Source organism: Castanea sativa, chromosome 9 (assembly GCF_040712315.1).
Source record: "Castanea sativa cultivar Marrone di Chiusa Pesio chromosome 9, ASM4071231v1".
Lineage (NCBI taxonomy): Eukaryota > Viridiplantae > Streptophyta > Magnoliopsida > Fagales > Fagaceae > Castanea > Castanea sativa.
The window spans coordinates 18,504,015-18,561,617 of record NC_134021.1 but is presented as its reverse complement, the minus strand read 5'-3'; the positions used below and the strand labels follow the sequence as shown (position 1 = coordinate 18,561,617).

At 34.4% G+C, this 57,603-nt stretch overlaps 5 protein-coding genes and 1 long non-coding RNA gene across 8 annotated transcripts; 1 reads left to right on the top strand and 5 right to left on the bottom strand.

The window, feature by feature from the left end:
* Window positions 1-2,962: 2,962 nt before the first annotated feature.
* Window positions 2,963-7,201, bottom strand: LOC142610749 (putative serine/threonine-protein kinase PBL1). 2 transcript variants are annotated; one of them, XM_075782674.1, is made up of 5 exons: window positions 6,896-7,201; window positions 5,214-5,885; window positions 4,299-4,556; window positions 4,040-4,159; window positions 2,963-3,841 (listed from the first exon to the last, which is right to left on the bottom strand). In XM_075782674.1, the coding sequence occupies exons 2-5, from the start codon at window positions 5,838-5,840 to the stop codon at window positions 3,209-3,211; spliced, it is 1,638 nt and encodes a 545-aa protein (XP_075638789.1). In that variant the 5' UTR covers window positions 5,841-5,885; window positions 6,896-7,201; the 3' UTR covers window positions 2,963-3,208. The 2 variants fall into 2 exon arrangements, with proteins under 2 accessions (XP_075638789.1, XP_075638788.1); XM_075782673.1 differs by lacking the exon at window positions 6,896-7,201 and adding an exon at window positions 6,006-6,163.
* Window positions 7,202-11,301: 4,100 nt separating this feature from the next.
* On the bottom strand, window positions 11,302-13,313 carry LOC142609521 (uncharacterized). 2 transcript variants are annotated; one of them, XR_012839621.1, is made up of 4 exons: window positions 12,998-13,308; window positions 12,390-12,748; window positions 11,841-12,119; window positions 11,302-11,747 (listed from the first exon to the last, which is right to left on the bottom strand). It is a non-coding gene; the product is annotated as an uncharacterized LOC142609521 (long non-coding RNA). The 2 variants fall into 2 exon arrangements; XR_012839620.1 differs by having other exon boundaries at window positions 11,841-12,748; window positions 12,998-13,313.
* Window positions 13,314-18,415: 5,102 nt separating this feature from the next.
* On the bottom strand, window positions 18,416-19,392 carry LOC142610087 (RING-H2 finger protein ATL74-like). Its single transcript, XM_075781800.1, has one exon. The coding sequence runs from the start codon at window positions 19,241-19,243 to the stop codon at window positions 18,620-18,622; it is 624 nt and encodes a 207-aa protein (XP_075637915.1). The 5' UTR covers window positions 19,244-19,392; the 3' UTR covers window positions 18,416-18,619.
* Window positions 19,393-29,558: 10,166 nt separating this feature from the next.
* On the bottom strand, window positions 29,559-30,976 carry LOC142609508 (non-specific lipid-transfer protein 3-like). Its single transcript, XM_075781102.1, has 2 exons — window positions 30,541-30,976; window positions 29,559-29,857 (listed from the first exon to the last, which is right to left on the bottom strand). The coding sequence occupies exons 1-2, from the start codon at window positions 30,894-30,896 to the stop codon at window positions 29,848-29,850; spliced, it is 366 nt and encodes a 121-aa protein (XP_075637217.1). The 5' UTR covers window positions 30,897-30,976; the 3' UTR covers window positions 29,559-29,847.
* Window positions 30,977-36,379: 5,403 nt separating this feature from the next.
* On the top strand, window positions 36,380-38,468 carry LOC142608866 (serine/threonine-protein phosphatase 7 long form homolog). Its single transcript, XM_075780525.1, has 4 exons — window positions 36,380-36,478; window positions 36,605-36,926; window positions 37,885-37,958; window positions 38,415-38,468. The coding sequence occupies exons 1-4, from the start codon at window positions 36,380-36,382 to the stop codon at window positions 38,466-38,468; spliced, it is 549 nt and encodes a 182-aa protein (XP_075636640.1).
* A 13,891-nt stretch (window positions 38,469-52,359) lies between these two features.
* On the bottom strand, window positions 52,360-53,472 carry LOC142610694 (non-specific lipid-transfer protein 1-like). The gene is made up of 2 exons (XM_075782595.1): window positions 52,903-53,472; window positions 52,360-52,557 (listed from the first exon to the last, which is right to left on the bottom strand). Exons 1-2 carry the CDS (start codon window positions 53,247-53,249, stop codon window positions 52,548-52,550), a joined length of 357 nt encoding a protein of 118 aa, XP_075638710.1. The 5' UTR covers window positions 53,250-53,472; the 3' UTR covers window positions 52,360-52,547.
* Window positions 53,473-57,603: the final 4,131 nt, after the last annotated feature.

Below are 57,603 nucleotides of genomic sequence, written 5' to 3'. Positions count from 1 at the left end.
GAATGTGAATATCATGGAAGAACATTTTATTCTTAGTTGATGGGGGAAACTTCATAAGAGAGGCTTCAAGTTCAAGAACAAATCTTTTCTCCCTGGAAATCTGTCTCTATGGACCTTTTCCTCATCATGTCATGCCAGTTATGGATGCACAAGAATGGAAAACCAATGGGACAAAAGCATCTACAACCAGCCACTCTGGTAAGTTGTCACACACACAAGACAGAAACATTTGGTAGCCAAGTTCATATATGAGTTTCTGTAGAAAACATATACCATCATTGAAGCCTCCCCCAATTACCAAGTCTATTGTTGCTGTCCAAAAACTTCAAGATGACTCTGGTTATGGGATAGGTGCAGTGATCGAAGATGTTAAAGGTAATTTTATAGCAGCAAGAGTGGATTTGATACAGGTGCTAGTGCTGGTTGGAAGCTCACTTTGCAGCTTTTTTGGCATGTCCTACACTTCTGTCATCAGCAAGGTCTTCAGGAACCTTGGATTGAGAGCCATTACAGTGTTGCAATTGCTTCTTTTGACTTGGTTTCCCACCAAAATGTGAACTACAATCATCTTTTCAATGAAGTGAAACATACTGCTTTAGTTTTAGATGTAAATTTAATCTTGTGGAGATCGGATGCAACGAAGCTGCCTTGGTTTTAGTAGAGCATTCTTGTAAGACTTGGTTATTGTGGATTGAGGAAAGAAAAATCAAATTCTCAGAGATTGGCAAGCGAAATCTTCATCTTGAGCAAGTCGGGCAATTCTTATTAAACCAATTGCATAAATTTTGCCAATATACACACTGGCTGCCATTAAATTTAAAAAGCATTTATGTTATAATCTGCATTCTATAGTGAGGAGATTTTAGTGGCAAGCTAAACATAAATAGAGGCATCATCTTGCCAGCCAAAAAAATAGAAGTGATTTGAGATAGTGTGGTTGTGTCTGTTCAATTCTTGAAGGGATATATGACTCATTCGATGACAATCGTTTATTTATAATATTAGAGTGTGTTCCTTCAATCTTCATATGATCTCTCACAACAAACTCAATATAATTTTTTTAACAAAAAAAGTACTAAGGTGATTGGTGAGCAACGTTACAAAGCTCCATTGAGGAACATTTTAACCACACTAGCCTCTTTTTTTTTTTGAACTATGCTACACTAGCCTTTGGTTTGGCATTTTTTGGTGTAACTTATAAGTTGATGGTTCCGATTAATGGGTGTTTTAGATTATTCAATAGATAAGCATTTAATGCAACTTATTGTAGTATTACTAACTACAGTTATTTTTCTATATTTTTATGACACAAGTGTGCACTAGCCACTCTTTTTTCCATAATCTCATAAAAAGTACGAGTATTTTAGTATACTTAATGTAATCTCACAACTTTAATTACCTATTAACAAATATCTTAAAAGATCTGGTTAATGGATGTCCTAAGACATTTTAATAAGAAAACATTTAATGCAACTTACTTTAGTCTTACTGGAGACACTTTTCTATGCTTTTGTGACACATGTACACTTGCTACTCTATTTTCTCCATCCCATAATAATTAAGAACAGTTTAGGTTGTTTTAATAATTAAGAATAGTTTAGAATGTTTAAAACAGCCGCCCTTTGGTACCCATTTAACAAATGACTTACTTTTAAAACTTCACTTTTATTAACAAATGTCTTAAAAGATTTGATTAATGAATATCCTAAGACATTTTAATAAGAAAACATTTAATGTAATTTGCTTTAGTCTTACCCGAGACACTTTTCTATACTTTTATGACACTCTTACTACTCTGTTTTCTCCATTTTATAATAATTAAGAATAGTTTAGAATGTTTAAAACAACCTTAACACCCTTTGGTACCCATATAACAGATGGCTTAGTTTATAAACAACTTCTTAAAACTTTAGTTTTTCTAGGTACAATGTTACTTTTATTCACTTTTAGTAAATTAATAAAAAGCAAATCCAAAACATCATTACTTGATAGTAAAGCGATTGTATTCAAAGTTTAGGAAGAAAAAAAAGAGAGGTCATACTCATGCCATCAACACTTAAGGGCTTCAAAGGGATGAATTTGAAAGGCCGCCTCTTTAATTTAGTCAAGAATAAACAATAAGTACCAACCTATCCTGCCCTACTTTTCCAACTTATAATTAAGATGTTTCCTAATTTGACTCTACGTATTCGGTAGAATTCAAAGTTGGCAGGAAAGAAATATAATAAGAAAAATGATATGTCTATAACATTTTTACAATATTTTTACAACAAATTCTAAGTGGCAGAATGTTACTGGTTGTTATTGTTGGAGCAAAAAAATAATCTTAGTGTTAGGTTCAAATTTGAACCAATAACAACTAACCACCTATGATTTGTTGTAAAAATGTTGTAGACGTAGCACCTCTCATATAATAATTCACATATAATATAATAATAAAATAGTTAATCATGACATGTTGTCCATGTGTCATGAATACGCAGTATGACTTTTCTTCATACTAGACGACAAACTAGTCTTACCCATAAATGCATTCAATGAAGACAGATTTTCACTATGCATTGCCTGCCAGTACATTGTACTCAATTTTTGCAAACGTGTGCAAATACCATATGAACATTAAGAACCACAAGCCGCAGCTGGGACTGTTACATATTAGATTTGCCAGCACTGGGACTGTTACATATTCTGCTGACATGGAGATTTAAGACTTTCGATTCACATTGCTTGAATGCTTCTCTAATGTACAAATAGACCATACACAGGTTGAATAGAAGAAGATTAGAAAGAGCATTGGGGTTCAGCCAAAAAAGAATAGAAAAAACACTGGAGAGCAATAATTATTTCATGCATGTATGCATTTTCCTTGTGTGAGTCACATGCTATGAAAAGAACGATATATATGCCACGCATGAGATGATTTCTTATTTGGGCAGGGGAAAAGAAGTTAAGAACATACAAATTTCTATAAATATAATTTGCATTCTGGATTAGAGAAAACTAATTGAACTCAGTCAGACTGGGTTTTCACTATCTACAAAAGAGCATCCTCTCTTCCATCATGTTGAGGGATGTGTAGGTGGAAGGACCACATGTTTATCTTCTATATATTGTGTTGAATCACCAACAAAAAAATGAAGAAAAAAGCACCAAAAAAAAAAAAAAAATTTAAAGAACAAAAGATGCACATTAATGACATTATAGACAATCAAAAACCTTCAACACTAGCTCTCCGGATAGATGATGATGATGATTTTCGGCTTTCCTGTCGATCAAGCTCCTCCAATGAGAGGGTGGAGGAACATGCACGTGGAGGAAGAGACAATGGCAGAGCTGGTCGTCTAGTAGGGGAAATCGATGGTTGGGCTCTTGATGGTGGAGATGGCGAGAAACTTGACCTGGGAGCTGGCATAATGATTCCATTGAGACTCGGTGACCTTGACATTTGCTTTCCAGTAATGGTTGCAGGTTCTTGTAGAGGAAAACGACAGGAATACTTCATGTCTTGTATGATTTTGAGATGTTCAACGATGGTTCTCATGGTGGGTCTTTCTGATGGATCTTTCAGAAGACATCTTTGAGCTATGTCAGCGACTGTCCTGGCTGCTTTGGCTGGGAAACGGCCTTTCAAATGAGGGTCCATGATCAGTGATAGTCGACAGTCATCAGCTAGGAAAGGCCGGCTCCATTTGACTAAATTCCTCTCTTCCTTGGGATGCCGGCTATCAAGATTCTTCCGGCCAGTAAGTATTTCTAGAAGAACAACTCCAAAACTCCAAACATTGCTTTTTGGGGTGAGCAATCCTTTCTCCACTGTTTCCACTGAAAGGTTTGCCACTGCCTGTACACATGAGAAAAAAGAGTGTTAATTAATAACCTATTGGCCCAAACAAGTCATGCAAAAAAGGAGGATTTGTAGAGAACAAATGAGTGCATGTGACTACAGCACATAAGAGTCTTTCTTTGAAGGTTAACACAAATAGGATGAACCTAAATATGGAAAAGGGACATTATCACTAAGCAACAGAAAAGAACTTACAACTGAATTATTAGAGATCTCCATCTCAGGAATGTGGCCAACACAACCATATCCTGAAAGCTTTGCACTAAAATCTTTGTCAATCTGTATGTTGGAAGTTGAAAATTCATTGTACATGGCCTGTGAGTACAAGGGAAGCTTTTAGTAAACGCAAGAGGCATAGTACCCTTAAATTTTCTAAGGAACAAAAAACTGAAATATTAATTTTCTTGTCCAAAGAAAAAATAAAGCCCTGCTAATGCGGTCAAATTATGATTACCTGGAAAGGCCCTTCTTCATGCAAGAAAGTAAGTCCTTGTGCAGCACATAAAGCAATTTTCATTCTTGTATTCCAATCAATGGGAGGACCATCTGATCTCCCATAGAGTAGCCGATCCAAGCCTCCATGAAAGAGCCTCTCATATACTAACATTCTTTGTTCGGAACCATCACGTGCATGGTAACCAAGCAATTTACAAAGATTAGGATGATGCAAAGATGCAATTGTATTTACCTCATTGATAAAATCCTTTAAACCCTGGAGGAACACAAACACAAGGACACCATATTACAAAGCGGTCCAGCATTTCTAATATTTACAAAGCAAAATATCTAAGGCGTAAAGTTCTCCTACATAGGTGAAACCATAATTTGTATTCCATGTTTGATGTCATGATATACATTTAAACATGCAACCAATATGGACAATAAAAAGAAGAATGTGTACTTAAAGAAAGGCAGTTACAAGTCCAACCCAAGAGCAAGATTCACAGATAGGTAAACTTTCATTTACTGCATCTATGGCTGAATTCACTTTACTAGCTTTTAACACCAACCTAGAGATATCCTAAATTCCAATTACTATAAAATTTTGAATTCTAGGAGTTGTCTAAAAAATCACATGTTTCTTTTAAACTTAGTTATGCTTGCTATGAGAAAATTATATAGCCATATCATTGCACACTGGGGGACTTCAGAAAGGGGATGCAAGATTAAAACACTAACAATTATGTAGAGCAGCAAAACAACACAGTTTTCCATACAACTGTAAAAATAACAAAATGATTGTAGAATTCATCCACTTTTTAGAAGTTAGCTATGTGCCAACAATTATTGGCCGAGGAGATACCAAGAAAATGAAAAAAAAAAAAAGTGAACTCAGAGCATCCTAATAATCGTGATATGCATATGTTACCTGAATGGATGGGTGAAGGCGAGTAATAGTTGCTTCGAACTTTTTTGAACTAGAAGCATCGTCTCCAAACGAAGCTTTATAGATAAAGGAAGAAAGACCTTCTGAAACACATCGATCTGAAGAGAAATGATGGCAAGCGGCAGCAATTTCATCGAATGAAAAGTTCTTCAGTGTTCCTGTAGGAGGCAGTGGCAATGGTCCAGAAATGAAAGGGCCACTATTAGTAACTGACTTAAAGCTTCCAGTAGTTTTTAGTGCAGCAGTGCATTGAGGCGATGGTAGAGGAAGAGGTTGAGGACTTGGCGAACGTTGTTCCTTTATTGATCCAGTTCGATACTTGGACTCATCCTGTTCATCATATTCAACTGATGAAAGAGCATCTTGCTCTGCAGTATCAAGAGTCGATGGAGCAGATAATGCCCTTGTTCTATTACTGGTGATTTTGTTAACTGGTTGAATTGGTTTCACTCTGGTCCTAAAACTTGGGGGTGCAGACTGTAGGGACCGGGTTTGGATTTGGGGCTCTGGCAACACAGTGGGCGAATGATCGTTATGGCTAGGACGTTTCATATAAACATTGTGCTCAGACTTTTTCTTCTTACTCTTCAAAACTGTGAAACACCCCATCTTACTATACAAGTATCTAAGGATGTTATATGGTTTTCTGTCTTTCTGCAAAGAAAAATAAAGAGAATAACTATCAATTAAAACCCTTAAACTTGGTAAGGTCTTAGAACTTCATTAAGACCAAAAGTTAAAATAAAAGGACAAGAATTTCATGTGGTGACACACCTTAGAATTCATTTGATCGGATTGGAAAATATCACCACCACATGAATAAAAACTTATAAAAGAAAAAGGAACAAGAAATTGCCTAATGACCAACTCTAAGTGTCAACAGTTAACCCCCTCCAACATCCTTTTATAGAAGATTTCAAACAGTTGCTCATACATGTTATTTTCAATAGATGTATCTCAGGAAACCTCTGAAATCAGTGCCAATCTCAATTCCCCTTATCACAACAATACCACCTAAACTTTGGGTGGGTCATGGTCCACCTTTTCATCACTTGAGGGATTGATATTCCACCTAAAATTTGATAACCTATTTCCATACAATGAACCTTTCTGCAACCAAATTGCTAATCAATCAGTGAAAGACCACCCTCCAATCCCCTCCCACATCATCTAATACACAAATCTATCAAAATTCCAACTTGGCAACAATACCTTAGTAATGAACTATACCATTAAATCCTAGCTACTAAAGGATCAAAATTTATTTATACATACTGAAAAAAAAACCCCCCATATCCATTAATGCCTCTTCCTTAAAAAGCCATGAACCCCATGAATCAGAATCCATTAAACTTGTATAAAAAGCAACCCAGATCCATGACACCCCCAAATTTTGCCAAAAGAAAAATACCCATTAATTTACAAAGTCTAAAATATCATTATAGGATAATCTTCTATCCCATAAATCACTGCAATTAGACAATACCCATATAAGTGCAACTGAAAGCACAACAAACCATTAAAAAACCCCAAAAAAAAATCCCACAAATCTCTCTAGAAAATCTGAACCTTTGAATGCCCAACAAGAATTATTCCAAAGAATCCCAATTATAAAATTTAAAACTTTTTTTTGAAAAACAAAAAAGAAGAAAAACTAATCAAACCTGGAAAATTGCAGCTCATGAAACTCTGAAGAGATTGCCCAAATGGGTCTAATAGGAATCTGTGGTCTTGATTTGATGACAGGAAAAAAAAGCCCTTCTCAAGTCAAAGAAAGCAGATGGTAAAGGCTGAGGAAGTGAGAAAGATTTTATTTTTGAGAGAGAGAGAGAGAGAGGGACAGTAGACAAAAGATGAAAGGAATACTAAGAATTATGAGAGAGAGAGAGAGAGAGAGAGAGAGAGCCCCAAAGAGGAATGGAGCCCAATGAGCAGTGGTCAAACCTACCAAAAACCCAGATTTAATTAAACATTGAAAGTATCATTATTATTATCGTATAAAAACAACAGAAAATTTGTTTATTTTTTCACTTTCTGACATCTCTACCCTCAATATTTTTCTCTATTACAATTCATTTCTTCTTTTTTATTCATCAATGTCAGATTCTCTTATCCTTAAAATGACTTAGAATGCCCTTTTGTACTTATGTTTGGACATGGAATCTTCTGTGTCTTAAGACTCCCCAGCCCAACCGTGTACAAGCTGGATTTGAATTATTATTTCCATTTTGACTAGTATTTAAAAAAAAAAAAAAAAGGTTTGTTTGTGTTTTTCATTTTTTAGTGAGAGATTTGTGCACTCTAATCCGAAAATTTTGGTCAAAGAAAAAAAATTTGACCCCAGATCATTTCATTCAAGCAACATGCCTACAAGATTATAGAGTTGTATAATTTTTTTTTAATTTTTTGATATTAGGAATTAGAAATTTTGAACAATATAATGTATTTGTTGAGCATTTATATAGGGTGTGTTTTTTTTTTTTGGAATAAAATATATGGTGTATATTGTGCATGAACATTTGATCTTGGTTTTATTAAGAATATCTTTTCTTTCAACATTTGTAATGTTGAGACTTGAGAGACAAGTTTTCTGAACCAACATAAAAATAAAAGCCAACATTTGTATTTTCCTTACCTGCTATGTAAGGGAAAGCTATAAAGTAAAAGAAAGAAAAGTACAAATACATAGTTCATATTTTTAATTTTTTGATATGAATTCAAATAATGAACATAATATAAGCAAAACCAATGAACAATAAAAGTTGAATTATTGCCTTTGAAAATTTTAATATCATTTTTTTATTGGTTAATACAATCATCTACTAGCAGCATGGGGAATGTTTGCGTCTCGTCGCAAGGCTCATTTTGAGTTGTAGAGTTTAATTCAATTGAAAATTTTAATATACAAACTTAAAGAATCATGCCTTTTTTTTTTAAAAAAAAAGGGTAAATATTAGATAATAGAGGAGGGGAGAGGTAAAGTATGAACCACACAATTAGAGAACCTCAAAAAATACCATTACTATTTGAATATCTATTAAATCCCAACTATACTTAAAATTTGCCCACCTTTTTTTTGTTTGTTGAGAAAAACTTAAAAAATTTGCCCACCTAACAAAGTGCAATGAGATCAAAATGTTCAATTGGGATAAGTTTATATGAAATAATTATCTTTGCATAATGAACCATAACTTTATCTAAAGAGGGAAAAAAAGTCAAGAATAAATTAATCTATTTTGGGAGGTCCAAGTATGAAGGTATCCATTTGAGGAAAGCTTCATTTTCAATTTGCTAATATAGAAGTCATAGGTCCTTGAAGTTACAGTTGGCCATAAGGGAATGGATTAAATTTTCATCTGTGAATTTTTAAAAATAAAAATAAAAAATAAAAAAATTTGGCCGGTGGATAAGAGGGACATTTTGGACATTGAGGAGTAAATAAATAAAAAGGAAAAAATAAAATGGGTTGATGACCAAAATGGTAAATTCAAAAGGGCACCTCGATTTTCAACGAAGAGCGCCTTGATTGAAGTGACAAGCCAGTCAAAGTTTGGAAAATTAATATTTTAAAAAAGATTAAATCATGTTTCCGGTGTGGTCAAAGAGACCTATCAAGACAGGTCTTTGACTCTCAATCTGCCCCGTCTAATTTGCGCGTGGCCAAGTGATGGACGGCCCTGATTTTGCCATTCAAAACCTTCGTGGGACCCAACAAACATCAACAATTTTGTCTTCATAAGTTATCATACTCGAAATACTATTAACAATAAGTAGTCGGTCCTTCACGCGCCATCTGAGAGTGGACAGAATTTCCCATCATCAGCAGCAACCGTGGGTCCCTTTGTAGGTCCCATCATCTCTCACTTTATACTGTTCAACTTGAAATTTTTTTTTTTTTTGGAGGACAAGAAAACAAAGAGAAGAAAAACTATATAATATGTGCGTTTTTGCCTTTTGTTGTTATTATAAACAAATATACAAGGTTGTTGAGTGTTTTTTTTTTTTTTTCCACGGTAAATATGGGGTGCATGTGTCGGGTTTATAAGCATAAATAATTGTGAAATGTGAAGGTAAAAATTAGAGTTTAAGTCTCTAATAAGAAACCTCACACATAGAGTAAAATTTTTATTTTTTATATATAAAGAAAAAAAAATCTCAACCCAATTTTGTTACTTGACAAAAAAACGAGACCAGTTGTCCATTGGAGAACAACAATAGATCGAATTGAGTAGGATTTCCACAAGTAGAGTTGGTTTAAGTCGAATCAAGAGAAGTGGCAGTCGCGGCGATCAAGGCTTCGGTGGATCTTCCTCAAAATCTAATTATAAAGTGTAAGGTTAAAGTGTAATTTTTTATGAGTGAAATACAAAACTAACCCTCTAAGTTTTTTCAAATTTCATTTTAATCCTTTAACTTTACTTTTGTTCATTTAAGTTCTTTAATTTCCAAATTTATTTAATTAAGGCTTTTCCATCAACTTTTATTGTATGTTTTGGTTAATTTTTTAATTTTATAAATTTTTCTTCAATTTTTTTGAATTAAAAAAATTCAATTAATGATTGAAAAATATTTTCCATTTTTTTTTTAAATTTTAACAAAAGTTAACAGAAATGCTTTAATTGAATAAATCTGAATCTTAGGACTAAAATGAACCAAAACAAAGTTAGGGGATTGAAATAAAATTTGAAAAAAAAAGTTAGAGGTCAGTTTTAGCCTCTTTTTTTTTTTTTTCTTTTTAATTCATAAACTAGGCCAGATGACCCAGATCAAGGTCTAGACTGGTCAGCCCAAATTTGAGCTTAGTTCTTATCCCAATTGGATATTTAAACTCAATTTAAGGTAGTTTCCAAAGCTCGGCCCAAAAACAAAAAGGACTTAACTGGGCTCCGACTCTTTCTATCTCTCTAAGACAATCCAAAATTTCTTCTTCCATGCGTCATTTGCAGCAAAGATTGCTATACTTCATGGATTTAACCTAAGAGAGCACAGCCTTTCTTTGCCAATATAGTTGGGTTGTCCTAACTTTGAGGTATAAAACTTAAATAGTGTGGAATAGGCCCAAATTTCCAACATATTGTAATGGTTTATGCAACATTGCATGTGTTGCCCTATGTAACCAATTCCCGGGTATTTGCCTAGTAAAATACATAGTAAGTCACATTAATAACTTGTTATAGTCAAAGTTTCTTTTCCCCTCAAACAAAATATATGCAAGACGTTTCAAGCATTAATAATTTTTTATTTTTGGTTAAAAAAATGAGTGCGTATCTCACTTTACTTTTCAAGATAAATATTTGAGGCCTAAATTGGACCTTTTGATTTGTGATCCACACACAAATCCAACAGGTCACATGGAGGGCCAGACTGGTGCTCTGTTAAATCTTTTCATGTACCAAAAACAGAAAAAGCCCATTTCAAGAAGTGGAGCAAACCGAAGTACAAAAATATTCACCAATGCAAGTACATAACTACATATTGAGTCATTGACCTCCTTGTCCTAGGTTCCTAGCATCAACAGGGGCATCTTGAGTCTTGATTACAGACCTACCTACCTCCCAATAATACTAAAGGCCTGTCTGTTTGGATGGGCCAATAACTGCTTTAAGGGGATTAAGAACTCTTCTAGTTGAAATTGTTAATCGTTTGGTAACTTTACTAAAAATTATGAATTTTTAGGAAAAAGTTCTACAATTCATTGTTCATACTTTGTAAATCTATAATTTTAATGTACCATTTACTATAATTTTGCCAAACACTCAAAAGACTAAAGCTAAATTCAGCCAAGACTTCATAGTTAAGGCACTATTTCCTACAAAAATGCCAAATGTGCACTAGAGTTCTTACTTTAAATGGGCACTATAGTTAAAGATCCATAGTAAGACTTTTGCTATTGACATGAATCAATAAGCCAAATTACATAAACTCTCTCTCTCTCTCTCTCTCTCATTTTATTTTCTGCTTTTTACTTTAACACTAAGTATTATACAAAAGAGTTGCTTCACCACTAATTTCATCTTTGTTACTCAAAATTAAATGAACCCTTCAGCCTTTTCTTCATCTTCTTCTTTAAAAAAAAGCAACATATTGTATTTCATTATACATTCTTAGCCCCAAAGAAAAACAAAAAAACAAAAAGTTAACACAAGCATTTCCTTCCATCAAAGTAAAATCCCCCCCACCCCTTTCAAGTGTACAAATTGATATACCAACCGGGAAAGTGGCGCCCAAACATATATGAAAATCTATAACATCTCAGAGTAATAATGGCATCTTTGTCAAAATCTCTCTTGGGGGAAAAATTGACGAACAGCACAAAAGATCTTATAACACAATTGCAATCAATCCTACTGTTTCAACAATTTGAACAATCCAATAGATGGAATAAGAAGGTACACATAATTTTTACAATGTGTTTCATATCCCAAATCTTGGTTTGGTTAGATAGTTAAGATGTTTAGCAATCCAATAAAAAGCCTCACCTGGACCCCCATAGTTTGATAAAACCTTGAAAAATACCTGAAAATGGCAATTTATTTTCTTAAGAACCCTATTATCATTCATGTTGACATTTGAAAAAACAAACAAAAACAACCACAACAATGTTTTTACCTGGCAAGCTGGAGGAAAAAAAATAGTTCCATGGCCTCTGAACATAACCAATTTTCAAATATTTGTCTAAATCAAACGCTAGCGAGCAAAATACTGATGTACCCATTAGAAGTAGGCAGAAATTACTGATTTTTCCTGTCATATATTTCTTGAATAACATACTAAGTGTAAAATTATAACACAACCATGAATGGTAATTCCCCACCAATCTTTTTTGCATATTGTTTGAGACAGAAATGCAAAAATCCCAACCACCAAAGAGCCCATACAGATTAGTTCCTACAAATATATACACAAAATCACTCTAGTAAGTTTAAAGCAATAATTATCTTATCCAGCAAAATAACAAATATATATATATTACCCCTCTCACAATGTGTTTGCTCAAAGGCGCGTGAGATTCACACACGATAAGAAAAATGTGCATATATCCAATGTGCGAGATGCCTTTTCAGTTCAGAGTTTAAAAAGAGACAGTAGTAATTGGAAGCAAAAAATATACTATACACGAGTAACATGACCAATCAAAGAGTAAAATCATATTTATACCTTACAAGCAAGCAATTCCAGAAGATATTTTCGAAATCTAGCTTCTGGGTGTGGGAGATCTGATGTGTGCTTAAAGCCAATGGCTCGGTTCTTGCTCCTTCGAAACCGATACTTTTTAAGAAATCCAATAAACTTGGATCTCAAAGTTTTGCATTGTGGTTGCTTAGGATTAATGGATGTTCCATATTCGGACTTCAATCTAAGAAAACATTTGCCAAGCTTTAGTACAATGGAGCAGTGATGGAACTCCCAAGTGGGTATGATACTTGTTGCCTTGAGCTTGAAATGAAAGCTTTTGGCCTTGGCATGAATGTAGATTTTCCATGATTTTTGCTTTTCTGCTTGCATTGTGCACAGATCTATGGGCCAGAAAAAAGAAGAAGGGAGCATCCACATCAGTAGATGTAAATATTTGCAAAATACAAAAAGAAATAGATTTTACACATTTTACCCCAAAAATCTTACACATCAATCCTTCTAAAACTGTCTATATGTACATTATTTTATTAATTTCACGTTTTGCGCCTTTTTTCCTCAGATACACACAAACACACCCACACACAAACACAAAAACACAGACAAATCAACACAGAGATATACAAACACACCCACGCAGACAAACCAACAGAGAGACAGATCGGTGCTGGTGGGTCGGCGGAGTCCGTGCTTGTGGGTTGTGATTCTTGTGGTGCTGGTGGGTTTTGATTCTTGTGGTTCTTGTGGTGGAGATTGGTGCTTGTGGTGGATAAAGTATTTGACCATGAGAGGAAAAGGAAGAAGAAGATACTTGTGAAGGGAGGTGATTTGACCGTCAGCAAAGGAAGAAGGAGGAGTTTACCATGAAAGGAAGAAGAAAGAAGTAGAAAAAGCCAGAAGGACAAAGATTCGCCTGAGTAAGAAATGAGATAAGAACAAAGAAAAAGGGCAAAGTCCAAAAGAAAAAGTAAGAAATTTGGAAAAAGGGATAAGTAAAAAAGAAAAATAACAATTAAAAATTAAAAAATATTATTATTTAAATAAAAGATGGTAAAATAGATCAACTGGGATAAGTATTTTGAAAAAATAATAATTAGAAAAAGTAAGTTTTCAACATAAAAATAGACAGAAGAATTTGGCCAAATTGGTGCCCTTATGCGGACCCAAGATGAACTAGCCGTTGAATTCCAAAGGCATCATTGCCTTGAAATTTGAAATAAAGAAATCGTCTTCAGGTAAAAATTATTGAGTAATTTCGGAATAATATAAATATATTTTTTTTTTTCTCATATGATTGGTGAGTTTTACTAATTAAATTTATAGTGGGATCAATTATTTATGTGAGAGAGAAGAGTACGCATTTATGGTACTCCAAAGTGCAAAATATGATTTATTATATTTTATGAAACATGTGCATTGATTATGGATTTTTTTTTGCCATAAACGCCCTTGTGGTTCTTATTTTTTGAGTTATTTCTATTTTAGTACTTACATTTCTATTTTACAATTTTTAGTTCTTAAAATTATGGTTTTTACCATTATTCATTTGATAGAAAATATTTTAGGTGACAAACGGAGTGCACTGTTGACACAGTAAATGTTGAGGTGTCTATTAAAATAGTATTAAAAAGGTCACACAGCATTCATGTGTCCTTTAAAATAATATTAAAATAAATTTATCAATTTCAAAAATTACAAAAAAAAAACATAATTAAATTTATCAATATTACTTTATCAATTTCTATTAAACGTTCTCAGCAACCAAACACAACATAAAAGATGTTAAATCTTAAAATCTATAACAAAATCTCTAATCTCTCTCTCTCCAAGCTATCTCTTTCTACAAAAGTCTCCAAGCTCAAGGTGAAGGCAAAGGTGATTGAAGGTGGGTTTTGGGTGAAGGTGGAGGTAACTGAAGGTAGTTTTGGCTGAAGGGGCTGACTAAAATTGAGCTCTCTCTCTAAATCTATGGTTGAAATCCCAACTCTCTCTCTCTCTCTCTAAATTCATGGCTGAAAATCTAGCTTTCTCTCTCTCTAAACCTTGGCCAAAAACCCAACTTTCTCTAGCCAAAAACTCAGCCCTCTCTCTCTCTCTCAACTTTGGCCGAAAACCCAACTCTCTCTTTCTCTTTAAACCCATGGCCAAAAACCCAGCTCTCTCTCTCTCTCTCTCTCTCTCTCTCTCTCTCTCTCTCTCTCTCTCTCTAAATCCATGGCTATTTTTGGTTTTAGATCTTCGGTTTTGTTCACTGATTTGGGATTTGAGTTTTGTGTTTGGATTCTCAAAAAGCATAAGAAAATTTAGGTTGAGTTATGCGTTTGGGGTCGAAAAATCTAGGTTTGAGTTTTGTCTTTGTGTAATTGTTGAATATCTTTGAGTTTTGACTGTATGTAATTGTTGAAAAAACCTGGGTTGAGTTTTGAGTTTAGGTTCCAAAATTTTGTCTTTGTAATAGTGGGCATGTCGTTGTGTTTGTGGGTTATGATTTTTGTTGACCTGGGTTTTCACCTTGTTGATCTGGGTTTTCACCTTGTTGATCTGGGTTTTTGTTGATATGGGTTTTGAGAGGCAACAATGCACCCTTCAGCATAGAAGTCATGGGTTCCTCTCAAAAAATGGGAGAACCCGATGAATCCAACGTCCACAGTCGTTTGGTCACAATCTTTCAAAAAAAGTGTAGCCCTTTATCAAAGGGTACATAGGTTAATAGACTTTAGATTGCTAGACCATTGAGTTTTCATCCCTTACATTTTCTAAGGGCATGTTTGGTTGGGGTAAAAACCGGAAGGATGGAAAATAAGGTGGAAAATATTGGTTCAGGAGAGAAAACAAAAGAAACAGAAAATGAGGAGGAAAATAATCCCTTCGAGCCCACATTTTTTTATCCTCCTAATTTGGGAGAAAAATGGGGAGGAAAAGATGCTAAATGATATAATTTACACAAATACCCTCGCTTTATTGCATTCACCTACCCCTCTCACTTTTCCACAATTTTTTTTTTGTAAAAATTAATAATTTGTATTCATTATAATTTGAGATACTACATTTTCCAATCACAAAAAATTCTTAGGGATGTGAAGAAAAAATTATTTTACCCACAAACACATATTACTCATCACACCCCTATGAACTTTTTGTGATTAGAAAATATAGTATCTCAAATTATAATAAATGTAAATTATTAATCTTTACAAAATATATATATATATATATATATATATATATATATATATATATATATATATATATATATATTTATATAAGAGGCTAGTATTTTATAATGCCAATGCCAAAGATTTATGTGTGCATTATTTGCATGGTAATATTGAGCATCTTATGTGGTACAGGGTGCTATATCAAAGACAAATGCAAAATCTTTTCAAATGACAGCAATTTCTCAAGATTTCATCAATCACCGCACAACACCGTGAACATGCCTAAAAAACAACTTTAATGAAACTTAGTTCAAAGTACACAAATAAAGAACAACTTAAATCAAAGGAAATAAGTACTCACAAAAGTAATAATTTACAATATAAAAAAAACATCAAAAGTAATAAAAGTATTTAAATCGTAAGAACAATTTCAACCAAACATTTAAGGAGAAAAGCTACTAAATATATAATGGTACACAATTTTTGTTTTTGTTTTTTTTGTTTTGCTAAGTAATGGAACACAATTCAGTGGTGAGACCTGCAACCTCAAACCACTCGATAGGACTGACTGACTGGCGTTTCAAGATTTCTTAAGTGTCCATGTTGCTATTGCTACCCAAATTGCCGCATCACCAGACATCCATGGCCAAAAATTATTTTGTATTGCATGAGTAGAGTGACAAATTGAGGTCAGAATGGGCAAGTTTGAGGAGAGTGAGCCTGCATGAGTAGGTGATGGTGGTGAACCAAGCAGACAATCTCTTTGACTGTTGAGTAAATACCTTCTAAATCTTGTTTTGAGTGGTTGTCACCTGTTACCAAAGTGCATAAATGGTGGTTGTTCTTGGTATATACAAAATTATTAAAAAAGAAAAAGAAAAAAAAAAGGACATAAGGATCGGGATGAGGAGAGATTGGGTAGTTGTAGGGCCTGTTTTTGAGGGTGAGGGAGGAGAATGTACGTGAACTTAAACAATTAATTGGGAGCAGGTATTTTTTTTTCATAAAAAAAAAAAAATTGAAAAACAATGTGAGATTAGAGTAAGAAACTGCAAATTAAAAAAAAAAAAAAAGGAGAAACGGTTTTTTTTTTATGTGAAAATGGATTAGACTTTTTTTTTTTTTTTTTTTGAGAATCTGAAAACGGATAAGGCTTGATAAAGGTAAAAAAAAACGAATTTTTTTTTTAATCGTGAATTTAGGGATGGAATGAATATGGGTAGTTGAAGCATTTCAAATACTTGAGAGTGGTATATTTTATAGGCAATGTTTTTGCAAGAAATTTTACCAAATTATCTTTTAGTTTTGTTTCTACTTAATCTTAGGGATGTGTGGGTATTTTGGAAAAAAAAAAATTTGATCCAAATAGGAAAGTCCTTTAGATAGTAGTATAAATAAAAAAAAATCATTTAAAAAAAAACATTGTAAAATTAGCTTTTAGGCAAAGCCGACTTGCCTGACATTGTTATTTATGTGCAATTATTGAGTGTGTAAAACTGTATTTTGAGTTTAAAATAAACATTTGTCTAAAGTTATGAAAAGTTGTTGCTACAAAACAGAATTTTGGGTTTAAAAACGCACTTTTAACTCCCAAAATGTCTAATCAAATAGACATATTGTCTTTGCATTTCATGTTATCAACATATCACTTAAAGTTAAAATCTTAAAGGAAAAGGGAAACACACCCCCCCCCCCCCCCCAATCAAAATCATGTTTTCAAAATTATATTATGAATTTTTAAGGCTGATAGGTGATAACCCCCGCTCCCTCGTATTCAACGTTGTGCAAGTGGTGCATTCTTGAAGGATCCAAATAAGAAATAAAAAATGACACCTTTATTTGCTCCCGTAAGTCCCAACTTGTTAGCAAAATTCAAAGCCAACTCTCCAATTGAAAAAAGATCTGAAACGATTATTTTAGGGACCAGCCACTTAACGAGGCAGATAGTGGGTGGTCCAAGGTCCATTTCATGATAATGATTTCGGAATGTGATCAAATCATCAAAGTCCCATGAAACATTCTCTTGTCTTGACATGCGAAGATTGGTGCAAGTGAGATTGTAGTTTTGCTTGACACAAAGTATATATTCGAATTTGGAACAATTAGAGCTTAATTTCAAGCTCTAGCTTACTGACTTTCCATTAGCAATTTTTCAATCATGACTGCAGGCCAATTGCACATACATGATAAGAACAAAATATCCAACAAGCAATAGCGTATTGACTGAAAATTGCATCATAGCGGATGGGGGGACCTTAATGCTCCATTGATTGCTCAAAGTGTAGAACAAAAATTTTGATAAGAATCTTACTACCGTTGAAGATAGAAAAAAGTTAATTCAAACACACGTAAGATATATGGATCCGTAAACTCTAGGATCCAATTCTAGGCGTGAATTTTACGCACATATTTAATGCATAAAATACCTTGCCATTTAAATTCTCTACAACCCAACAAAAAACACAAGCAACCTTGTTAGGATGTAGTATCTAATGTAACTAACCAAACGGTTACTTACAAAGCCCCTCTCTATAGGTGTAGTCTCCGCAAATATGTGAGACCCATTCATGCGAGAAAAACGTTACGCAACTACCGTTACACAAGACACCACATTTCATGTTAAACCTTGTACGGATACCACTCGGTCGCTGTACATTTTGAGTACCCCTTGAAGTTTGGCAAGCATAAAGCTAGATAGGGACAAAGCTTTAGTTTAACGCACCACCCTGTTTATAAAATACAACAAAACGGACCACAGTTTAACCTACCATTAGCCCATAGTATAGTAATGGCAAATAAACCAATACAAAGTTACAAACAGTGAGGGGCACATGCACTGGTGGCAATTCCACATGCAAAATCTGATACCACCAAATTGGCTTAGATGACATAAACTCATAAAAAAGACTAATGCACTAAATATCTCAACAAAGTCCTTAAAATAACATATACATTCGATCCTTGCTAATCTCCTACCCTACACAATTAAACATTCCGAGAAAAAAGAACCACCTCATAAAGCTAATAATAATCAATCTTCAACATGTTGACCCTAAAATATTTAACAGATATCTTTGCCCAATTGACAAAATCTAATTAACTTGCTTCGTTTACAACTATGACAACACTACCTTGGCTCCTAGACCCAGTTGTACCTGGTTCTGGCTGTGCTTCTTGATTTGCACCTGAAGAAGTGGCAGTTGTAATTGTTGTTGTTGATGTTGTTTTGTGCTCTGCCTCAAGCAATGAATGCCGACAATTTGGGCACGATGAGTGTGACAAAAGCCATGTGTCAATGCACCTAACATGGAACCCGTGATTGCATTTTGGCAAGATTCGAACTTTCTCACCATCTTCGAATTCCCCGAGGCAAATGGGACATTCTGTTCCTTTAAAAACATTATTACTACTATTCAAATCGGACCCATAAACCGCAACGGGAATCTGACGCAAATCACGCTTCTTGAGCCCTGTTGCAGCTAATCTCGCAGCGGTTTGTTCAGGGCTTTCCAACGAAAACCTTCGACTACAACGCAAGGCACACCGCACGATTGAGTTGAGCCCGAGTGCACAAATCAGTGCACACAACAAAGCTGCTAATATGATCACCATGTTGGTGTCAAAATTGGTCTCGTTAATGTAATTATTAGAATCACGAGCCTTGATCCCATAATTTTCCGGTGGCAAACTCACCTGTGTCTCCAAAAGGTGGCGCTGCATGTTTTACTATGAAAAGAAATGGATAAAATATGAAAAAGGGTCTTGTAGAATTGTGCTAATAACACCTAAAGACACTAGGTTTTTTCTTTGATGGGGTTGTGTTTTTTTGGTTAAGTAAAAAGAGAGAGAGAGAGAGAGGGACTGAGTGAAGTTGTTGAAGAGGCTTCTAGATATGTTTTCTTGGGTTCATAGGTGTTTTTTCTTTTGAGTTACAGTAATGCTGTGAAGATTCCAGCTAGAAATAGACATAGAAGGAGCATCTTTCCTTGTGTCAACAATAAGGCAAGAGACTTGGTATTATTGTCTTTGTGGATGACTGTTGTCCAAATTGGGGACCGTTTTCTCTGCAAGAATCCCGCTTCTTAATCAGAAATGGTCCTCTATACACTTATTATAGCAAAAGATGATTAAGAATATAGGAATAGAAAAAAAAAATTTTACTTTTACCCTTACCTTAAACTTGTTTTGGCTATAAAATTCTTCGCCGTCGCCGGTGGCCTAGATCGATCAGAATTCTTTTTTTGAAGAGTTATCTGCATATTTGAAGGATGCCCTTTTGGAATTGAGTGGAAGACTAATATATACACAAATGATTGTGGCCTGTAGTCAAGGCTTAGGAGATGCACTGGTTGATGCATATGAGAGCAAGATACCATGTCAAAAAAGCAAGATATAATTGGGGTAGCTTTGCCTACCTAATTATGGTTAATTACTAAAAGTGAAGCTTATATTATAATGCTAATACTTGTACCAAATCCAATCATAATCACTAAGTTGTACAGTTGTTATTTGGCTAAGCAACATTTCATATTTGCATGGATTTACCAATATTATGTGTATAATTAGATGCAGATTAAAGCATAGTGGAAGTTTTGCTGCCACAATCTTATTTGGTAATACCTTGCTTTTGACATCATGCTAGGTAGATATATATATCATAGTTAAGAAAAGGGAATATATCTTCAACCATAAAAATATCTCCCTAACTTTTTCTCCATTGTACTGGCTACAGATCAAAACTTAAAATCACGCAATGTAAACATAATGTTATCCTTTTTGTTTGTATGGGAGGGAGGCGTTGTCTGTCATTCTATAAAAGTGGCTTTCTTTTTCTATAAAAGTGACTATTAATTACTCACATATACCCCCTTAGTTGGGTTCAAAGACATGAATTATCTTATCTAATAAGATTTTCTCTTTTTGTTCTGAAATTGGGAGAATCTATTTACGGAAAAAGATTGAAAAGATTGAATGATTCATGAATCTAGAGGGGTAAATTATTCTACATCATTTACAATAGATTAAATTATAAATTACTTCCTTTCAATTTAATTTGTTTTCAAATGATTTCTTTAGGCTTTTATTCTATTTTTCATCTCAAACCTTTCATTTTGACATGTTTACAATTCTTTATTTGTTTTGAAATTAAGGAAATCTATTTTACTGTCAAGATCGAGTGTTTCATGAATCTAAAAGTGTACATTGTTAACGTGTATAGTGTTGTGGGCTTTAGGCCCAACTAAATTACTTGTATAACACACATTTTTGTACCACACATTTTTGTACTACACTCTTACTTGTATTGCACTCATATGCCTCCTATATAAAGGTAATCATGTATATTCTTTCACAATGAAATACAATACTATTGAATTCAATATTTCTAACATGGTATCAGAGCCACTGCTCTGACATTTTCTTAGCAGCCTTGTCTTTATTGGTGTTACTTCATTCTCAACATTGCTTCCGCCGTCACAGCAGTTGCCACAACCTCTTGTCGTTGAACCTCTGACGTCTTCCAGCGGTCGTCCTTGGGTTCCAAACCAGCAGCCGCTGCCGTTGAGGAGTTTCACACCACAAAGACTACTGCTTCTTACATCACCGTCGCGAATATTGCTCCGATTAATTTTCAACAGGTACCATTGAGATCGTCTTGCACCGATCTACACAATTGTGGAAGCCTTAGAGCCATTGGAGACCGCACGCGCCCCCACGCGCTTCTCAAAGATTCTGCACCGCAGCTCAAGTGCCCCACACGCTTCCACGCGCCATTGCACATTTGGGTTGTATCTCCATGCGCTTCGAGCCGCGCCTTCACGCACCTCTACACTCCCGCTAACGTCATTCTGCCATGGTCAGCCCTAGTTGCGTCATAACTGACATCACTTGCTTGCATTAGTCGCTGACGTCATCCTTTGACTTCTGGCAATGGACTGTTGACTTTCAGCAGGGCTTGACCATTGACTTTCAGCAGAGTTGACTGTTGACTTTTTCATAGGATTGACTTTTTGCAGTCCAGGTGCTTCTTACCCAGTTTTTCATGTAGATTTCATTTTTGCAGTCCATTTTTGCATATTTTGCTTCTAAATGAAGAATAAGGACAAGTCTTCTTCATTTCACAACAATCATCGTCGACAATCCAACAAACGTTTTTGTAATTTTTGCAAACGTTTTGGCTATAATATTGAGATTTGCTATCAACACAACAAATCGGCTGTTTCCATTTCTGCTGCTACGGTTACTAACACTGAGAGTGTCCCACCCATAGCTCCCGTTTCTGCACAGTCTCAGTTTTCTAGATCCACTTTCACCATTTCTAGAGATGACCTTATAAACGTCATCGCTAATATCATTTGTATGGTTGGTAATGTATCTTATTCCTCTTCTCTCTCAGCTTTATCTGGTATGTCTCCTACCTCTTGGCTTATGGATTTTGCTTGTTGCAATCACATGACACCTCACTCGTCCTTATTTTCTAACCTTAAACCTGCACCACACTCTCTTAATACTCACACAGCAAATGGTTCCACAATGTCTGGTCATAATATAGAATCTGTTTCAACCTCCAACCTTTCGGTTCTTAGGGTCTTTCATGTTCCTAACCTTTTTACAATTTATTTTCTGTTGGACAATTAGCTGAGTTGGGTTATCGCATTATATTTGATTATTTTGGGTGTATTGTGCAGGATCTGAGGACGGGACAAGAGCTTGGGACCGGTTCCAGAGTTGGGAGTATGTTTCCCGTGGACAACCTTCGTCTTCTACTTGTTGCATCTATTTCTATTGCTGTAGTTACTACTGTTTCTTCTATTCCTTCCCTTTCACTTTGGTATGCCCAACTTGGTTCCTTTTGGGTTCAAGAATTGGCCTCTAGAGGTTTGTTAGGTTCAGTGTCTACAGAAAATTTTGATTGCGTTTCATGTCACTCAGGAAAACAACCAGCTTTGCCTTTCAATACTAGTGAATCAATATCCACTGATATCTTTGACCTTATTCATTCTGATGTTTGGGGGCCTTCCTCTGTCTCTAGTGTTGGTGGATCTCAATATTTTTTGTCTTTGAAAAATGATTGAAACTCAGTTTTCCAAACACATCAAAATTTTTCGATCTGATAATGCTCTTGAATACACTCAATATGCTTTCCAAGCTATTTTGCACTCCTATGACACTGTTCATCAACTAACTTGTCCAGGTTCCTCTCAACAAAATGGTAGAGCCAAACAAAAATTTCGTCATATTCTTGACACTGTTCGTACTCTCCTTCTCTCTGCCAAAGTTCCTGCTCCTTTTTGGGGCGAAGCTGCACATTATGATGTTCATGCTATTAATCGTATTTTCAGTCCTGTCATCCAAAATCAAATTCCATATAAGCGCCTTTTTGGGTCATCTCTAGATTATCATCACCTTTACTTCTTCAGTTTTGCCTATTTCGTTCTTCTTCAACCCCATAAGCATAACAAACTTGAGCCTCAGTCAAGGTTTTATTGTTTTCTTGGCTATGGTGAAACTCAAACCGGGTATCGGTGTTATGATCCTGTTTCTCATCGTCTTCGTATCTCCCGCAATGTTGTCTTTTGGGCACATTGCCTCTTTGTTAAGCTCTCTCACTTCTGTGCTTCCCTATTTTCCTCTTCTGTCTTAGTTTTTTTTCCAGATGAGGCACACATTCCTTCTGTAACTACTCCCGATCTCCCTATAGTTGCTCCCGATTCTCCTATAGACTTCTCTGTCCAACCACCAGATATCATTGATCTCTTTCCTAGTTCACCCTTTAATGAACAGGTGGAAGATGAACAGGTCGAAGACGAGCTACCCAACCCTAAGCTTGGGTCCCCTGCTCTTGCTCCGCCTGAAGATCTTGCACAAGACATTCCATCTCGTCACTCAACTCGGATAAGATCCATTCCTGCACATTTACTTGACTATCATTGTTACACCGCCCTTGCTACACTGCACGAGCCTCACAACTATCGTGAGGCTTCCACTAACCCCTTATGGAAGATTGCAATGAAAGAGAAACTTGATGCATTATCTAAAAACCATACTTGGGATTTGGTGGCACTCCCCCCTGGAAAATCTATGGTTGGTTGTAAGTAGATCTACAAGATTAAGACTTGCTTTGATGGGTCCATTGAGCGCTACAAAGCTCGTCTTGTTGCAAAAGGTTTTACACAGGAGTATGTGATTGATTATGAAGAGACCTTTGCTTCGGTTGCTCGTATCTCATCTGTTCATGCCTTCTTAGCTGTTGCTACCGGTAGTAAATGAGACATTTTTTAGATGGATGTCAAAAATGCATTCCTTAATGGGGATTTAAGTGAAGAAGTTTATATGCAACCTCTTCTTGGTCTTTCTGTTGAATCAAATAAGGTTTGTCACCTTCGATGTGCACTTTATGGCCTTAAACAAGCTCCACGAGCTTGGTTTGCCAAATTCAGCTCTACCATCTCTCGCTTGGGTTACATGGCCAGTCATTATGATTTTGCCTTATTTCTTTGTCGCACTGACGAATGCACTATTTTACTTCTCTTGTATGTGGATGATATGATCATAACTAGTGATGACCTCAGTGGCATTTAAGAACTCAAGGATTTTCTCAGTCATCAGTTTGAGATGAAAGATCTTGGACATTTCAGCTATTTCTTAGGTCTTGAAATCACTCATTCTGCAGATGAACTTTATACTACTTAAACCAAGTATGCCACTGAACTCTTATCTCGAGCTGGACTCACTAATAGTAAGACTGTTGGCAGCCTAGTTTATCTCATTGTCACTCGTCCATACATTTCCTATGTTGTTCACCAGGTGAGCTAGTATCCGTCTGCTCCACGATCGACTCACTATGCTGCTGTTCTGTGCATTCTTCGATACCTAAAGGACATTCTCTTCCATGGTCTTTTCTACTCTGCTCAGTCTCCTCTTTTTCTCCGTGCATTTTCTGATGCTGATTGGGTAGGAGATCTCACTAATTGTAGATCCACCACTGGTTATTGCTTTCTTCTTGGTTCTTCTTTGATTTCTTAGTGAAGTAAGAAACAAACTCATGTGGCCCGCTCTAATACTGAAGCAGAATATTGTGCCCTTGTTGATACCACATCTGAGCTCCTTTGGCTATGATGGCTTCTTAAAGACTTAGGTGTGTCTACATCCTCTGTTACTCCTTTTTATTGTGACAACTAGAGTGCCATTCATATTGCTTACAATGATGTCTTCCATGAACGGACTAAACACATCAAGATCAATTGTTATTTTTCCGTTATCATCTTATCCATGGTACTCTCAAACTGATCTCAGTCTCCTCTAAAGATCAACTTGCAGATATCTTCACTAAGTCACATCCTAAGGGACGCCTTCATACTTTGGTTGACAACTTCAAGCTAGTCTTACATTCACCTTGAGTTTGAGGGGGGTTGTTAACATGTATAGTATTGTGGGCTTTAGGCCTAACTAGATTACTTATATAGTACACATTCTTGTACTACATTCTTATTTGTACTGCACTCATATACCTTCTATATAAAGGGACTCATGTATATTCTTTCACGGTAAAATACAATACTATTGAATTCAGTATTTCTAACATACATTACTCCCCAAAATAGCCTAAATTTCAATGATACATTTTAACGTTAACATGTTTCCAATCAATCTTTTAAGTACTATTTCTTATTTGTTTTAATCTTTTAACATCCATTCATTTCTAACATAGTTCTTCCAAACAATCCGCACCATTAAATCTACCAAAATTATGTTGTTTTGGAAAATGAAAGTGCTAGTTAGATTGATTGGACGGAGCTAAACAAATTGAGTAAATTGAAATCAAATAAAAGTTAAAGAATTAAAACATAAAAACGTAAAATTTAAAATACGAAAATAGGTCAAAAGTTAAGGCGTGTAATTTATAATATGACTTTTAAATTATCTACCTACCAACATGATTAGTGACGAGATTAAGAAGATAAATTTGACAAGCAATAATAATATACATAAGAGAAGCTAAACACTGTATTTTGGTCGCAGTACCTGTTGTTTGTTTTAGGCCCACAAGGCACTAACTCCATGTTATATATGTAAAGGAGAGAGACGGTGACAATGGCTAATCTGGGGCCAGAGGATTGAACCGTGACAGAAGGGGTGACACGTTGATGGATCTAATCATGTTGGCATTACGTGTTTAGCTTGTGACTTGTGTCACTAGCAATGGCCATCAAATAAAATATGTGCTCCATTAATGGCTATATATGGTGGGTTTAGATTCTTTTGGACTCAATCCCTAACCTCATTTTTATATGAATTATGAAGCTATGTCAGACAAAACAAAGAAAGAGTTGGCAGTTGAAACAAAACAATCCTAGGACACGTTGGGTTTTAAGAGCTTAAACTATGTGAATCGCCTTAGCAATCATAACCAAACCTGTGAGCTTTATGCTTCGGCGATCTGACTTGGTTTTCTTTTAGATCAAATTAGATAAGCTAACAAGGAAACTAGGGTCAAGTTCTTGGATCACCTTATATAAAGTCACAGCTAACAAAAATGGTGTAGTAAAGAGTTTAAAATGGTAAGCCCATATGAGTTAACAATGGGATTTATACTATTTATTTATAAACCTACTAACTACTATAATAGTCATGGATAGTCCGATCTAACATATTCAAGATTTTTTGAATGGGTTTTAAGTGAAAAAATCAAACTTGCAGTAGCAACTCATTTAAATGGTCATTTTTTTAACGGACCAGCCGGTTGAAGAGAAAGATCACAAAAAGATCATGGAATGAGTTAATTACAGGTAATTTGCATGTTATTTTATATGGATGACTCCATAAAATGGAAGATTCTTTTGATTGGTATTAATTATACGAGTTCCATTTTTAGTATTTTACTTTACGTTCCACTAACTCTAGTGTGCCATTTGTTTGATTTTCTTTTTCAATTTAACTTTAATTATTTTATAAAATAAAAATAAAACACATAGTAGGTTATAGTTGGTGGAACACAAAGTAAAATGAAAGAATTTTATTTGTATATTCTTGTGGTATATATGAGTACAATGAACAATAAATGTTCGGCTGCATTTAATGATGATAGCTTCTCTCTACGGCTCAACACTGTTGTAGAACTGTTTGAAAGAAATTAACTAGCATGCATTATGCATTTGACTACTGCTTTTATCATATAAAATCTTAACATTCGTTAGTGATCTCAGGCTTTAAATATATCAAGAAAATGGAAGAATATCTTCCACAACAAGAGAAAAGCAAATTATGTTTGGATGGACCATTTATTAGTACTACAGACATTTTTTCTATCAAAATTAGAATAAATGCATAACCATGAAGAAGATACATTCAACTTGAATAGCTTGCATTTTATATAAACACTGACCTACTGTAGTTTAGTGTCATCACTTTCCTACGTTAATTAAGTTTGTTCCATTGTGTGAGGAGAAAATATTATCTTATGTTAATTAATGTATATATAATATAACATAATTCGAGAGAATGTAAAAACTAGATCTCCACAATTTTGATCTCCTAGATTAAAAGGACGAAAAGTATAAAATTAAAAATTCAGTTGGAGTTGGGATCAAAATCATTGACGGTAGGCTTCAAGAGTCCTCATATAATATGTATAGCCTAATAATCCTATTACCAAATTTTACATAAACCCAATAAGGAAATGCCCACCTAAGCTAGAAGAAAATTGCACAATTTTTTGGTCAAGATGAACAAAAATTCCAAATTAAATATACATTCTTATGATCATAGAGTGATGGAAGCATTGATTTGAAATCTAAGCGAAAGCATTGCACTCCTAAAATTTGGTGAAATTATCATGTGCATCCAATAAATTACGCCACCCTTTCATATAATGATGAATTTCATCCATGGATCCTATATGTAAGGGAACAATATTACATCAAATGTATGGACTAATTTCTTATAAATCTTATAATCCCATATACCCATTTTTATACGTGAAATGATTCAAAAGATAATTAAAGACTAGGCAAGGTTGTTCTTTTCTCTTTTTATTTTTATTTTTATTTATTTAATTATTTATTTTTTTAATCTCTCGATTCATCTCTATGGTTTGAACATGATTTATCATTTATTTGGTTGTTGAGAAAATGAACCAAAAAAAAAAAAAAAAAAAAAATTCTATGTAATTTGTTCATGTAGGTAATCTAGCCGGGCTACATTGGAAAAAAGGTTGCATTCTAAATTTATTTTTTATTTTTTGGAATCAACATTCTATAATTGTGATTCTTATTTTTGATCTTCTTTTTCCTAGTATCTTGTTGCTAGTTATTAATTTGTATTTGCACTGCCTTGAGCTAGCTAGCATTGTAATTATTCAATCTTTAGTATCTAGTAATGCGTTTATTGAAGCCAACAGAAAAAAAAAACATGGAGTCGTGGTTGTTATTGTTTGTCTTTTTAATTCTGAAACCTGAAAGCCGCCAAGGTATTTATTTTGTCTCAACTTTGAACCCCCATATAGTACTGGACCTGGCACCTGCTGTTATATAATGCTAGTTTTCTTCCTTCTGGATGTAACTATGTCTAATATTTAATATGCAAGGTGATTTGCAAGCCCCAATCAACTTCTGGGTGGTTAGAAAATAATCGATGTAGTTGAAGAATAAATGTTAAGGACCTATGTTCCAGTTTTTCTTTGGAGTTTTGGAGTCTTATGCCGAAGTACTCTTGAAACTAGTTACAGTATAGTGTCTTGAGATCGATTTGTTGTCTATTCTTTTGAAGTTTACAGGATTGATTTGTTTCTTTCTCATGTTTTTGGATGCTAAAATTATTAATGCCTTTGTATTTAGTATCAATTAATATAAATCTACAACTCCTCTGGCTTGCATGGAGTTTTCAAAAACTTGGGGCTCCCACTGGCTTAAGCCAATTAAGCTTGCTATGATTGAGGATCGATGATGACTAATTCTGGAAGAGTAAATATATAGCTTAATTCATGTAGGCGAAATCACATGCAAAGTGAAATGCATTGGCAATTGTAAATCCAGAAATTAATCATTATGGCCTGTTAATTAGATTAGCTATATATGTGATCTTGGAGGCAAATAGTTTAATCTCATGAAGATTTTAGACACTGTTTGTTCTTTTTACTTAAAAAATAAAAACCACGTCAGCATGGCTTTTGTCAGTGACAAGTGGAACATTCTCAAAAGAGTGTTTTTTTTATAATATTTTTATTATACAAGATAAAATTTCTACTCTAGCCTAATCTAAGTGTATATGTGTGTGAAATTCCCTCTTGGAGACTTGAACTCTGGCCATTGTCCTTCACACTCCATAAGCATTTATAACTGTTGAGTGACTATCGCACCCAGGGTGTGCGGTAGTTTCAAAAGAGTGTTTATCATCCATGGAACAGGATAAAGCCAAAACAGTTTTGTGAAATTTAAAGATTATAAATAGGAAGAACAAAATGTAGATGGAGAAAAGAAACATTCAACATTTGTACTTTGTTATCCTTAATTTAGTTTAACCTTAGCATTAGGACCAGCGTAGCAGTTTGTTTGATCCTTCCACTTAACAGATCAAGCTGGATCTCTTCTCGATCGAGTTTGTATTGTTGGAACCAATTTAATGCAAGTAAATTACATTCTTGCGAGTGTGAATTTTCTTACTCGTTAATTTATTGTATTCCAATATCCTCTTCATTGAGGCAAATATGAACCCACCCAAAAACAAATTTATTATTAACTTGTTGATGTAATGCTCTATTATGTTGTTCTTCTCAATGCTCTGTCCTCTCACATTTTAACAATATACTAATTAAATTAATTCATGATATAATTGAATGATGGCATGCCTGTATATATTGTAACACTAGACTAGAGCGTAGTCCATAAATCACCTGACATGTTTTGCTAATGTAAACTACTATTCAGTGATTCGGTCATTGGTATTTTGAAGCATGCACCCACTTGGTCATTCACATAGATTGTGCATGCAATTGAACATATCTAGCGTAAGAAATCTGATCAAATGCAATTCTTACGGATATTGGATAAAGTGGGGGTGGTCCTTTAAATAGAAATATAGAACTGACATTAAATACATCTACCAACTTCACCTCCTCGCTAAAGCCAATTAGCTAGAAACTAAAAGCAAGACTGTTTACCAAAAAAAAAAAAGCAAGACTAAGGCATTATAACTTGATGACATAGAAATAGTAGAAAAAGACATTATAAACAGTACAAAACACAGTCCAGTTGAGGACTAGCTGGGGCACCCATTTATTCTCACGCTACTAGATCCTGCATAGGCAAACTAGTCTTCCTTGATCATCCTCACTTCACGCTGCAACATGGTTAAAAGCAAGAGAAATGGAAAAAAGTTAGAAGCATTCGATTAGGTAAGATTTGATTGATCATAGAGCCCATGAACAAAAAAGTATCTTATGAATCAATCCTCTCATATATTGATATATACATGGAATCCAAACATATGGATCTGCATGTATTTTAGGGTAATGGGGTACATACTTGTTACATCAGCTATCTTCTTCTCGTGTTTGCATCACAATGCTCTTAATTTCGAGAAAAGTGAATAAATCTATTTAATGGTTTAAATTAATTTTCAAGATTATGAAAATATATATAATCTGACATCATCATTTAAAATTTCATTTAATTAACTAAAGAATGGTATCTAATTTAGAGGAAGTCACTATATTTACATTTAGATTTGATAGCTACTAAATCTAACTATGAAATAGTCTCTTTCTATTTTAAAGCAAATAAATAACTTTAAAATGGAGCTGTATCATACTTGCCCTTTTACATGGAATAGAAAATGAAAATAATCCCTTAATTTTAAGGTTAAGATTTTATTTGTTGGATTTGTAATGTCATTCAAAATTTTAAATGACGTGACACTCGATATACTATTAAATTTGAACCATAATTGGATTCATACATGAGTGTATGAATGTACAAAGTACAAACACACAAAGGGAGGGAGAGAGAGAGAGATAGTCATACTTGCTGCAGTCGGTAGAGGGGCTGATCTTGTAAGGAATGTTAACTCCACATTTGTTAGGAAGTCCAGCTGCAAGACCAAGATTGAAAGCAGTGTATGGAACCCCGCTCACAGCTTGCTTTAGACACTTGCAAACGCTTTGGCGGTCTGCTGTGGTCTGAGCCAAGCTATAGAGAGACTTGATCCCACTGCAGCATTCAGCTGGTACAGTGCCACCATTGGCTACATAAGAAATGCATGGGGTCAAGTACCTCACCACTTGGCCACATTGTATTTCTGCTTCGGCCTTTGGTGCAGTACTTACCACAATGCACACAAACGCAAAGCATGCCAGCTTAAACACAACAGAGCTAGCCATAATACCCAATTGGAACAAAGCACAATACCTATTCAATTTCCAAAGTGTTTAGCCACTTACTGATGAGTCTGAGAGCTTCTAGGTTGGTGCTTATATATATAAAGTGTGCATAGCATAGTGTTGTAGTAATTAGTATGTCAGTATGTGCTTCATAGGTAGTTGGGCTTATTTAGTGTGTTTTGTTGGGATGTAGTTGAGCATGTTAATTGCTACCGTTATAAAGTAGGAAAAAATCGGTCCCTTGAAAAAGGAAGCAAAGAGCTTACAGATCAACTCAGAAGTAGAAATTATTGAACTGCTACTCAGCTAGTCTGCTACCATGTGCGAACTGCACCAAAATTTACTCCCACCATGGGACAAATTTAAGAACAGGAGGTCACTGGTGACTGTTGACTGGTGAGCAAGTTTCAGACGCAATTTCTTAATTACCAATATGGACTAGGGACACAATCATAGAAGCTTTTAATAAGGCACAACCAATTTCTATATTTGAAATAAGGCCGGCTATATCGGTTGATTAAAATTAAGTGGAGTTCAACACAAAAGGGAAAAATGACAAGATTTTCACTTAAATTCAATTACGTGGCTCATTGGACAATGAGACATGGTTGGTATTACTTGAAAATTTTTAAGTTTATGCATATATAAAACGGGTCATGTTATTGGGTGTGCCAAAGTTAATTGTTAGTGATCCAATTTAAGAAAAAATTGACCCTATTTTTATGAAAAATATATATAAAAAAAATATCAAAACATTTAAATTACTTTTTTCTTTTTTCATAAATTTTTTTTAAAATATACCATAAACTAATACTCTTAAAGTATCCGTTAGTTTTTCCTATACCGAATTATAGCTAAGTTTTGTCCAAAATAAATATATTTACATATACTTTGTTCGCGTACCATTTTACAATGGAAGGAAATTGTGCTCTTCATATAATCTACTCTCATGCATGCAATTCAAGGAAGTCAATACCGTACCGGAGGCCGTACCGGTTTGGCCACCGGTACGATATATTTCAGATATCGGTCAATACCGGTGTACCGTTTCGGGTTTATCGCTATTTATATATATATATATATATATATATATATATACACACACATACACCAAAATCTCTAGAACCATATTTATAAGCATATAATATTTTACTTATATTATAGTAAATATAAAAGTTTATCATAAAATATTACCTCAATTCAGAAAAAATTATTCATAGTTTTAGACTTTAGTATCAATTAAAAGGAAAAAAAAAAAACACAATATAAAAAATAGAAAGCTTAGTTGTTCATTGCATACTAAGAAAACAAATAATACTAATAAGTTAATGTAAATAAGTTACCATTATACCCTTACAAAAATTCAAAAATTACAAAAAAAAAGAAGAAGCTTTTTTCTGTATCGGCCGGTACTCCCGGTACCGGCTGGTATTGCCCGAAATTGGCCGGTATTTTTTCCGGTACAAAATAGAAGTGTACTAGTACCGGTGAATTGGCCGGTACTGGTACGGTATCGACCACCCTGGCATGCATCATCTGTTATGATGTGAAAGGAACAAGTTAAAAGTAAAGAAAAGTGAGAGGAGGAAGGTACGCTTATGGTCACAACAAAATCTTACAATTTTTATAAAACAAAACAAGATTTTTGTTAAAATATGAGGTTTTTTTTTTTTTTTTTTGAAATTTAAATTGTCTATAAACTTTCTAATAAAAAAAGAAGGATGTGTATCCTAAATTGGCGTAAATTATTATTGAAAATTTTATGAGATCATATCACTCGCGATTCCTCAACTACATTCCCTGCCATCTTTACACATGGTCTAATAATAATCCAAAACAAACATCCAGTTTATAGATGGTGATCGGTGAGCAAGAGGAGTAATAGAAAAGAAGAGAGAAAGGGTTCCATTCCATTTATCTATTTTTTAATGTGAATAACTATTTTTCAATAATAATAATAATAATAATAATAATAATAATAATAATGTAAGGATGAAAGGCCTAAATATGAGAATTGGGCCGTGGGCTGTATCTGAGGACATTAGAGAGCCGGAGGATAGGTAAATGCTAATGAAGACATATAGGTTAATGGGCCGATGAAGAGGTCTGGTCATAAGGAACTGAGAGTGTGATTCGAGGAGGGATATATCCTCGGCTAAACAGAATAGAGATCAAGGGTCCGACTCTTCACCCAGAACAAGGCAACATGCAATAGTGTTGGCAAGGATGGGCATCAGAGGGGGATAAGACAAAAGAGAGTTGTGAAATATCTGAGGAGAAAGCTACTATCACCGTATTGAATGATCTGCAACTAACCTTCTGGCCGCATTAATGTGGAGGTGATACCTGAATAGTAACATTCAGCTTTATAGCTACCCATAAATAACTTCAAGAAGGTACTGATGGAACAAGTATTAAAGCCAGCAATCTGATTTATACGTGGAGGGCTAAGATGAAAGAAGGAAAGGGAATATAAAGGAGAAAAACCCCATTACAGAGGGGGCATTAGAAAATCTAAAGAAAGTCCACTGGAGACTTAAGAACTGTAATTTTGTATAAGTTTAAGAGAGATATATAAGAACAAATCATCCTCGGACTTGGCCTTAGGAGAACTTTTCTTGATCCAAACTGTTTGTTTTATTCTTCCTAGCAATAACTAACCTTTCGTGATTATTATCCACGTAACTCATTGAAAGTTCATCTTAAACCCATTCTTTAACAAATTCATTGTTTTGGTCTTTTTGGACCATTGACCCTTCATTTGGGATTTAGGAGCAAATCGTGTCCTAACAAATAAATTAATATAATAATAAAATAACATATTTACATTTTTTTCCTCTTAACATTCAGATCAAGATTTATTTGATACCATATGCATATATGTTATATCACAAAAACAAAAATTTCTAAAAAAAAAAAATTCACAAAAAAAAAATCATTCCTATCTTCTCTATTCCATTTCATTTTCTCTTAATTTAATTCTTCATTGTATTAACTCTTAAATATAATCAAAAAATTTGTATCTTAATTAACAACTTTTAATATTTCCAAAAAAAATCGCACATTTACAAATTTTCCCTCTCTAGACTATCTAATTATACAAAATAAATAAACTATTAAACATAAAGAGGGCCAAATCGGCCCAATACCATCAATTTTAAAAATATTTAGGCAAAAAACACTGTTTCGGAAGTAATTGGAAAAATACCACTTTTTTCAGTACTCGAGCTCCCCAAACTCGAGTACTAGATTTTACACTTCCACCGTGGCATGCCAGCATGGAATTTCTATTATAAAAAAAAAAAAAAAAATCACCTAGTACTTGAGTTTAGTGCACTCGAGTACTGTATAATCTAGTACCCGAGTTTAGTGGACTCGGGTACCAATCTGGATTATCCGCCAGCTTCTGGTGGGATAATCCATATTAATACTCGAGTTTCATCTACTCGAGTACTGTATAATCTGGTACCCGAGTTTAGTGGACTTGGGTACAAATCTGGATTGTCCGCCAGCTTCTGATGGGATAATCCAGATTGATACTCGAGTTTCATCTACTTGAGTACTTTGAATTGTACCCGAGTTCTCGAAACTCGAGTACCAATCTGGATTGCAATTTTGTGTATGTGATGCCCATTATACTCGAGTTTCATGTAGTGAGATATTGTTAACAGTACTCGAGTACATGATACTCAAGTATCGCTCACTAAAACCGGTCATTTCTAATCTCTCATTTCTCACTCACTTGTACACTCTCACTCTCCAAACCCCAAACCCATTTCATCGCCGGCAACCTCGGACTCCCAAACTCGTTGCATCGCCGGCGCCGCCGTACAAACCCCAAACCCATTTCATCGTCGGCAACCTCGGACTCCCAAACCCGTTTCATCGCCGGCGACGCCGTACAAACCCCAAACCCATTTTATCGCCGGCGACCTCGCACTCTCAAACCCAAATCGCCGGCGACCTCGCACTCAAAGGTTAGCAATTTTGGTAATTTTTTTTGTTCTTTCCATGAGTTTTTAAGTTAGGATATTGTGAATTTAATTATGTAACCTAATTATGAAATAAATGAATGTGAGGAGCAATGTTCCATGAGTCAACGAATTTGTCAAGGGACTATTTGTATGGAATCATGGAATCATGGAATCAAGGGACTATTTGTATTTTGATTATTCCATGAGTCAACGAATTTGTCAAGAAGTTCTAAAGTTGTGTCTGTTTTATAGATATGGGAGCTCAATTTGCCTGTTCTGGTACCATTTTCTGATTTACCACATTAGGAAGGATAGAGATTAGAGAGTGAATAATGGTAGGGTGAAAAATGAAGTGTAGATTTTCAACACCACAATGACAGATACAATTATACAAACTGTGAAGTGTAGGCTTGCAAGTAGAATCAGATTTAAAAACTCAATTTAAAATAAAGCCTTATGTTGTATTTGGAAGTTTCGTAATTCTGTTTTGTTATGTGCTTAGTTAGATTAGGCTTATGAGTATGATGTTTTTGCATTTCTGCTACTTGTCTGCACTTTTCTACTTGTTTGTAAAAGCTGGTTCTGTTATTTGATTGAATAAATATCTTATTCATTAAAAAATAATAAAATAAGTAATACATTTTTGTTAGAAACATATAACATGGGAAATTTCCATCCTCTCTCATCCAGCTCCATTTTCTTGAGTATAATAGAGTTGGTCCAAATTTGAGGTTCAAGGCAATGCTTCACGCTTGTTGCACCATATATGAATCAGCAGGGCGTTGGCCTTTGTCACATATGGTGATATTCGATTAGTGTGGTTTTTCAATAAGTTTAGGTTACTCTTGAGACACTGAAGATTCACCTAGTAAGCAAAAAAACAAAACCTTAGTAAAATCCAACAAAACAAAGATCATATCAATTATAATGTTTTTTGATAGCTATATCAATTATAATTAATTGGTTGTTTTGTTGTAAGAAACTTAAACCATTGTTTCCATTCTTTTTTAGCACAAAGGTTAGCTTTTGTTTTTGGTCATAATAATTATTGGTCATTATTTATTTTATATATATATATATATATATATATATATATATATATATATATATATATATATAGCCTATTGTTTATATTTTGCAATTAATCAAACAATTGGTATATTCATTGATATACAAATTCCAATACTAACTTTAAAATACAACTAAATATTAAATATAACTTAAAACTAAACAAAGGGATGAAGAAAGAGAACATGTATATATAGGTACTGACTTTAGCAGTTTGGTTCAATAAAATTACACTTGAGCCACCCTCAACAATAGCATTTCTCCTCTTAAAGGCCATAAAAAAATTATTGATATAAAAACAAATAAAAAAAATTATTGATATAAAAACAAATAAAAAAATTAGTGAGATGCTATCAATGAGATGCTATCATTTTGATTTAGCTTATGGGTATTTGATGAATATGCTAATGGGCCATTAATCACCTTTAATTTATGCCAAGTATGGACCCACATCGAGCAGGACCCTCTATAGGGACTGTCTTGACGAGGCAACCTATGCATCGTTTAAGTTTGCTTTGGGATGCTCCTTTGGCAGGCGAGGTATGCACTTGTGTCCAAAATCGTAATCAATATATGTAGTAGAAAGATTTTGGGCATTATGTTTGAAGTGTAATTATTACGTGGTTAGTGAATGCTATTATTAATACTAAGCTGCTTTGTTTGCAGGAAGTGCCAGGTGTTCTGACTTGTCGTCACCGAGATAAAGGTCTGTTTGATGGTTTGTTAGATCCACGGATTGCCACTTATATCACAAATGCGGGGTTAGATGGGCTACTTCGGGTCCCACATATGGACCTTGACCATGCACTAATCACGGTCTTAGTGGAGAGATGGCGGCCAGAGACGCACTCATTCCACTTACCCCACGGTGAAATGACCATCACGCTACAAGACATAGAGGTCATCATGGGGGTACCTGTACATGGCTTGCCGGTGGTAGGATTTACCCATATGGACAACTGGCGTGACTTTTGCATGGATTTGCTAGGTACCCCCCCCCCTCCCGTTTTCCCTGTCTTGAAAGATAGATTATCATGGCCAGATCCTAAAGAAACTCGAAAGGTCCTCCCTAACCCCCAATTGATTCGAGAGAAAGGTCGCCATGTCTTAACATGAATCAGGAATGAGATGGACGAGGGTGGAAAACGGCCTAGAACCACACCATGGAAGGAGGGGGGGAGGAAGGTGCAATGCAGGTTGTGTGACCAAGAGGGGCATAACCGAAGAACATGCCCTAAGCGGAATGAGGCCCCGGCGAGTGGTGGTCTCGCAGACTAGGTACGCTAAGTTTGAATTGTGGCATCCTTCTAATTCTTGAACGTACAGAGTACAAACATTTTTTAACTACTCGATATATACATGCATCTTTTCTTCAATGTAAAATTTCCCACGAAATATTTTCTAGGTTTGTGTTGTTTTTACTATAAATCACAATTTTTTTTTTCCGATGTTTTTGGGGGCATAAGGGTTATGATTGATACTGCGTTTTTGCTAAATCTGTATCTGAAATCGTCAAAAAGAAGATTTGGGTTTTGAGATTTAATATGGGTTTTACTTTAGGGTTAGAAAAGGAAAGATCTTTTGGTACTTTGCTTTGCTATTGTATGAAAAAAACTCTCTGTAACTTGTTTGTTGGAGTTGTTAACAATGGATTAGGGATTTCGGATTTCGGATTTCGGATTTTATATGAACTTTTTCTTCAAAGTTATAAGGTTGTTCGAGTGGGGGTTGAGGCATTGAGAAATTTTTTTGTGAGATGATAATAAGTATTGTGGCAACTTGTTTTAGGTGTGGAAGTTTGTCTTATTGGTAGAGTGCTTGATGGGTGGGGGGCTAATAGGCCTTAGTTTTGAGATTGTGGAAAGCTTTTGAATGTGATTTATGTGAGCGAATGCGTTGAGCTGAAGGCCAAAGATTTAGTCATATTGTTGTTCTCTGTTTTTCAGGTCTTGCTGACACAATTCAGAAGCCTACCGCCATTGTATTGTGTTGGATCATGCAAAACATGTCTATGAATCTGGTATGAAGACCCCCTGGAAGGCATCTGAATATATATGTTCACTGAAGAACACCCAACCCCTAGTCATTATTAGTATTAGGAAATTAATCTTGAGAAGTATATGTGCATGTTGTTATATTTTTATTTTTGATAACATGCCTCTATGTACATGTTGGAGGTGGAAGGCATCTGAATATATATGTTCACTGAAGAACACCTAACCCCTAGTCATTATTAGTATTAGGAAATTAATCTTGAGAAGTATATGTGCATTGAATCAAGTCAGGTATACATGTTGGGTTAAAGAGTGTGTGGGGTACAGCTCCTTCATGTCTTATGTGCTGCATTTAAGAAGAGAGGAATTGTTGTCCTTTAAAGGGCGAGGAGATATCTTTGCCACATCTTAAGTTCCTCTTTCTGAAGTGGAACTCCAAATCCCATACTTTCTCTAGTCTTTTCTTTCATGGACTTTTTTAGATGACTTATTTCTCAGCAGCTCAACTAACACTTCCGGATGTTTATGCCATTTGAGCCTCTGATCCTGTAGCAACCGTGTGTTATTTGGTCTCAGGAGACTATCTTTTTCTTTTTCTTTTTTTGGGAGGGGGGGGGGGGGTGGGGGGTATTACAAATATAACTGTCATCTTGGCAGAATGCTATGGTTGGATTTTAAAGTTATTCTTCATAATCTTATCAAGCATTCTCATAGTTGACGATTTCCATTTGAATTTTAACCTTAAAGAATTGCATAATCTTGTTTGTTCTTTTGGTCAAAATTTTTCTGTTAAAATTAATCAGACTCAACACTGGTGTGGTGTGGATGTTAATTATGTGTTAATGTTATGTCAAATGCTCCATAGTCATGTTGGCACTGGTTCTTGTGCTTGTTTCTTTTGTAGACAATCAATTTTCTGGGGATTTTACCTGAGTTTTGTTATTTCTACTGAATTGTGTATTTGAATTTTGAGATTTTTGAAAAATGTGATGCTGTTAATCGGAGTGGATGATTACAGCTTTGCTGTGGATTAGCTTAAGAATGATGTACCACTTCTGTAATTTCTTTGGCTTCTTAAACCTGACTGCACTATTGTAATGTACTATTTAATGGTGATTTGGACCTAACACTCTCCTTCAAAACCCATAGAATTGCATGCTTAATTATTGGGTAGGGGAAGGGTGATTTTTTTTTTCTTTGGTATTTCAGATTTTTATTTTATTTTTATAGTAATTTAGTTTTATACATGGCATCTGGAATGGAGAATATACGTAATTGATTCCATTTTAAATTATGGGTTGCTTGTACTGTCCTCGTAGTTTTAAGTGATGCATTCCAATTTCAGGAGACGGTCGGGGAATGGTTGTGATTAGTAGTCGGAACATAAACGGAAGTGATCATTCTTGTCGTGTATTGCCATTAAGCTTGAAAGGGGAAAATAGTTGGGATGCTGAGAATTAGAGTTGAATGGCTAAAGTGGAGCTCAACATTTTAAGTGTTGTGTAATTATGTTATTATATCGATAAAGCCATACGAAATATAAAATTCCCATTTTTCAATTTAAGAAGCTTGTTTAAAGTTTATTTATTTACTTTTATGAGGATGCTGAGATGTCAGACGCTAAGGAACAAAGTCATAGTTATATCACATTCTGTGGCTTTATCTGGGTAATTTGGCAGGAATATTGCATATATTTTGCTAGTTTGTTATGTTGATTGGCAACAATGAATGGGCTCATTCCTTTTGTAATGTAATTGCCGTGAAATTTCTCTCTTTTGTTTGGACATGGCATTCAAATGCCTGCACTGGTTGATAAGTTTAAAATCTAGTTTTTTCATTTGTGATAGATATCAAATCGATTGTTCATAGTTACATTCCTCACCGGTGCCAAAAGTAGAAAATGTCAGGTGCAAATAATGAGGATATAAAGGAGCAGGAGCTTACTGAGAATACTGTAAAAAATCAAGTTGATGGTGACAGTTCCGTGAAACTTGAGCATTAATCGGCATGACTCAACAAATTGGGGAAAATCCAGATTGGTACTCGAGTTTCGAGAACTCGGGTACAATTCAAAGTACTCGAGTAGATGAAACTCGAGTATCAATCCGGATTATCCCATCAGAAGCTGGCGGACAATCCAGATTGGTACCCGAGTCCACTAAACTCGGGTACCAGATTATACAGTACTCGAGTAGATGAAACTTGAGTATTAATCTGGATTATCCCACCAGAAGCTGGCGGACAATCCAGATTGGTACCCGAGTCCACTAAACTCGATTACTAGATTATACAGTACTCGAGTAGATGAAACTCGAGTATTAATCTGGATTATCCCACCAGAAGCTGGCGGACAATCCAGATTGGTACCCGAGTCCACTAAACTCGGGTACCAGATTATACAGTACTCGAGTGCACCAAACTCGAGTACTAGGTGAATTTTTTTTAATAGAAATTTCATGCTGGCATGCCACGGTGGAAGTGTAAAATCTAGTACTCAAGTTTGGGGAGCTCGAGTATTGAAAATAGTGGTATTTTCCCAATTACTTCCGAAACAGTGTTTTTTGCCTAAATATTTTTAAAAATGATGGTATTGGGCCGATTTGGCCCATAAAGAGTAGCCCGAAGCCCAAAATAGCCTTGTTCTATATTTCTCATTTTAGTTATAGAGGGGCTGGAAGCCCAAAAACTTAAAAAGTTAGCCACTCTATCGACAAAAGCCCATTTGCTTGGAAGGCAAGACTTCTTAATTGGGCCAGTCAATCCTCACAGCCAGAAGCTCCTTGATCACCATACACTATAGGGTCCCCCCAAGTAACTAATTTCCAGAAGGAAAGATACAAATTCAATACAAGAACCAACCTATATGTGAATGTGATCCCACAACAATAATACGGATCTGCGTGAATGTGATCCCACAACAATAATATGGATTTGTGCAAATCAATTCAAAAACTGATCAGTGTTTTGATTTGATGATAAAGAACTATTATTGTGAGCGGATATTATAGGTTAAAACTTTCTTTAAAAAAAAAAATCAAGAAATTAATTGATAAATATTTGCTGTACTCAGTGCCAAGTTATGCTTAGCTAGGCTTGAAGGTATTTTTTCAGAAAAACTACAACGATGGGTCCTGTATTATATATGTGGCAGGCCGCTACTAGTCACCTGTCAATATATTGTTCGATGTACAAGCATGAAGTAACCAGAGTGACATATATGCATGAATAGGTAGTAATTCATGACAAAGAGATTGATTATTCAGCAACAAAGACAGATTGATGGGATTGATAACTAGGTTATTAAGTGGCAATAATGTATCGAAGAGTCTAGGTCGGTAATTGCAAACAAATTTACAATAATAAAAATAGTGTCAATAATGGTTGATAATGAAATTTATGTGACTCTAATCACAATTTTCCACCAAAAAAAAAAAAAATTATAAATAAGGTTGTGAAAAAAAGAGAGCATATTCCTAGAACTGTTTTAAATGTTTTGCACTCTGCTCCTCCATTTCGTGCCATCAAACAGTTTGCTTGTCTACATAGTGAGGGTTAAAAAAATAAAAAATAAATAAATGAATAAAAACTTATCAAATTTTCATGATTCAAAACGTTAGGTCTTACTACTTTTTCTTTATATATCCCAAAATTTGATAAAGATTGATTAACGGACTCTTTATTCTCTCTTTTTCCATCCAATCTATTGGAATATTTGGTGCCATTTTCTCCCTTAGCTTTATTGTTTACATCTTGACAATGCACTAATTAATTTGGAATTTCCACATAACACACACGGTGCCCTAATGCGTGTCATTTCACAAAAGGAGCTGACATATTTAGAATAGAGATATAAAAAATGGACTAAATCTTCAACTTAGTATCGATCATCACACACACAAAATTTGAGTGAAACTTATGCCTTGTGTAAAGAGTTTTGACAACAGTTAGGTTTAGTATCACCAACCTCACAATCTATATACTCACATTACATACCTGATTTGATATAATTACTACAAAAGATACTTTATCTCCCAACTGCGAGATTAGGTTTGAGCTCGGCAATTTGTGGTACTGGTAGGTGGTAGCAATTGATTTCAAGCATTTGGAAGCAACGAAAGCTTTCAGCTTAATTTGGTCTTTGGCCCCATTGTTGAGGGACCTTTGAACCATTGCAACAAGCTGTAAGGGCAACCCCACTATCTCTCACATATGATATGGTATACATATTTCCACGATCCTTACCACTCGGCCACGTGTTAAGGCTTAGGCAAGGGGTGCACCCACCACCTTCTACGTACATTTGTATCATGCAATGCCTTGAGGTCGAAGGAACTATAGCCATATTGTTAAATTTGAAATGAACTATTTATTAATTTTTCGCACTGTTGAAAGTACTTATTAGCCTGTGTAATTTACTTTGAAAGCTTGAGGGGTGTACTTGTTGGGAATAATATTACATAAAGTAATAATAGAAGAACAAAGTTACCACAAAAGACAAATAGAAAATAAAAAATTCGGAGGCATAATATCGTTTTCCTTAGACATTATTTGCTCCCACACTATTGTTGCTAAAGGGTTACTGCAAATTTGTTTCAGGATATAACCAAGATGTTGAGTTCTACAGATAGCAATTTTGGAGAATGACGATGACCACAAGATTCCTTGTGTCTCTCTAACTTACTATTTTTTTAAGTAAACATAAACCTTTATTTACACCCATAGAGTTATATTTCATCAAAAGACAAGCATGAAGAGTTGAAATGTTTCATAAAACTGTTCACGAGGCTTGAAAACTCTTCAAACACTCTGAATAGTCAACAAAAAATTCAGTTTTTTCGAGTTTCGATCGGTCAAGAGTTCTTTTCGATTGATTAATGCTCTTTTCGATTGATCGAACATGAATCGAATAGCGATCAAATTATCTAGAGACTCTAAGATTATTTTCTTACCATTTCGATCGATCAAGTCAAAATTTTGACCAATTGAAAATACTGAATTTCGAATTTCACTTAGAAAAGTCCAGAATTTGAATTTTCACTTCATCAACTTTATGATACAATATTCTTCAAACTCAAATATTATTATTACAACATAGTCATGTATATACCTATATATACAACAATCTCTCACTAGGTTGTAATAATATCTCTCAGTTGATTGATATTCTATCATGCATAATGGAAGGTGTCTTTCAACTTAAACCACCCCTTATTGTAATTGCTCAAGAAATCTATAGAGTTAATGGTGGCTTGGTACTTAAACCAAAACTCTTATGTGTTGAAATCGGAAACAACACACACATGAGAACATCCACAATACATTTAGAAATCCACTGTTGTTAGCACCATTATGGCCTTGTGCTCTTCTTGGTTTAGTGGACATTTACAAGAGAAAACCCTTTACTCTTACTGGAAGCTGCACCACTTCTATATTCACAAAGGTGAAGTTCCCTCTTATGTCCCTATTACATAGACATTTATATCTTATGAACTTCATTAAGAGAGTAAAACTTATCCTCAATTACATTGTAATAGTTTGCAGTAATCCATCCTGAATGAGATACAAAATTAGTGCTCTTACTAATTACGTATCAATAGCTTGTTGTTACCTTTTAAACCTCTTAGATTAAATCAATTCGAGGTTGGGTTCCCACTATTGGTGATTCTCTAAATAGAAGGGTTTTAGTTTCATTCCGATGGATGTTACCCCAATCGTATCTCGAGACACTGCTTTGGTAAAAAGGTCTGCCAAATTATTATTTGACCTTATATAGATAATTGAAATGATACTAAATTCTATTAATTGTCTGATATAATCTTTTCTTAGACCTATATGTCTAGACTTACCATTATACATTTTACTGTATGCTCTGCCTAAGATGGCTTCACTATCGCAGTACACCAAAATGGCTAGTATTGGTTGTAGCCACAATTCTATGTTTAACAACATATTTTTTAGCCATTTCGTTTCCTTGCTTTCTGCTGCCAAGACTATAAATTTTGATTCCATGGTGGAGTGAGAAATACACGTTTCTTTCTTTGATTCCCAAGAGATGGCACCCCCACCAAGAGTGAATATCTAACTAGATGTGGATTTGTCATCACTCACACTAGTAATCCAACTAGCATCTGAATAACCTTCCAATACAGCTGGAAATTCGAAATAAAAGAATCCCAAACTTATGGTTTCTTTAAAATAACTAAGAACTCTACCAATTGCTTTCCAGTGATCCATACTTGGATTACTTGTAAATCTAGAAAGTTTGCCCATTGAAAATGATATCTCTGGTCTTGTATAATGCAGAGCATACATCATGCTATCAATAGCACTAGCATACTCGACCTATACTATTGCTTTTCTAGTTTTTTCACTCAACTTTATGCTCCGATCGAAAGGTATATTTGCTTTCTTTATATTCAGATGTTCAAATCTTTGAAACACTTTCTCAACATAATGAGATTGACATAGTGCAAATCCTTCACTATGTCTTTTAATTTTGATTCTCAAAATAGTATCTACTTCATTTTATCTTTTATTTGAAACATAGAAGAAAGATATTTTTTTGTTTCACATACATCTTTTACATTTGTACCAAATATGAGCATAACATCCACATAAAAGCATATAATGACTCCATATTCCTTTGTGAATTTGGAGTACATACATTTGTTGGAACTAGCGTACACAAAGCCATCCGACAAAATCGCTGAGTCAAACTTCTCATGTCATTATTTTGGAGCTTGTTTCAAGTCATACAAGGACTTGACTAATTTTCAATCTTTCTTTTCATGTCATCAGGTTGTTCCATGTAAATTTCCTTATCAAAATCACCATTTAGGTAAGTTGTTTTAACATCCAATTGATGTACAATCAATTTATATTGAATGCAAGTGCTAAAAACACACGAATAGAAGTGATTCTAGCTATTGGCGCATAGGTATCAAAATAGTCTACTCCTTCCCTTTGTTTAGAGTTTTTTGCCACTAACCTTGCTCTAAAGATTTGTATTGATCCATTAGTATTATATTTTCTTCTAAATACCCATTTACAACCAAATGGTTTTGAACCAGTAAGTAGATCCACTAGAACCCAAGTACTACTGGATAATATTGAGTCTATCTCATCATTCACAGCTTCTTTCTAGAAAGCTGAATCTCTAGAAACCATAGCTTCCTCAAATGATTTAGGATCATCCTCTATGTTAAACACAATGAGTATTTTATTTAGGACCACTTATCTATCGAGTTTGATAAGAAATGAAATCTGGACCAAAGTCCTTTATTTTTCTTATCCTTTGACTCTTTCTTTGTTCACTTAGTGAACTACTTTCAATCCTTTTAGTACCACCCAAAATAGTATTAGGAATAGAGTCATCTTGTTGTGTTTGAGTAGGTATCAAAACATCCATGGAATCTTTACTGAATTTATCTTTTATAAATACCAGCATCTCTTGATTCTACCACTATATTAGAGCTTAAGTATAATAATCTATATGCCTTTTGTGAATTTTCAGCATAACCTACAAACACACTTTTCATAGCTCTTGGTCCTAATACACCCCTACACTTTGATATAATTAAGGTTTGGTTTCCTTCCATTCCATAACATATATGGAGATACTTTAATCTTCTTAGAAGTTACTCTATTGTGCACATGACATGCTGTAAACATTGCCTCTCTCCATAAATTAAAAAGAAACTCTGCACTCAAGATCATGACATTTACCATGTCTACAAGATTCCTATTTTTTCTTTCAGCCAAACCATTTTGTTGGGGTGTATAAGGGGCTGAACTTTGGGGTATTATACCATGTTCCTCACAAAAACGTAGAAAAACCATCAATCTTTCTTTTTGGTTTTTTTACTTCAATTTTATAGCGTTTGAACATGTCAAATGATTCATCTTTATTTCTCATTAAATACACATAAGTAAATCTAGAGAAATCATCAATTAATGAAATGAAGTATCGTTTATCTCATCTAGTTAATATATCATTCAATTCACATACATCAAAATGTACAAGTTCAAGCATAATAGAATTTATATCTAACTTAGAAAAGGGTTTCTTTGTCATCATTGCTTGAATACAAATCTCAAATTTCTTTTCTTCATCATGCTTATTTGAAATCACACCATGCTTTGACATAAAATTCAAGTATTTGAAATTTAAATATCCTAATCTAGCATGCCGCAAATATGAAGAATCAATAATATAAGCACAATCAGAAATTTATTTATTAATAATACTTAGTTTGTACATGTTATCAGTAGCATATCTTTTTCTTACAAATATCCTATTATTGGACATGATTAACTTGTTCGATTCAAGTACAGCTTTTACACCACTCTTACATAACAAGTTAGTATATACAAGATTCTTCTTAATATCAGGTACATGAAAAACATTAGTCAAGATCAACATTTTTTTGAAACTCATTTTCACTTTAATGGTGCCCTTTCCAAGAATATTTGCTTTATTATGGTTGCCCATTAACACTTGTTGTTCTATGGAAGACTTATCATAAGTCATGAATTGCTCTTTGTTGTTGCACACATGTACTGTTGCACCCGAATCAAACCACCAATCAAAAGGATTTGCAATCACAACCATATGAACTTCAGAGTTCATATCAATATGTATACCACTTACCATAGCAACAATGTCCTCAATAACATTTGTTTCAATGGCATTGCCTTCTTCATCCTTTTTCTTGTTCTTTAAGAGTTTACATTCACGAATGTAATGACCTTTCTTTCCACAATGGAAACAAGCTTGGTTCTTCTTGTCCTTGTTGAGATTCTTGGAGTTCTTCTTCTTGAAACCACTCCCACTTTTATTCACTTTCAAGTGCTTATCTATCTTACTTGAACTCCCACTTTGAACATTGCTCACATTGTTCACATTCACTTTAGAATCGGTGTTAGTCCCATCTCTAAACCGACTTTCCTCTTCAATTCGAAGATGTTGTCTGAATTGTTCTAAAGTGAGATCCTCCGACATATGCAGAAGCTTCTTCCTAAAATTATTCCAACTTGGTGGGAGTTTCGAAATGATTTCAACCAAAGCATTCCAAATCTTCTTCAGTGACTTCATTGATGTGTAGAGATCATAGAGATGATCCGAAAGAGTATTGAGAATGTGCCCTTTGCAAATCAGTTCGTCTTCCTCCCGCTTCTTTCTTTGTGTCTTTATCTCATTAGTGTCTTCATCACTCATAAAAAGAAAAGGCATCAAATTTGGGTCCAAGACGTAGAAAAGTTTCAGTGCAGTAAGTAGGAATTTCATCGTGCCTTTCCATTGAGAGAAATTGGTTCCATCAAAGTGATCCAATTTCACCAACTCATGATTCAACATCTTTAGTGTTGAAACATCACTTGTTCCTTCCATAGTAGCAAATTGTTGTCTAAGACTGTTGGGAATAATATTACACAAAGTAATAATAAAAGAACATGATTAACACAAAAGACAAATAGAACATAGATAACTTGGAGATACAATATTGTTTTCCTTAGACAATATTTGCCCCCGCACTATTGTTGTTAAATGGTTATTGCAAATTTGTCCCTAGGATACAATCAAGATGTTGGGTTCTATAGATAGAAATTTTAGAGAATGACCATAGGATTTCTTGTGTTTCTCTCTAGCTTACTATTTTTCAAGTAAACATAAGCCTCTGTTTATACCTATAGAGTTATATTTCATCAAACCATTCACAAGGTTTGAAACCTCTTCAAACTCTCTGAACAGTCACCAGAAAATTCTGCAGAAAATTAAGTTTTTTTCAAATTTCAATCGGTTGAAAGGTCCTTTTGATTGATCGAATCCTCTTTTCAATCAATCGAAAATGAATCGAATAATGATCAAATCATTTAGAGACTCTAGGATTATTTTTGATTGGTCGAAGCTTTGGCTCGATCGATCGAAAATACTGAATTTTGAATTTTTATTTAGAAAATTTCAAAACTTGAATTTTCACTTTATCAACTTTATGAAACAATATTCTTCAACTCAAATATCATTATTTCAACATATTCATGTATATACCTATATATACAACATTACTAGCAATAGGGTTAGAAGAATATATTTGGCCGTGTGAAAAGAGATCTCAAGTGCAATATATGGGGTAACTGAAGGTTGGCATTGGGTGATCGTTGGGCTTATAATTCAATACTTTATTTGATAATGACACTCTTCTAAGTTCTAATCGCGCATGGACTAATACTAAAAAAAAAAAAAAGTGCATGGAACTCTTCTTTTATCATAAGTTTCAGTTAGTTCAATTAATAAAGTTTCTTATTATTGAATAAGATATTTAAGATTCAAATCTTGTGTCAATACCAAAAATCAATTAATTACTCTTAGACTAATAATTAAAAGCAATCATCATATAACTCTTCTATTCTATTTTATTTTTTTTATCAAAAAAAAAAAAAACTCTGGTTTTATCTAACTATTATGTTATATCCTTGCAAGTTGCAACATATGCACTTAAAATTAAGCTAGCTCTTGAAAGAGAAAGAAAAGTATTACTATATTTGCACATACACAAAAAAAAACTACTAAATTGTTTATAAGACCATTTTAGTAATTTAGTAGACATTTCTTAATGCGGGGAGAAAACATAAACAGAAAGTTGGTCATTAGTAGACAGTTATCCCTCGAAACCATTTGAATTTGGAATTTTTTTTTTTTTTTTGACAATTCGACGGTTAGGGAAGGAAAAATTTAAATGCTAAATACCTCTATTAAAAATAGAAGATGTCAACTAATTGAGATATACAAATTTCTTTGATTTTGAAATTTGGAAATTGACCCAACAGGGAAAACAATTGTGGTGTTTTTTCTTTGCGCAATTACCCTGTCGATCTAGATAACACTATAAAGGAAAATCAGACCAAAGCTCTAATTATTTTTCTTCTTTTTGTCAAAAGAAATACTAAAGCCAGTACTGCTTCTTCTTCTTCTTCTTCTTCTTCTTTAATCATTACATTTGAAGTGTGATTTGATAGATGCGGAGCTAGCTCCGAAATTCCACAATAAAGTTCATGTGAATCAAAGTTTCAGGTTCCTATATCTAACTTTGCTGGCTGTACTTCCATGATAATGTTTATTGGTGGAAGAAAAAAGAAAAAACCAATAGTGTTTGAACCTAGAATTTAAGGTATGAATTGATACATGTGGACCTAGCTCCAAAATTCCACAATAAAGTAAATGTAAACCAAAAGTTTCAAATTCCTATTTTTAATTTAGCTGGCTGAACTCTCATGATAATGGTTTATTGATTGAATAATAAAAACAAAGGAAAAACCAATATTGTAACCTAAAATTTAATGGTAAAGGACACTTTTCGCCAAAAACTAAAGCGATGGAGATCAGTTGTTCAACTCAATATAAAGTAGTCATGAATTTAGGATAAGATCTAGGGTTAGAAGAATATATTTGGCCGTGTGAAAAGAAATCTCAAGTGCAATAAATGGGGTAACTGAAGGTTGGCATTGGGTGATCGTTGGGCTTATAATTTAATGCTTTATTTGATAATGACACTCTTCTAAGTTCTAATCGCGCATGGATTAATACTAAAAAAAAAAAAAAAGTGCATGGAACTCTTCTTTTATCATGAGTTTCAATTAGTTTAATTAATAAAATTTCTTATTATTGAATAAGATATTTAAGATTCAAATCTTGTGTCAATTCCAAAAATCAATTAATTGCTCTTAGACTAATAATTAAGAGCAATCATCATATAACTCTTCTATTCTATTTTATTTTTTTTATCCAAAAAAAAAAAAAACTCTAGTTTCATCTAACTATTATGTTATATCCTTGCAAGTTGCAACATATGCACTTAAAATTAAGCTAGCTCTTGAAAGAGAAAGAAAAGTATTACTATATTTGCACATACACAAAAGAAAATTACTAAATTGTTTATAAGACCATTTTAGTAATTTAGTAGACATTTCTTAATGCGGGGAGAAAACATAAACAGAAAGTTGGTCATTAGTAGACAGTTATCCCTCGAAACCATTTGAATTTGGAATTTTTTTTTTTTTTGACAATTCGACGGTTAGGGGAGGAAAAATTTAAATGCTAAATACCTCTATTAAAAATAGAAGTTGCTAACTAATTGAGATATACAAATTTCTTTGATTTTGAAATTTGGAAATTGACCCAACAGGGAAAACAATTGTGGTATTTTTTCTTTGCGCAATTACCCTGTCGATCTAGATAACACTATAAAGGAAAATCAGACCAAAGCTCTAATTATTTTTCTTCTTTTTGTCAAAAGAAATACTAAAGCCAGTACTGCTTCTTCTTCTTCTTCTTCTTCTTCTTCTTCTTTAATCATTACATTTGAAGTGTGATTTGATAGATGCGGAGCTAGCTCCGAAATTCCACAATAAAGTTAATGTGAATCAAAGTTTCAGGTTCCTATATCTAACTTTGCTGGCTGTACTTCCATAATAATGTTTAGTGGTGGAAGAAAAAAGAAAAAACCAATAGTGTTTGAACCTAGAATTTAAGGTATGAATTGATACATGTGGACCTAGCTCCAAAATTCCACAATAAAGTAAATGTAAACCCAAAGTTTCAAATTCCTATTTTTAATTTAGCTAGCTGAACTCTCATGATAATGGTTTATTGATTGAATAATAAAAACAAAGGAAAAACCAATATTGTAACCTAAAATTTAATGGTAAAGCACACTTTTCGCCAAAAACTAAAGCGATGGAGACCAGTTGTTCAACTCAATATAAAGTAGTCATGAATTTAGGATAAGATTTAGTACAGACTCTGAGTATTATTGGTTGTAATTTCACCCACTTATTAAGTGGTGAATTTAATTTGCAATTTCGTGCATTGTAGAAAAATAAATAGATGGCGGTACTGGAGTAGTTGCACCTAAAAGGGTACAGTAATATTTAAGTACTGTCTGCGAGTGTAAATTAATCACCTAGTCCCAGCTAGTCAAATTTGGGAAACTGTGTCTCATAGATGCCAAATGAACATGTGAGAGACAGAGAGATGGATGTAATGGATACAACAAAATTGCCACTGACATGTTCCCACTGCCAGTGCCCACATGATGGCTTTGAAGATTGGCCTTCAAATTACCAACCAGATGTCTTTTTAGTGTTTTCCACCTTACACAAGAAGATGGGGAGTAAAGCACAAGCTTTTAGATTTGACTCTATGGCAATTTTCCAATCTTGGGAACCATTTTGTCATAATGGGAAAAAGTGTTTCTATTGCTCTAAATTCAAAACTTTGAATCCAAATGGATTGCTTGTTGAATATTTGTTGAATGGTAATAGAATATTGGAAAAAGTTAACGAATGTCTTGGTTTAGGATTTTTTTTTTAAAATTTTTTTACAAATGACAGTATTTCACAAATCATTAATGTTCTCCATACGATTTTCTCATATCACAATTATCAAAATTATTTTCCTTTCAAAATATCAATAGCAAACGTGTAGGTTTAAGAACAATTTGTGAAACTTTTATGAAAATAACATGACTTTACATATATCTATTTTCACTCTTTGGAATATACCAAAAAAATTATTAACTGAATTCACTTGATCACTTCGCATAGGGGATATATACTTATGAAATTAAGATACCTAATTGGGTTCAAAAGTCATAGGTCAGATTAGGTTTTGAGTAAAGTAGTGATTAATTGTATGTTTCACTATAGTTTATCTTCCTCAACAAGTAGTACCCATAATTGATTTCATTCATCACATGCATTCAACTGTTTGGAATGAAAGATATCTAGGACTCAGTCAATTTTGCTCATTTCTCCTGATTGGGACAACTTGATTTGAATTATCTACCCCACCCACCTTGACTTGTAACTTTAAGTTAACTTAGACAAAGGGGAAAAAATGTAGAGAAATATAAGGCCGACAAAATAGTGCCAACACATCAATTGCAGCTCAGGGTTAACTTCAAATTAAAAATCTAACTTATTTTACTATCTAATTTATTTTTAATATTTTTGAGATTATTTATAAATCTCATACTATTTTAATTAATTTTTATAGTTATTTATAATATTTTTAACAAAAAATTTTAAAAAATAAACGAATTTCAAATAAATCATACTACTATAGTTTCTAAGGAGCTCATATATAATGTATTTTCAACAACAATTTTCAATATTTAAACAATATTAAACATATTTTCACACATTTTTTTATCTATATATTTTCAAAAAAATATAAATAATATTACTAGAATAAAATTACTAAACGAGCCCTAATTAATTCCATGATTATTTTCCATATCACTTAGTCGAGATAATCCCTTTGGAAAGGGAAACAAATTTATGTTGCTTGTTTCTCTGAAAAGGGAGATGATGAAGAAAAAAATAAAATTTGGAACAAGGGAACTATCATTTTAAGAGAGAGAGAGAGAGATATGGGGTAAACCGTCAATTTTTAGATATATTTATCATAGGATATAGCCAAGTACATGAAGAAATACAACTACAACGACAAGAAGACTCCTTACAAGAGGAGCCCCATGTATGGGCCTAACCCCATTTTATTTCTCATGCTAGTTTATTACATTCTGCGGCTGAAAATTGCTTCTCCGACACCGACCTCATCACTTCACGCTGTAAAACAAAAACAAATATATTAAAGTCAGTACTTCATTACACACAACTTTTCAACTGTAGACCAGCTTTCGTTTACTTATTAGACTTTCAATTTCTATACAATAATGCTAAAAAAATAACATTTTTCATAATTGCTGTCATGATTTGTTATGATTAGATTAACTTCACTTCGATTTAGATTCATCGTTACCTTTATTTTTATAATGCCCCTAATCATAAATGGTCATATTATTAATGGTAGTAAAAAAATTGGTGCTGATCTTGTAACCAAAAAAGAAAAAATGTTAAAACCACAACGATTAAAGTTGTGTAAATATGCAAGCATAGAGAGACTTAAGTTACTTTTTGCAGTTGGTGGAGGTGCTGATCTTGTAAGGAACATTGACTCCACACTTGCCGGGGAGAGAAGCAGCATTAGCAGGACTAAGTCCTGAGATGCTACCAGCAGCTGTTTTCAAACACTCACAAGCGGCCTGGCGGTCAGCTGTGGTCTTAGCAGCATTGTTGAGCGACTTAACCCCATTGCAGCAAGCCTGTGTGGGAGACCCTCCACTCCTCAGGTAGGGAATGCATGCAACAAGGCTGCTTTGGACTTGGCCACATGATATAGCGGCTTGGGCAACTGGTGCACCAATCACCATGCACATGACTGCCAAGCAAGTGAGCTTAAGGACCAAGGAGCTAGCCATGACTGAGTTAGGGAGAGGGAGTAGAAGTATTTGGAGAGTTGAGATATGGAGTATGCGTTTTAATTTGATTGCTTGAGTGACCCACTTAGGCTACTGAGCTCAGGTGCTTTATATAGAAACATTGGACGGATGAATGTAAGCCAAGTGTGCTTTGTTGGGAGGGGAGTTATTGGTTGGTGGATGGCATCATTTAATGCTTAATTTTGATTCTCTCTTGCATTCCCACGCTTTTTTCATGGACACGGCGGTTAGAGGCTTAATGCAATCAATCAAGCCATTAGTAACGTTAAGTAAGAAAATTCAATGATGACGTTGAGGGTTTAACTCACACCTCTTGCTAAATTAAACAAAGATCTTTATAATTCAAATCTCACTTTCCTATTATCAATTTATAAATGTAGGAGGATATCTCCATCAAATGAATTAGAAAAATTATTGAATACTCTAAGAATACCATAAGTACGTACTATCTCCTTTCATATTAATTGAAAATCACACGACATTTAGAGGCTTATAGAGCACCTTTAAATGCAATCAATCAAGCCATAAGTAACGTTAAGTAAGAAAATTCAATGACAATGTTGAGGGTTTAACTTACACCTATAGCTATTTTAAACAAAGATGTTTATAATTCAAATCTCACTTTCCAATTATCAATTTATAAATATAGGAGGATATCTCCATCAAATAAACCAGGAAAATTATTGAATACTCTATGAGTACCATAAGTGCGTACTCTCCCCTTTCACATTAATTGAAAGTCACACTATAAATTTAATTAATGGAATCCACAATTATGTGAAAGTGAGGAGTACGTATTTATGGTACTCTGAGGGTACCCAATAATTACCCAATGAACCATGAGCTACAGAAGACCCATTAGAACAAAAATTAAAAAGATCTGGGTCCAGCTCAAATCTGTACGTTTTTAGACCCCTTAAAACACAAGTTGTTTAATCTAGTTATTTAGCCAAGTGATTACTTAGATAAATTATTCAGATCTAGGTTAACACAAACAAATCATATCATGTAAAGCAATGGAGAAATCTAAAGAATACACGATATGATAACCCAAGAAAACCAAACCGGTAAAAAACTTAGGGAGGATTTAACTTAACCATCCCCAAGGTAAAACAGATACACTATAAAAGAATTGAAGTTTTTACAATAAGACTTAGACCACTAACATTCTATTACTACCTTGAGTAGAAAACTTACTACTACGACCACGTGACAGTTCCGAGTCCATGGACTACTTCTTTCTTTGATCCACAGCAACCACAAGTTCTCTTACTTGTGTTTTTCTTTAAACTTTTGAAACAGCAACCAAAGAGATCACCAAGTTCTTGACATCAATATTGATCTTGATAACCCTAAGTGTGTATGAAGGTAAACGCCTCTAGATCTCACAGAAGATTCACAAACACACAGCATATCAACAACCTCTAAAACGTGGCTAGGGTTTTTCTATTTATATGAGACATTAAACATAAAACCCTACATGTCAAATGGGCTTGGATTGAGTTGGAAAATTCTGCAGAAAATTAATCTACATGAGATTCGATAGATCGAGTCTAATTTTCGATCGATTGAGCCTTGTAGATTTAGTTCAATAAATTCTGCAATCACTCGATTCCAACTTTACACGTAAACACACTTTGAGCAGCCTAAATCTAGACTCTATTTTTTTTATCATGATTTGCTAACACATTACAAATTGAAATTCTAATACATTAGTCCCTAAGGTCTTAGAACTTAACAAAATCATATAGTCAAAAACCAGAGGACCAAAGGGAGCCACAAAGTAACTCAAGTCGTCTCACTAAGATAGGCGGAGAACCTTGCTGTCAAGGATAGAGTCAATAGTATAGCCGATGAGGAAGATGTTTCCCAAAATAATCGCCAAAGACCCCAAAGAGACAACATAGAACCCAAAGCAATAGTCAGCTCATCATTATTTAGATGTTCCAATCTAATAATAGCCGCATTAAATGATGAATGACCAGCTTGAACAGTAGATACTCCCTAAAAGTCTCATTTCATGATAAAACAGAAGGAGAAAGGTGACTGATGTGACAAGTATCCTCTGAAATCCAGCAAGATAATACACAGTTGGAAAGGGGGGAGTTAGGAATATAAAAGAGGACCTTCCCATGAGGGAGAGGGATCATGGTTTTGGGGAGGATAAAAGAGAGAGAATGAAAGAGAGCATTGTAATGCTACATAGACCATTGTATACCTCGGCGAATGCCAATTTAAGTTAAATATAACCAGATAATTCATCTTGATTCCTAATTACTTCTTTTCAGTTTTCTTGTTGAGGATTACTTCATTATTCCTAATAAATTAGTTGTGTCGATTAATTACATTGAGATTATCTTTTCTTCTAAGCATTTTTGAACCCCACAATAAATTTAAAAAAAAAAAAAAAAAAGAGAAAATTCGATGAGTAGAAGTTATATCTAGTAGACACGTCATACATAATAATGTATAAATGTTTCTTTTTTTTTTCAACCAATGTTGATGTTCAAAACTCTTCCAGAACTTAATTGTTACCTCGAGTGTTTAACCTCTAGTCCTATACACACCAATGACAGAATACACATTGTGAAAAAATATGTATTTTTCCTATTCCTATTTTGAATTTAGATTTCCCTCTTCTTTTTTCTCTTATATATTTTCACAATAAAGGCTAAAGCATTTTTTTTAATAAATAAAATCTTGTTTCACGATAATTACGTCAATTAATTTGTTTGCTATTTATAAGGGGGAGAAGTTATTGGAACCAACTACTTTAAAAACATGGCAAGAGCCTTATAGTGTAGCTAGAGAATTTGGATTGAAATCTTGCATGTTGTAACTTGAAATGGCATATATGGGGGGTTCGAGGAGTAGAGAGGATTAGACCAAGGAAAAGCTTGTATAAGCTAGCCCGAGGAGATGAGTAAGACCCAAGGAACCCACCTACCCGAGGATGGAAGTAGAAACAGAGTAGTTAGTATCTTACGAAGGCCCAGGAAGAGAAGGAGGGACCATAGAAGGAGCAAGGGACGTGGCAAGAAGTTTTCTGAAAGATATACTTCCCACCTTCGCATTGAATGCTTCATACCAACCATATCAGCTACATTAATGTACAAATGACACTTGAACAGTGACTTCACAGCTAGCAGCCCCTTCTACCACCTTCAGCAGAACTGTGATGGGACAAGTATCCTGAGGAATGTTTTAAGGTGAACAAGTGGAGGACTATGATAGAAGAAGGAAGGATATAAAAGGGAGGGAACCTCCTAGAAGAAGGGGGGGGGGGATTTTTCTTTGAGAGGGAGAAAAGCAGGAAAGTGAACAATGTATTATATGTATAAAGTTGAATTAGTCATTTATAAGAAACTTATCCTCAGACCTGCCCAAGGAGAGCTTTACTCATAGCTTTCACTCTAGTTACATTTGTCAATCACTTGAGAATCTTCTGCCATAAGCTAAAACTTAATTTAGAACTGTGTTTGAAGTTTGTTTTCCCACTCTCTAAAGAAATTCTATTGTTTGGGCTTGATCTAAAGGACAAGGTACCACTGTTCTTAGTGGGCTTGGGCTTTTAACTTTTTGGGCACCTACTTCATATATGACACATGTTTCATATTGTAATGTTTTTAGCTTTGTTGGCAATTGTGACTTGAATAAAAACATATCAAGTATTCTTAATTCAATCCTAATCAAGTGCTTTAAGAAAAAAAAAGAGTCTAATCAAGTGCCTCATAGGGCAACTATAGGTATATTTATAGAGAAGTTCTATGCTCACAACATTTTTACAACAAATCATAAGTGGTAAGTTGTTATTGGTTCTAATTTGAACCCATCACTGAAATTACTTTTTTGTCCATTTAGTAACTGTGGGGATAAGAGAATCGAGTAGGGGTATTGGGTCATGGGCCATTCCCGAGGATGCCAAGGAGCCCGAGGAAAACCAAGTACTAATAAGGGAAAGTGGGTTAATGGGCCGAGGACAAGGGACGGTAACAATGAACAAGGAACGTTTCCTGAGGAGCCAAACTTCTTCAGAAAGTAGAGCGGGGGTGTGGAGCTTGACCACCTAGCGAATACTGGATAAAAGGCAACCATACTTGGGAGGATAAATTTCAAAGAGAGGAGTCAACAGTGAACTAAGAAATATCTGAGAAGAAGACTGCTACCACCACATTGAATGCTCTACACCTAACCAACTGGCTGCATTTATGTGCAAGTGATACCTGAACAGTGATATTCAGCCTTATAGCTACACACAGAGACTTCAGGAAGGTTTTGATGGGACAAGCATCCAGGATATCACTTACTTGATCAACAAGTGGAAAGATAAGAT

Bases quoted from the DNA above. Each gene is read 5' to 3' on its own strand.
- LOC142610749 (XM_075782673.1), bottom strand. The intron at 4,557-5,213 runs GTAACATATGCA...GTGTTCCTCCAG, and splicing joins GCCTTCACCCATCCATTCAG to GGTTTAAAGGATTTTATCAA. The intron at 3,842-4,039 runs GTAAGTTCTTTT...TCATGTGTACAG, and splicing joins AGATCTCTAATAATTCAGTT to GCAGTGGCAAACCTTTCAGT.
- LOC142610087 (XM_075781800.1), bottom strand. From the start codon at position 19,243: ATGCAGCGCCACCTTTTGGAGACACAGGTGAGTTTGCCACCGGAAAAT.
- LOC142609508 (XM_075781102.1), bottom strand. From the start codon at position 30,896: ATGGCTAGCTCTGTTGTGTTTAAGCTGGCATGCTTTGCGTTTGTGTGC.
- LOC142608866 (XM_075780525.1), top strand. From the start codon at position 36,380: ATGGACCCACATCGAGCAGGACCCTCTATAGGGACTGTCTTGACGAGG. The intron at 36,479-36,604 runs GTATGCACTTGT...CTTTGTTTGCAG, and splicing joins ATGCTCCTTTGGCAGGCGAG to GAAGTGCCAGGTGTTCTGAC. The intron at 36,927-37,884 runs GTACCCCCCCCC...TCTGTTTTTCAG, and splicing joins CTTTTGCATGGATTTGCTAG to GTCTTGCTGACACAATTCAG.
- LOC142610694 (XM_075782595.1), bottom strand. From the start codon at position 53,249: ATGGCTAGCTCCTTGGTCCTTAAGCTCACTTGCTTGGCAGTCATGTGC.